This window comes from Elephas maximus, chromosome 7 (genome assembly GCF_024166365.1).
Source record: "Elephas maximus indicus isolate mEleMax1 chromosome 7, mEleMax1 primary haplotype, whole genome shotgun sequence".
In the NCBI taxonomy this organism is placed as follows: Eukaryota; Metazoa; Chordata; class Mammalia; order Proboscidea; family Elephantidae; genus Elephas; species Elephas maximus.
Window position 1 is genome coordinate 110,919,141 of NC_064825.1, and position 72,089 is coordinate 110,991,229.

The window sequence follows — 72,089 nt, forward strand, 5'->3', positions numbered from 1 at the left end:
TACCTTAGGCCCCCAATGCAAGTACCTCTACTTATTGGTAGGTGTCATCCTCCTTAGACCCCTAAGGCAAGAGGCTAGGTGGTCTTGGGGGAGCTTCAGCCCTCAGTTACCTGTTGTGGGTCAGTGAGGGCTCTGTTGAATAAGCAGAGATATCAGACCTGGGAAACTTGTTTTTCCAGTAAATCTGCTAAAAAAAAAAATGCAGTCAGATCCCTATCAGAACTGCCTTTGCATTATAACAGTCACCTTGTTCCCTGTAAGGATGAAAGCCCGAGATTTGGATCATATATGCTTGGCTGGAGCTGGTTCTGTGTTTTTAGTCCAATTAGGGAAGGATTTTTGGTCCCTGGGTTTTTTGTGGTTGCTTCTCTCAGGCCGGAAGAATGGGTTAGGAAAAGACCAAAAAAAAAAAAAAAAAGGGAAAAGCAAAGCCGCGGAGCTGGAGTTGTTCTCCCTCTGGCTCAGGAAATTCCAATGTTAATGTAGCCACCTGGGAAGGGGAGGGGAGTGTTCAGAAAAATAGGAGAGAGTAGCACCCCGGAATATAGCCAAAGTTGCTTATCTTGCTTGGGATGACTATTTTATCTGAGATTCCCAAGGGGCGTGTCGCCTATGTGTGCTGGCTGGTTAGAGATTGCCTCCGAGGGTCTGGCCCGCTGAAGCCGTGGTCAGATCCTCTGCTTCCAGTCCAAAGCCCAGCGTCAAGGTTCCCCTGCTGGGACGCTGCACTCCTGGCTCCAAAACCAGTCACTGCCTCCCGGGGACTTCTCTTCCCACCAGCCGCGATGCCACGCTGCCCACGCGGACCAGCTGGGCCCCCTCTCGGGGTCAGTTCAGGGGGGTAGGGCTGCGCCCCGTGTTTGTGCCATCACAAGATGTTGTGTTCAGCTCTCCTGCGCCCAGTCCTAAGCCCGGTGCCAAGGTTACCTGACTGGGATGCTGGCTCCAGACTCCAAAAACAGTCTCTGCTTCCCCGTAGTTGTTCGTTCTCCGTCTCTGTCACTCAGGTCAACTCTTTAAATCTGTGTTTGTTGTTCAGGGTTCGTAGATTGTCATGTATGTGATCGATTCACTTGTTTTTCCGAGTCTTTGTTGCAAGAGGGATCTGAGGTAGCGTCTACCTAGTCAGCCATCTTGGCCCCCAGTCGGAAGCAGCCTTTAAGAAATCACAAGATATGTTGCTTTGGACAAATCTGCTGCAAAAGACTTTTTTTAAGTGTTGAAAAGCAAAGATGTCACCTTGAACACTAAGGTGCCCCTGACCCAAGACAAGGTGTTTTCAATTGCCTCATATACATGCAAAAGCTGGACAATGAATAAGGAAGACTGAAGAAGAATTGACACCTTTGAATTATGGTGTTGGTAAAAAACATTGAATATAACTTGGCCTACCAGAAGAATGAACAAATCTGTCTTGGAAGAAGTACAACCAGACAGCTCCTTAGAAGCAAGGATGGCAAAGATACGCCTCACAAGCTGTGGATGTGTTATCAGGAGGGGTGTATCCCTGGAGAAGGACATCATGACTAGTAAACTACAGTGTCAGCAAAAAAGAGGAAGTCTCTCAATGAGATGAATTGACATAGTGAGTGCAACAATGGGCTTGTGCTTAAGAAGGATTGTCAGGATGGCACAGGACAAGGCAGTGCTTTGTTCTGTTGTAGATAGGGCCGTTAGGAGTCAGAAACGACTGGATGGCACCTAACAAGAACAACAACAACATGGATAGCTAGAGAGAGAGAGAAAAAAAAAAAATAGAACAAAGTTTATTTTTTCTTTAAAGCATCATCCTAACACAGACATTTTCTTAAAAAATTCATCTTTGCACCTATCATCTCTATGAGGAGAAAAGCCCCTAAAGTCTGTTTATTTCTACTTTTTGTTCTTCATCCACAAAACAACCAGAAGATATTTAAGAGCAAACTTTTAATGATCCATTACTTTGAAAACTTCTATTCTGGAGACTGTGAGAATTTTGAGAGAAACAAATTAAAAAAAAAAAAATCCAACACAAAGTTCATTATGTATAATGGGTATTATACAATAATAAAATTATTGGATGGGGGATGGGGGGTGGTTGGAATGTGGTTGGGGGAAGGGAATCAGTGATTAATTAAAATAAAGGATAACCATTATAGGATTGTCATATATCTAAATGGGGGACTGAAGAAGTATGTTTCAGAAATGTAAAAGAAAAAAAAAACCAGGGTGAACAATGGAAAAGATATGAAAATCATTTAGTAGAGAGGATCTGAGCTTCATTAGTTGTGTGATGTGACTGGAAGATGATGTAGATTCAAGGTAGCCATAAAGCATAGCATTAAACTCAATTGTTACTGGACATTGATCAGTTTGTATAAAAACTTCAGTCTTTGCTAAAGTTGTTACAGCAGCCACAGGGGAAAAATACAGAACGAAAAATCTAATTAATCCCATGTTTACACAACACAGGAAAATGAGGGCAGAGGGTTTAGGGATTTAAGCCCCAAATGTCACTAAGTAAAAATAAAAAGTCACCTGCCTTGTGTTCACCTACCCAAAATGAGAACAGAAAGACATGCTCATGGCAGGTAGGATTTTGAATTGACAAATTAAAAGACTGTAGGAAAAAACAATTTTTTTTTTTTTGGAAAACTGAGGAATCAAATATTGAGGAATTTGTAAATGAATCATTTTATGCCTACTTTTTCACTTAAATAACTCTGCAGTCTAACAGCCAAACCATATCTTATTGTTGAAGCTGTGTGAATTTGAGTGACCTCATTTGTATGAGTAAAGTACATATTTTATTAATTTATATTTTAATGAAAATTCATAAGTAAATCATTACTTTTAATTACTGTTCAAGTGATATCACTACATATGTGAATTTAAGATTTGTTCTAGTGCTATTTCAACCACAGTTGAGTTATCACTTTAAAAGCACTAATACATATAAATTTCAGTTCATACGGAACACACATTATAATACATAAGCAGAGAAACAAATAAAAATCAGACCACCATCTGCACTGCAATTTTTATACACGAACAGAGAGATTCACACATGCTCACAGACACAGACACACACACACACACTCACACAAGGAAATTAACCCTTAATATTTCTGAAACATTTATTATTCCTCTTCCTATTCATTAAGTGCTACGGCTGCTAACCAAAGGGACAGCAGTTCGAATCCGCCAGGCGCTCCTTAGAAACTCTATGGGGCAGTGCTCCTCTGTCCTATAGGGTTGCTATAAGTCAGAATTGACGCAACGGCACTGGGTTTAGTTTGGTTTCCGATTTTCGATTTTTATTGGAAATTTAATTTAAAAATCTAAAGAGATACAGATGTTTGTGTTAAACTCTGTACTTCCCACTTTGTATCATTTCTCTTTAGTTTGTCAGTGGACATATCTTTCCAGTCATAAACTGGACTATAAATGGTCAGCAAAGAGGAGATGAAGGGTGATAGAAAAGTTGAGTAAAATATGTTTTATTCAAGTTTAGCTGTTCAGAGAAAACTAAAGACATCATACACCAAAACAGTAACGTAATAACTTTCATTTGTTAACTTATATGCAGTGTCATTTGTTGTTGCTGAATCTTTAAAATCAATTATATTTCTGGATGAATACAAAAAAATGTGATCACTTTTTTGGTGCAACCAGGTATTTATTTTTCCATGTCAAATGTTTAGGCCTGTATCTTCTGGCTTGGTCCCTCTGACTACTGTGTTTTGTTTTAATATCATTTTGAATCTGGAATGAGCTTTATGTTTATTCAAACCTACTGCGTCAGATTAGATATAATAGTCATGTATCAAGAGTGACATATGGAATTGGAATCAAAGTTTATGAACTTTCTATTCAAGACATTTTGAATTTTTTTCAGTAACATAACAATGACGCTTTTTCAGTGACATTCATCCGGGCTAGTTTCTGAAGATCAAGAAGACAATTTACAGAAAGAAAGTGTTCTGTCTTACAGAGAATATTTTGTGGCTGTCCACCACCAGACTTATACTCTGATCTAGCATTTTCTTGATCTTTTTTGTGACCATTTAAAATAAGAACAAAGAAGAATGGATGGAGAAAATTGCTCCTCCTTGACTGAATTCCAACTCTTGGGAATTACTAATAACCCTGAGATCAAAGTGACCATATTCACCTTGTTTCTGGTTGTTTACCTCATTATTCTTGTGGCAAATCTTGGAATGATCTTTCTAATAAGAATGGACTCCCAGCTTCAAACACCAATGTACTTTTTCCTCAGCCACCTCTCCTTCTGTGACCTCTGCTATTCCGCAGCAATTGGGCCCAAGATGCTGGTGGACCTCTTAGCCAAAGACAAATCAATTTCTTTCTATGGCTGTGCTCTGAGTTCTTCATCCTCTGTATCTTTACAGATTCTGAGTGTCTCCTGCTGGTGATGGCCTTTGATAGATACAAGGCCATTAGCAACCCCTTGCTCTATATAGTCAACATGTCCAGCAGGGTGTGCTCCATGCTTATGGCTGGGGTTTACCTGGTGAGTATGGTGGACGCTTCGATAGAAACGACATTAGCTTTCCACTTATGTTTCTGTGGGTCAAATGAAATTAATTATTTCTTCTGTGATTTACCTCCACTTTTCCTTCTTTCCTGTTCTGATATTCAGGTCAATGAGTTGGCATTATTCATTGTTTTTGGCTTCATTGAACTGAGTACCATTTCAGGAGTTCTTGTCTCTTACTGTTACATCATCCTCTCAGTCTTAAAGACACGCTCTGCTGAGGGAAGGTTCAAAGCTTTCTCCATCTGCACCTCCCACTTAACTGTTGTTGCTGTTTTCCAGGGAACTTTGCTCTTTACGTATTTCCGGCCAAGTTCTTCCTACTCTCTAGATCGAGACAAGATGACCTATTGTTTTATACCCTTGTTATTCCCATGTTAAACCCACTGGTGTACAGCCTAAGGAATAAAGATGTGAAAGAAGCTCTGGAAAAACTGAAAAATAAAATGCTGTTTTAACTAGTTAAACACACACATAAAGAGTTGTAGTTTTCCTCAAATGTATAGCACAGAATAATGTGGTCTGAAATTCTTTAGTACAATGAGTATTTATACAAAATCTCTACTCTAGTAATTATTAGGTACTTTCTAAATATGCTATACTTCCTTATATGTCTTTAATTTAAATACAGTACTCTCTAATTTTATAAAACTTTCTGGTCTCCTTATTAGTGTACCAAAATTTTATTTCCAGGACTTATTGTTTATTTCACGCCTACTGTACTTTTTATTTATTTATTTTTATACTTTTAGGTGTTTTGTGTTTCAATCCAGTGGTTTCTATACTAATGAATTCTATAATCCAGTGTAAATGGTAAACTTTAATTAGCTAATAATTCAAATAATTCATAACAAAATATAAAATATCATGAAACAAAAAGGCAAGGTGCTCTTAATCCAAAGTAAAATGTCTCAATCTACTGTGGAAAGAAGAAAAACTTCTTTGAAATGGGCACATGCAGTTCCTGATCTACATGATGAATGGAGATGCAAAGTGGGGGAGAGGAAAGTATTTGAGGCAGAAGGATTGGCGATTAGTGATGATAATGTGGATATGACTATGTTTTTAGAGGAAATGAAGCCTCAAATTTTTAGATATAAAAGAGCAAAAAGAAGGACCTTGGTGAAGCCCATCCTTGTGTGTAGTTCTTACCTCTCCTGTCCTTTCCTCTAGAAGGATTTCCTTTCATCCCCCCACCCCACCACATCTCAGGCCTGGACAAATTCCCCTAGTCTGGGTTTATAAACCACCCTCTCCTCAGGGCCTCATTTTATCTGTCACTTGGTTTGTTAAATTGCTGCTTATAAGCTGAGATTAAGAGCACTCTGTGATGATGAGTGTTTCATCCCTGTTATTAAGAAGCACCTGCATTGTGCCCATGACATAGAATGGGAAAACAGATGTGTGATAAAATCAGCATACTCGATAACATTTTTTGAGTGACGTTTACTTTGCAGTCAAAACAAAAGTAACTAAGGTAATAGTATATGTCTCAAATATATTTTTTACACCTTTTAAGAAAGTTCATAATATGGTTGTGGTTATTATTCATAATGGATCTTTAAAGATATACATATTAATTTCCGGAGAATTGAAGAGTATTCATTTGGGTACTTTCTTGATGTGCACCTACTTTATCGGGCTCTGTTCTACTTTTTGATAGCCAAAAAAAAAAAGTATGAGGCTGATGCGGAAATATCAACATAGCCTTATACTTAAAGGACTACAAAAGACTCAGGAAACACTGATGGTATAGTGGTTAAGAACTATGGCTGCTAACCAAAAGTTCAGCAGTTCTAATCTACGAAGTTCTCCTAGGAAACTCTGTGGGTCACTTCTACTCTGTCCTATATAGTCACTACAAGTAGGAATCGACTCAACAGCAAGGTGTTATACAAGACTCGAGGACTCTCTTAATTACTCGTTACAAATGTAGAAGCTAAAAGCCACTGAATGTCATAGGCAACACAGCTGCGATTGCTAAGAGACAATATATCATTTTATGAAAACATTTCAGAATTTCAGTAAATCGCAAGAGTGCCTTTGCTTTTCCAAGTGGAATTTTTGTGTGGTACACTGTGATATGCTTGGGAAAGGTAAGGTGGTGGAAAAAGTATATGGGGAGGGATTGTTTTGAAAAAGTTTTTAGGGTTCCCTCTTTACAATATTTTCTCAATTAATCCACACTCTTTTCAAATTGTTACTTATGAAAAGCAGAATGGAATAAAAGTATGTTTACATATATTAATGTCCAATGTTTGGGGGGTACCAAGTTCAGTGGATTGTCTCTAATTTTGAAGATGCTTTAATGGCATCTAATTAACTTATCTTCCTTCCATATCACAGTTACATATTACAGCATCACGAGACTGACGTGTTTTGCATATGGGCCTCTTTAATCACGTCTAATGGGTTTTGAACTGAAGAAAAGGAACTATTAACCCAGATAAATGATTCATTTTAAGATGAATCAATGTTTGTCTGAAATGGGTTAAACAACTTGATTAATTGCAGGCATCATCTCCCTACATTTCTGCAAGGACAGGTTGAATACTTCCTTTCTGGGAATTTTTTTAAGGGATCTTATGTTTTAAATAGGAACTTGTTAAGATGGCCTGAACCAATCCTTCTACCTTTCTTCTTGGGAGTCTACAGAAATGGAGAAAACTTAATATCAAAGGCTGTAATCTATGCTAGCCTGTCTACAATCCTCACCGTTACCTTCCGTTATCTGTCTCTTTAAATCACTCCTTCTCACTCATCCACTAACAACTGAGGGCAAATATTATTGTCCAAGTATGAGATTACCAATGCCTATGTGTAAGGGTGAATTTTATAGTTGAATTCCTATATCTTGACTCCTTTCTTCAGGAAATTGGCATTCACATTTTAATATGCACTTTATTAAAGAAAAAGTGGTTATCCAACTTTATTCGTGCTCGGATAAATAAAAAGGAAACTTCGATCCAGCACCATAACCCTATACATAAAAAGTGGCATAGCGATGGTAGATTTGGGTATATGTATAACACAGGAAACAAACTGACATACCGTTGATAATGGCTGTTTAAAGACATTTGTAAGAGCAAAGCAGTAATAATGCTCAATGACTTGGTAGGTGGGAGGTGCTCTTTCAAAGACAGAGGCAGCAAATTTAAACCCTCCTTAGTAAATTCACCTCAGAAACATATTAGAAGCCAGGGATGCAATGCCACTCTAAATCATGTGTCTTAACTAATAAGTCACTCTTCCTTGCCACACCTCATTTTTCCCTGAATAAATGACAGGGTCAGAATAGATTCTCTCTGTCATCCTTTCTAGCTGGCAAATTCTCTTTGTATCTATGATCCTAAACAAAAAACAAAACGAAAGAAAAATATTGCTGAGTGGATTTCAACCATGTGTTACAGATTAGAACTGCTCTATAGAATTTTCTTGAATGTCATCTTTACAGAAGAGTTCAGGAGGCCTTTCTTCTGTGGTGCTTTGGGGTGGATTCAAGCCTCCAACCTTTAGGCTAGCAGTTGAACAAAAGCAGTTGGTGTCATCCAGGGACCTATATACGACTCTACTGCTTGTAAACCCATCCCCACTACTGAAAGGGTTATAAATAAAAAAATAAATAATGACTCATTCTTGGTACAAAAAGACTACATTGCAACTCTTGGTTGGTTCATCTGAAATGGCTGTGACAATTAAGTCAGCTAATAACGTTAGTTACAGGAGACCAAATGCTTTTAGAAATTTTTCCTTTGACAAGCCTCCTAATTGGCATTCACTTTTTAATGTGCACTTTATTAAAAGAAAAGAAAAAAAAGTGGTTATCCAACTTTATTTGTGCTCAGATAAATAAAAATAAGCCTCAGTGCAGTACCATAACGCAACTGCAAAATAGCTAAAACCAAAATGATGGACGATATTCAGTATTGGTGAGGGTGTGCAACAGCCATAGCTCTCACACATTAACAGTGGAAGTGGGAAATGGCATCCGCATTGGAAAACTGTATGCTGTTAAACACCATTGAATTGGCTCCAACTCACAGTGACCCTATGCACAACAGAAGGAAACGCTGCCCGGTCCCATGCCATCCTCACAATTGTTTCTCTACTTGAGCCCATTGTTGCAGCCACTGTGTCAATCCATCTTGTTAAGGGTCTTCCTCTTTTTCGATGACCATCTATTTTACCAAGCATGATGTCCTTCTCCAGGGACTGATCCCTCCTGACAACTTATCTGAAGTATGCGAGAAGCACCTTGGCATCCTTGCTTCCAAGGAGCATTCTGGTTTGTACTTGGTGGATATTAACCCATTTCACTTGGATATAAAGCTAAAATATGATTTTTGAGTCATGGAGCAAGTATATGTCCAGCTATATTAAAAAATATATATACTGCCATATAGTTTTCTATTCTGAAAATTCCTCTAACTGTACACCTATTACTTGAGTGTTCTCTAAGTGTACCTTACACAGCAAAAGGCTTTTCTAAACACAGTCTAGTCACAATTTGATTGTAAGAAATTTAAAAATTACTTTAGTATGAACTATGATTTTTAGCAATGCCTATGTATGATAAAGTTCAATGTAATTTTTTGTGGAATTAAAGGTAAAATTTTCATCAGATATTTCAGTGAATATTCTTTTTATACTTAAAACTTGCTATCTTGCAAGGAGACTCAACATACAGTGACATGAGTATATACAATTTATTTATTTAATAAAAGCCCATGCCCCAGAGCAAGACAAGTATTTTCTGAAGGAAATGAGTTTATAAATAAACAGTTGCCTACATAGCATTTTGTTAGTGGCACCAGTGACTCTAAAATCCAAAAAAAAAAATATATATATATTGCCGTCTAGTTGAGTCCCACTCATAGCGACCCTATAAAACAGAGTAGATCTGCCCCATAGACTTTCGAAGGAGCACCTGGTAGATTTGAACTGCCAATCATTTGGTTAGCAGCTGTATCACTTAACCACTATGCCACCAGTAACACTAAAAAAAAACCCACTGCTAGGGAAATTATTTAGGTACATTTTTTTCTTCCTTCTGATGTCTCAAATTCTACCTTAAGTCATTTTTTCCCCATGATCTAAGGAATACATCTTCAATTAAATATAATATCTTTGGGAGGTTAATTAGCTTATCCAATTTTTAATAAAAATATAGCCACCATGGCTTAGTTTTAATGGGGAAGGTGGTAAGGGATAAAACTTGATGGTCTAGTGGGACAGTCATGTTTTGGTAGGAAAAGTCTGGGTCTTGCCTAATTATAGCGTGGCCAGAGGGAATTTGGTATCCCAGGAGACAGGGAGGACTTGAGGAGGAAATTAGTTTGGAAAGAAATCAGAAGAAGGAGACTAAGAATGACTTCACCTCCTCTAAATGTGCATCAGAGAAATAGATAATTGTGGCAAAGCTCTTGAGTAACACAAAGGCATCAGCTTCTTGAGATCACCCGGTGGACAATTACTAGCAATTAGTGAAGTTGTTGGATATTCGTCTCAACGATGTCTCCCATAGGAGGACACTGGGTATTGCAGTATTGGAATCATCACATAGAAAATTACAATGGAATATGAAAACTCATTCAAGTGTATCAACTACCAGCACTTTGCTCAACATCAGGAATATTTTATTTTAATAAGTGTAGCCTACTAATTTTTAAGGCATGGTCATGCTTTATAGGCAAACGGAAAAGGTTGGTTCTGTCTACTCCCAGTGTGGGTTGAGAATAAACAAGAAATTACCTAGAATACAGAGTAAATTCACTGACTTATGTCCATCACATCTTCTTCTTCTTTTTTTTTTCATATATACATATTTTGCAATTACTTCTTTTGTGGTAAAAAATAAATAATGAACAACATTAAGATTATGATGCACCATGGGTGTGTATAATTATTATGCATTATCTAAAAATATCAACTGACAGTAGGTAACTAACAAACACAGAAATTTATTCTTGTCAGTGACTTGCAATCATTCACAATTGTCAAATATTACACAGGCCCTGGCCAATGCAGCAAACTTCCACAGGGCTATTTCATACAACTTCAGGTCACACCATTTTTCTCATTTCCAATGACCTTCCCAGAATTGTGCAGTATAGTAGCCCATTTCACACCAAAGTCAATAATGTTCAAGTGTTAAGCTAAGATAAATAAAACAGATTATATATCAAATCTGGTGACATTTTCTATTTGCTCTCCTCTAACTTTAATCATTGTTAGAATCCTGCCTTGGTGGGACTTCAATGACCTCTAAGTTCTCTTAGATCTCTAAAAATCTTTGGATTACTATTTTTGTGTATTTGTGCACACTTGATTTTAACATAAAAGCACTATAAAATTCCAAGTGTTGCAAAGAAAGTTATTCTTTAAAGAGACATTTGTTTTATTACTCTATAGTCAGGCATCAGTTGTGAACAAATGCTTTGGAGTCAGATAAACTTAATGTCCTTGATCCTCCAGATATCTATTTACTGCTTTTGGATCTCACTTTCCACATTCATATAATGAAGCTATTAGAGACATTTTAGGATGCACAAGCTAATGCAAGGAATAAATAATATAATGTGATAAGTTAATATATGAAAAACACTTGCCATTAGTAAGAATGCTACATTGTACTATATTTAAAATCATGTTTGTGCCTCTGAAAGTCCACTGTTGAGTGAAAAGGTACACACATTCACAGAAGGAAGAGAGGATAGATATTTTAATGATTCAGAACGAGAAGAAGACACGATTTAGCTCTGGGCCTGATGAAGAAGTCCTATCAAAGTGACCAAGATGGTAGACTAACATTCAAGGAGTGTAGGGTAGTACATTGACAACTATAGATGTATGGGGAAGATAGTTGTTCTTGTTGTTAAATGCCGTCAAGTCGATTCTGACTCATAGCAACCCTTTGCACAACAGACTGAAACACTGCCCGGTACTGCGCCATCCTTAAAATAATTGTTATGCTTGATCTCACTGTTGTAGCCACTGTCTCAATCCACCTCGTTAAGGATCTTCCTCTTTTCCACTAACTCTGTACTTTGCCAAGCATAATAATCTTCCCCACTGATCTCTTCTGACAATATGTCCAAAGTATGTAAGACACAGTCACGCCATCCTTGCTTTTAAGAAGCATTCTGGTTGCACTCTTCCAAGACAGATTTGTTCATTCTTTTGGCAGTCCATGGCATATTCAATATTCTTCGCCAACACCACGATTCAAAGGCATCAATTCTTCGGTCTTCCTTATTCATTGTCCAGCTTTCACATGCATATGATGCGATTGAAAATACCATGGCTTGAGACAGATGCACCTTAGTCTTCTAGGTGACATCTTTGCCCTTCAACACTTTAAAGAGGTCCTTCGCAGCAGATTTACCCAATGCAATGAGTCATTTGATGTCTTGACTGCTGCTTCCATGGCTGTTGATTGTGGAACGAAGTGAAATGAAATCCTTGACAACTTTGATCTTTTCTCTATTTATCATGATGTTGCTCTTTGGTCCAGTTGTGAAGATTTTTGTTTTCTTTATATTGAGGTGCAATCCATACTGAAGGCTGTGGTCTTTGATCTTCATTAGTAAGTGCTGCAAGTTCTCTTCACTTTCAGCAAGCAAGGTTGTGTCATCTGCATAACACAGGGTGTTATTGAGTCTTCCTCCAATCCTGCTGCCTCGTTCTTCTTCATATAGTCCAGCTTCTTGTATTATTTGCTCAGCATACAGATTGAATAGGAATGGTGAAAGATACAGCCCTGACCCACAACTGTACTGACTTTAAGCCACATAGTATCCCCTTGTTCTGTCTGAACAACTGCCTCTTGATCTATGTAAAGGTTTCTCATGAGCACAATTAATTGTTCTGGAACTCCCATTCTTAGCAATATTATCCATAATTTGTTATGATCTACAAAGTCCAATGCCTTCGCATAGTCAATAAAACACAGGTAAACAACCTTTTGTTATTCTCTGCTTTCAGCCAGGATCCATCTGACATCAGCAATGATATCCCTCATCCATGTCCTCTTCCAAATCCAGCCTGAATTTCTGGCATTTCCCTGTGGACATACTGTTGCAACTGTTTTTGAATGATCTTCAGCAAAATTTTGCTTGCATGTGGTATTAATGACATTGTTCTATAATTCTGTACTTGGTTGGATCAACTTTCTTGGGAATAGGCATTAATATGGGTCTCTTCCAGTCTGCTGGCCAGGAAGCTGTCTTCTATATTTCTTGCCATAATCAAGTGAGCAACCCCAGCGCTGCATCCATTGTTGAAACATCTCAGTTGGTACTCTGTCAATTCCTGAAGCCTTGTTTTTTAGAAAACTCTGCTGGCATAGTGGTTAAGTGTTACAGCTGCTAACCAAGAGGTCAGCAGTTACGATCCACCAGGCACTCCTTGGAAACTCTATGGGGAGGTTCTACTCTGTCCCATAGGGCAGCTATGAGTCAGAATCGACTCGACAGCAGTGGGTTTGTTTGTTTTTTTCTTTTTTGCCAATGTCTCCAGAGCAGCTTGGACTTCTTCCTTCAGTACCGTCGGTTCCTGGTCATGTGCTACCTCTTGAAACGGTTGAAAATCGACTAATTCTTTTTGGTATAAAGACTCTGTGTTTTCCTTCCATCTTCTTTTGATGCTTCCTGTGTCCTTTAATATTTTCCCCATAGAATCATCCACTATTGCAACTCGAGGCTTGACTTTTTTCCTCAGTTCATTTGGTTTGAGAAACACTGAGCGTATTCTTCTCTTTTGGTTTTCTATCTCCAGCTCTTTGAACATGTCGTTATAATACTTTACTTTGTCTTCTCAAGCTGCCCTTTGAAATTTTCTGTTCAGTTCTTTTATTTCATCATTTCTTTCTTTTGCTTTAGCTGTTCGATGTTCATAACCAAGTTTCAAAATCTCCTCTGACATACGTCTTGGTGTTTTCTTTCCTTTCTGCATTTTCAATGACCTCTTACTTTCTTCATGTATGATGTCCTTGATGTCATCCCACAACTCGTCTGTTCTTTGGTCACTAGTGTTCAGTGTGTCAAATCTATTCTCTAGATGGTCTCTAAATTCAGGTGGGATACACTCAAGGTCATGTTTGGCTCCCTGTCTATCACTCTTTTGTACTGTGGGGGTTTGTGTGTTGCTGTGATGCTGGAAGCTATGCCACGTATTCAGGGTCACCCATGGAAGACAGGTTTCAGCTGAGGTTCCAGACTAAGGCGGACTAAGAAGAAGGATCCAGCAGTTTACTTCTGAAAAGCATTAGCCAGTGAAAACCTTATGAATAGCAGCAGAACATTGTCTGATATAGTGCTGGAAAATGAGCCCCCCAGGTTGGAAGGCACTCAAAAGACAACCGGGGAAGATCTGCCTTCTCAATGTAGAGTTGACCTTAATGACGTGGATGGAGTAAAGCTTTCAGAACCTTCATTTGCTGATGTGGGATGACTCAAAATGAGAAGAAACAGCTGCAAACATCCATAAATAATCAGAACCTGGAATGTACAAAGCATGAATCTAGAAAAATTTGAAATAATCAAAAATGAAATGGAACACATAAACATTGATATCCTAGGCATTAGTGAGCTGAAATGGGATGATATTGGCCCTTTTGAATGAGACAATCATATTATCTACTATGCTGGGAATGACAACTTGAAGAGAAATGGTTTTGCATTTGTCATCAAAAAGAACATTTTAAGATCTAGCCTGAAGTAACACTGTCAGTGATAGGATAATATCCATATGCCTACAAGGAAGACAATTTAATACGATTTTTATCCAAATTTACAAACCAACCACTAAGGCCAAAGATGAAGAAATAGAAAATTTTTAACAGCTGCTGCAGTCTGAAATTGATCAAACATGCAATCAGGATGCATTGATAATTACTAGTGATTGGAATGCAAAAGTTGGAAACAAAGAAAAAGGATCAGTAGTTGTAAAATATGGCCTTGGTGATAGAAACAATGCCAGAAATCAAATGATAGAATTTTGCAAGACCAACAACTTCTTCATTGCAAATACCTTCTTTTAACAACATAAAGGGCGACTATACACATGGACCTCACCAGGTGGAACACACAGGAATAAATTGACTACATTTGTGGAAAGAGATGATGTAGAAGCTCAATATCATCAGTCAGAACAAGGCCAGTGGCCAACTGTGGAACAGACCATCTATTACTCGTATGCAAGTTCAAGCTGAAACTGAAGAAAATCAGAGCCTAAGTCCACAACAGGGGGAAGATTGAGTGGGTACAAAATTGTGTCTCCATTACCTCCCAATTTCCAATGTGCTGTCATGAATAATAATATACAAAAGTTATTTTTATGGGTGATTTATATTTTTTATTCTGGTAAATATATATATATATGAAAACACATGCCAATTAAAGATTTTCTTTATGTTCAACTCAGTGACACTAATTGCAATAATTATGCTGTGCAACCATTACCAGTATGTATTGCCAAAAAGTAATTTTTAAAAATAAACAGCACTCACCTGTGCAATGTTCATTACAGCACTTTTCACAATAGCCAGAAAGAGGAAAGAACTGAAACTTTAGTCAACAAATTATTGGATAAACAAAGTGTGACATATACACCCAATGGGAGACTGCTCAGCCATAAAGAGAAATGAAATTCTGACTCATGCCACACATGCCGCAACATGGATGAACCTTGAAAACACCATGCTGAGTGAAAAAAGTCAATCTCAAAAGAAGAAATATTGTATGATCTGATTTATATGAGATAAGCAAACATAGAGAAACCAAAGATTATTAGTAGTTATTAGGGATGAGAGGGAAAGAGAAAGAAGGGATTTTTGCTAAGGGGGCAATGTGTTTATGTCAATTTACTGGAATCATTTGGAAAAAGATAGGGAGAATGGTTACACAACATGAAGAATGTAATTTATTTCTCCAAATTGTACATGTAGAAATTGTTGACTCGATGTATTTTTTCTTATGTATACTTTCACTATTACCAATGTATATATAGATATAGGTAGCTCACATGCAAGTTCAAATGCTCATATGCAAGTCCAGGCTGAAACTGAAGAAAATTAGAACAAGTCCACAAGAGCTAAAGTGTGACCTTGAGTGTGCCTTACCTGAATGTAGAGACCACCTGAACAGTAGATTTGATGTCTTGAACACTAATGAGGGAAGAACAGACCAGTTGTGGAATGACATCAAGGACATCATACATGAAGAAAGCAAGAGGTCAATAAAAAGACAGGAAGGAAACAAAAGACCAAAATGGATGTTAGAAGACACCCTGAAACTTGCTCTTGAACATCAAGTAGCTAAAGCAAAAAGAAGAAATGGTGAAGTAAGAGAGTGAACAGAAGATTTCTAATGGTGGCTTAAGAAGACAAAGTAAAGTATTATAATGACACGTGCAAAGACCTGGAGATAGAAAACTAAAAGTGAAGAACATGTTCGGCATTTCTGAAGCTGAAAGATCTGAAAAAAAAAATCCAAACCTCAAGTTGCAATATTGGAAGATTCTATGGGGAAAATATCAAAAGACACAGCAAGCATCAAAAGAAGATGGAAGGAATACATAGCTTCACTATACCAAAAAGAATTGGTCTACATCAACCATTTCAGGACGTAGCATATGATCAGGAACTGATGGTACTGAAGGAAGAATTCCAAGCTACACTGAAGACATCGGCAAAAAACAAAGCTCCAGGAATTGACAGAATAACAATTGAGATGTTCCAACAAATGGATGCTGCACTGGAAGTGCTCACTCATCTAAGCCAAGAAATTTGGAAGACAGCTACCTGGCCAAGCTACTGGAACAGATTCATATTTATGCCTATTCCAAAGAAAGGTGACCCATCCAAATACAGAAATTATCGAACGATATCCTTAATATCACATGCAAGCAAAATTTTGCTGAAGATGATTCAAAAGATGTTGCAGAATAAAATTGACAGGGAACTGCCAGATATTCAATGTGGATTCAGAAAAAGACATAAAACAAGGGATATCATGGATGATGTCAGATGGATCCTGGTTGAAGGCAGAGAATACCAGAAAGATATTTACCTGTGTTTTATTGATTACACAAAGATATTTGACTGTGTGAATCATAACAAATTATGAATAACATTGGGAAGAATGTGAATTCCAGAACACTTGATTTTGCTCATGAGGAGCATGTACATAGATCAAGAAGCAGTCATTTGAACAGAACAAGGGATACTGCGTGGATTAAAGTCAGGAAAGGTGGGCATCAGGGTTGTATCATTTCACCATACTTATTCAACCAGTGAAACTCTGGTGGTGTAGTGTTTAAGCCTTTGGTTGCTAACCAAAAGGTCAGTAGTTTGAATCTACTAGCTCCTCCTTGAAAACACTATGGCTCAGTTCTACTCTGTCTTATACAGTTGCTAGGAGTCAGAACTGACTTGATGACAATGCTTTTGGTTTGGTTTATTCAATCTGTATGCTGAGAAAATCGTTAGAGAAGATGGACTATGTGAAGAAGAATGGGGCATCAGGATTGAAGAAAAACTTATTGATAACCAGCATTAGCCAGATGAGACAAACTTGCTTGCTGAAAGGGTAGAGGACTTGAAGCACTTACTGATGAAAATCAAAGACCACAGCCTTCAGTATGGATTACACCTCAACATAAAGAACAATCCTCACAACTGTACCAATGAGCAACATTATGATAAATGGAGAAAAATTTGAACTTGTCAAGGATTTCATTTTACTTGGATCCACAATCAACACCCATGGAAGCAGGAATCTAGAAATCAAAAGAAGCATTGCATTTGGCAAATCTGCATAAGGGACCTCTTTAAAGTGTTGAAAAACAAAGACGTCACATTGAAGACTAAGGTGCACCTGATCCAAGCCATGGTGTTTTCAATTGTCTCATATGCATGTGAAAGCTGGACAATGAATAAGGAAGACTGACGAAGAATTGAGCCTTAGAATTTTGGTGTTTGCAAAAAATATTGAATATACCATGGACTGCCAAAAGAATGAACAAATTTGTCTTGGAAGAAGTACAACCAGAATGCTCTTTAGAAGCAAAGACGGCAAGACTACTTCTCACATACTTTGGACATGTTACCTGGATGAATCAGTCCCTGGAGAAGGACATCATGCTTGGTAAAGTACAGTGTCATCAAAAAAGAGGAGGACTGTCAAGGAGATGGATTGACACAGTGGCTGCAATAATGGGCTCTAGTATGACAAGGATTGTGAGGATAGCACAGGACCGGGCAGTGTTTTGTTCTGTTGTACATAGGGTAGCTATGAGTTGGAACCAACTCAACAGCACTTAACAACAACAACAACAGCAAAGATAGATAGCTAGTGAGAGAGAGGAAAAAAAAAAAAGAACTAAGTATTTTTTCTTGAAACCGTTATGGTAACACATATGTTTCCTTAAAAAGCTTTATCCTTGCACGAGTCAACTATATGAGTAGAAAGAGCCCCCAAAATCTGTTTATTTCTGCTCTTTGGTTATCCACCAAACAACCAGAAAATATTTAAGAGCAACATTTAATGATCCTTTATTTTGGAAATTCTTATTCTAGAGCCTGTGAGAATTTCCAGAGAAACAGACAATAAAATAATAATAATTCAAGACCAAATGGGTTACGTGTGATGAATGTTATACAATCATAAAATCATTGGATTGGGGTCAGTTGACATGTGGTTGGGGGAAGGGAATCAGACAGTGATTAAAGAAAATAAAGGCTAAGCATTATAGGAAAGTCATATATCTAAACGGGGCAGTGAAGAATTTTTTTTCAGAAATGGAGACAGACATGATGAACAATGGGAAATATATGAAAATCAAGTAGTAGAGAGGATCTGAGCTTCATTACATGTGTGATTTGACTGGAGGATGATGCAGATTCAACGTTGCCATAAAGCATAGCTTTAAATTCAGTAGTTAATGGACATTGAAGAAAACTTCGGTCTTTGCTAAAGTTGTTGCAGCATTCACACGGGAAAAATACAGAACAACCAGGAATCTAATTAATCACTTGTTGGCATAACACAGGAAAATGAGGGCAGAGCCTAGGGATTTAAGTCCCAAATGCTACTAAGCAAAAGTAAAATGTGACCTGCCGAGTGTTCAGCTGCCCAAAATCAGAAGAGAAAGACATGCTCATCTAAGGTAGGATTCTGAATTGAAAAATCAAGAGTATAGAAAAAACTTGGGGGGGAAATATGAGGAATCAAATGTTGAGGAAATTATAAATGAAGCATTTTATGCCCACTTTTTCACTTAAATAAACTCTGCAATCTAACAACCAAACCATAATATCTTATGGTGGAAGCTGTGTGAATACGGCTGACCTAATTTGTATGAATAAAGGAGATAATTTATTAATTTACATTGTAACTAAAAATCATAAGTAAAACATTACTTTTTATTACTGTTCAAGTGATATCACTATACATGTGAATTTAAGATTTCTTCTAGTGCTTTTTCAACCCTAATTGAGGAATCACATTAAAAATACCAATGTGCATAAATTCTAGTTTGCATGGACCACACACTATAATACCTAAATACATAAAGAAATAAAAATCATACCACCACTCAGTTTTTATATACCAACACAGAGGTTCGTACACACTCACAGACACACACATACACAAGGAAATGAACCCTTAATATTTCTAAAACATTTATTTTTCCTCTTCCTATTTTCATTTTTTATGTAAAATTAATTTTAAAAATCCAAAGAGATTACAAATGTGTGTGTTAAATCCTGTATTTCCCACTTTTTTCATTTCTCTTTAGTTTGTCAACACACATATCCTTTGGGATCTGGTCAGTCATATAACTGGACCATAAATGGTCATCAAAGAGGATATGAAGTGTGATAGAAAAGTCCAATAAAACGTGTTTTGCTCATGTTTAGTTATTCTGATAAAACTAAAGACATCATGCACCAAAATGGTAACATTGTAACTTTCACTTAGTAACTTACATGCAGGACTATTTATTGTTGCTGAATCTTTAGCATCAATTATGTCTCTGGATGAATACAAAAAAGTGTGATTGCTTTTTTTGTGCAAACAGGTATTTATTTTTACATGTCAAATGTTTAGGCCTGCATCTTCTGGCTTTGTCTCTCTGACTATCATGTTTTTTTAATATAATATTTTTACTGGAATGAGCATTAGATTTATTCAAACTTACTGTCTCAGATAATATATAATTGTCATATGGCACAGGTGACACATGGATTTGGAGTCCAAGCTTCTGAACTTAATATTCAAGAAGTTTTGAATTTTTTCAGTAAGATAAAAATGCCCCTTTTTCAGTGACTTTTATCTGAACAAGTTCCTGAGGGTAAAGTAGGCAATTTACAGAAGGAATGTGTTCTGTCTTACAGATAATATTTTGCTGACGTCCACTAGAGTTAAACTCTGAAATATCATTTTCTTGATCATTTTTATAACCATTTAGAATAAGAACAAAGAAGAATGGATGAAGAAAATTGCTCCTCCTTGACTGAATTCCACTTCGTGGGAATTACTAATAACTCTGAGATCAAAGTGACCATATTCACCTTGTTTCTGGTGGTTTATTTCATTATTCTTGTGGCAAATCTTGGAATGATCATTTTAATAAGAATGGACTCCCAGCTTCAAACACCAATGTACTTTTTCCTCAGCCACCTCTCCTTCTGTGACCTGAGCTATTCCACAGCAATTGGGCCCAAGATGCTGGTGGACCTCTTAGCCAAAGACAAATCAATTTTTTTCTATGGCTGTGCTCTGCAATTCTTCATCTTCTGTATCTTTGCAGATTCTGAGTGTCTCCTGCTGGCAGTGATGGCCTTTGACAGGTACAAGGCCATTAGCAACCCCTTGCTCTATACAGTCAACATGTCCAGCAGGGTGTGCTCCATGTTTATGGTTGGTATTTATCTGGTGGGCATAGTGGATGCTTTGATACACACTACGTTAACTTTCCGCTTATGTTTCTGTGGATCAAATGAAATTAATCATTTCTTCTGTGATACTCCTCCGCTTCTGTTGCTATCTTGTTCAGATACACAGGTCAATGAGTTAGTGATATTCATTGTTTTTGGCTTCATTGAACTGAGTACCCTTTCAGGGGTTTTAGTTTCTTACTGTTACATCATCCTCTCAGTCTTAAAGATCCACTCTTCTGAGGGAAAGTTGAAAGCTTTCTCCACCTGCACTTCTCATTTAACTGCTGTTGCAATGTTCCAGGGAACTATGCTCTTTATGTATTTCCGGCCAAGTTCTTCCTACTCTCTAGATCAAGACAAGATGACTTCATTGTTTTATACCCTTATTATTCCCATGTTCAACCCCCTGATATACAGCCTAAGAAATAAAGATGTGAAAGAAACGTTGGAAAAACTGAAAAATAAAATGCTGTTCTAAATAGTTACACATATGAGGAGTGGTAGTTTTCTTCAAATCATATAGTGAAGTGTCATGTGCTCTCAAATTCTTTAGTACAATGAGTATTCATTCAAATTCTCTACTGCACCAATTACTAGGTACTTTGCTAAATATTTTTTTTTCCTAAATAAGCTATACTTTCTTATCTGTCTTCAATTTAAATATAGTACTGTCTAATTTTAGAAAACTTTCCAGTCTCCTTATTAAAGTATGAAAATTTGACTTGTTCAATTTTTGTTTTAATGCATTAACTGAATTATTCTAGGAGTTATTGATCGTTTATTTAACATCTACTATACTTCTTGACATTTTGTATTTTATGGCCAATCCAGTGATTACTATACTAATGGATTCTATAATACAGTATAAATGGCAAATTTATTTAGGTAATAATTCATAACAAACTACAAAACATGATGAAATGAAAAAGCAAGGTGCTCTTAATCCAAAGTAAAATGTCTCAATCAACTGTGAAAAGAAGAAAGACTTTGAAATGGGCACATATAGTTTCTGATCTAAATGAAGAATGGAAATGCAAAGTGGGAGAGAGGAACTTATTCCAGGCAGAAGGATTGGCAATTAGTGGTCATCAGGTGCATATGACTATGTCTTTTTAGAGGAAATGAAGCCTCAAATTATTAGATATTAAAAAGCAAAGAAAAGGACCTTGGTGAAGCCCATTCTTATGCTGTAATTCTTAACTCATCACTTCCTTCCCTCCAACATCTCCCCACCCCACCTCAGGCATGGACAAATTCCCCTAGTCTTGGTTCATAAACCACCTTCCCCTCGGGGTGTCATTTTATCTGTCACTTGGTTTGTTAAATCATTGTTTATAAGCTGAGATTAAGAGCACTCTGTGCCATTGAATGTTCCATCCCTGTTATAACAAGCACATGCATTGTGTCCATGACATAGGATTGGTAAACAGATACACAATAAAATCAACATATTCCGTACTCCATAACATTGTTCATATGGTAGTCAAAACACAACTAACTGAGAGAATAGTATATGCCTTGATCATGTTTTTTACATCTTGTAAGAAAGTTCATAATATGGTTGTGGTTATTAGAGGTAATGGACCTATGAAGATATGCATATTAATTACTTGAGAATTAAAGAACATGCATTTGGGTACTTTCTTTATGTGCGACAACTTCATTGGGCTCTGTTCTAGTTTTTTGATAGCCAAAACCAAGCAAGAGGCTGGTTTGGAAACATGGATATAGCCTTATATCTAAAGGACTATACAAGACTCAGGAAAACATGGTGACATAGTAGTTAACATTTATGGCTGCTAATCAAAAATTCAGCAGTCCTAATCCACCAAGCACTCCTTGGAAACTCTAGGGATCACTTCTACTCTGTCCTATAGGGTCCTTGTGAGCTGGAATCTACTCAATGGCAATGGGATATACAGGACTCAAGGACACTCTTAATCACTCACTACAACGTGAAAGCTAAAAGCCACTGAATGTCATGGGCAATATAGCTGCCATTGCAAAAGGTCATTTTATGAAAACTTTTCTGTCAAAACATTAAATCAAGAATTGATTAACACGTTCTTTGAGTTAGATAAAATATTTTAGACTTTGGGAACCATATGGTTTCTGACACAGCATCTCATAACTGCCCTTGTTTGACAAAACAGCCATATGCAGTAATTAATAAATGCATGAGAAGATTGTGCTCCAATTATAACTTATGGCTCATAGTTTGCCTACCCTGCATAGGATTAGATAAATAATGTATGGTATATGTGTACATTAAAATACTACTCAGTGAGGTGGGGCCAAGATAGAGGAGTAGTCAGATGCTTCCGGTGATCCCTCTTACAACAAAGCCCTGAAAAAACAAGTGAATCAATTATATAGATATATGACAAGCTAGGAACACTGAGCATCAAAGCAAAGTTAAGAAATTGGACTGAGTGATAGGGGAGGGAGAGACGGTGCAGAACTAGCAAGGGCTAGCCGAGCCCACGGCAATGCCTCAGCCCTGATTCCTTTGCACAACTCTGATGGGGCTGATGGTAGTTTTGGTGGATAAAGCCACTTCAGTGATCTTGGCAGGGACTCAGCCAGTCACACAAAGACTACTCATGCCTCTGGAATCTGAGATAAAACAGTGCTTTTGGTACAAGATAGGTGATTTTGCCTAATTTATCACTTGGATCTAATAGGTCCTCCTTTTGAAAGAACTCTTTCCTATCTATCTGATCCCTCCTGCCTCTACCCCAGCTGGCCTCATTAACAGTTGATTTCCCTGGGCCTGAGAAAGGTCTTGCTGTGCTCCCTGAGTCATTCTCCTGTCCTTGGAGAAGCAACGAATTAACAAATGGGAGAAAAATACTCTGCCAACTCCCCTAATCTGGAAACTCAGAGCAGAAGCAGCTCCATTCCAAGCACAAGTGATCCACAGACTCTTTCACCCATGCATGGATCCTGGTGGCTCCAATACACCAGATGGGAACTGGCAATTATATTGCAAGGGCAAATCTGTTTGAGGCCTGACTGTACCTGTTTCAGCTGGGTGGTGGAAGGGCAGCTTTTGGACATTTCATACTGCTCTGCCTATAAACAGGGCCTTCACCTACCTACAGCAGAAGCCTGAGGACTGGAGGCTCCAACCATGCCACCTAGCCACCTGCAAAAGGGCTCTAAGGATAAGTGGTGCCTACCACTCCTTACATGTAAAAGCATTGGTTGCCTATTGTACAGCTGCAGAGCCCACCCACAAAAGCACTCTAGAGAACAGGGATGTGCCTTCCTCACAGACACTCAGGGGAAGGTTGTCAGACCCCTGCCTTCCTCAGAGTGTGACCCCCCACCCCGTTACTACCAGAAACCTGTGCATACACCAATCACCACTGCTCCTCTAAGATAGTAGGTGAGAGCCTAGCCTATACCACACACTAGGTGACTGACTATCAGGACACCTGAGTTGAATCTATACAAGAATAGTGAATGGACTCCTAGGCTCATATACTTGGCAACAGATCTAGCCATCTGATAACAGGACATTACTACTTCAAAGGCTCCAATAATCAAGTTAGCTTACTCTAGTAGCCTATCTTGGTATATCAAAACAAAATAAATCAAGAAACTAGGACTTGGTAAACAAACATAAAATAAATTAATGCAATAACTTATAGATGGCTCAGAGGCAACAGTCAATATAAAATCACATAAAGAAGCTGACCATGATTACTTCAGCAGACTTCCAAAACAAAAAATCAAGGACTCTCCCGGAAGATGAATTCCTGACATGACCAGATGTAGAATTCAAAAGATTAATACAGAACACTTAAAGACATCAGGAATGAGATCAGGCAAAATGAAGAACAAGCCAAAGAACACACAGATAAAGCAGTTGAAGAAATTAACGAGATTATTCAAGAAAATAATGAAAAAATTTAATAAGCTGCAAGAATCCAGGGAGAGACAGCAATCAAAAATTCAGAAGATTAACAATAAAAGCTAAATGACGAAGAGAAACCCGATAACTGGGAGCTCCTAAAAATCAAACACCTATGCTCATCTAAAGACTTCTCCAAAAGAGTCAAAAGACCACCTACAGACTGGGAAAGAATTTTCAGCTATGACATCTCCGACCAACGCCTGATCTCTAAAATCTACATGATTCTGTCAAAACTCAACCACAAAAAGACAAACAACCCAATCAAGAAGTGGGCAAAGGATATGAACACACATTTCTCTAAAGAAGATATTCAGGCAGCCAACAGATACATGAGAAAATGCTCTCGATCAGTAGCCATTAGAGAAATGCAGATTAAAACTATGATGAGATTCCATCTCACTCCAACAAAAAACAAGGCTGGCATTAATCCAAAAAACACAAAATAATAAATGTTGGAGAGGCTGCGGAGAGATTGGAACTCTTATACACTGCTGGTGAGAATGTAAAATGGTACAACCACTTTGGAAATCTATCTGGCGTTATCTTAAACAGTTAGAAATAGAACTACCATACAACCCAGAAATCCCACTCCTCGGAATATACCCTAGAGAAACAAGAGCCTTCACACAAACAGATATATGCACACCCATGTTTATTGCAGCTCTGTTTACAATAGCAAAAAGCTGGAAGCAACCAAGGTGTCCATCTACGGATGAATGGGTAAATAAATTGTGGTATTTTATATTCACACAATGGAATACTACGCATCGATAAAGAACAGTGATGAATCTGTCAAACATTTCATAACATGGAGGGACCTGGAAGGCATTATGCTGAGCAAAATGAGTCAGAGGCAAAAGGACAAATATTGTATAAGACCACTATTACAAGATCTTGAGAAATAGTATAAACTGAGAAGAACACATACTTTCGTGGTTATGGGGGGGGGAGGGAGGGAGGGAGGGAGAGGGTTTTTTACTGATTAATTAGCTGAAAAGAACTGCTTTAGGTGAAGGGAAGGACAACACTCAATACATGGAAGGTCAGCTCAACTGGACTGGACTGGACCAAAAGCAAAGAAGTTTCCGGGATAAACTGAATACTTCAAAGGTCAGTGAAGCAAGGGCGGGGGTTTGGGAACCATGGTTTAAGGGGACTTCTAAGTCAATTGGCAAAATAATTCTATTATGTGAACATTCTGCATCCCACTTTGAAATGTGGCATCTGGGGTCTTAAAAGCTAACAAGCGGCCATCTAAGATGCATCAAGTGGTCTCAACCCACCTGGATCAAAGGAGAATGAAGAACACCAAGACAACTAAGAGCCCAAGAGACAGAGAGGGCCACATGAACCAGAGACCTACATCATCCTGAGACCAGAGGAACTAGTTGGTGCCCGGCCACAATCGATGACTGCCCTCACAGGGAGCACAATAGAGAACCCCTGAGGGAGCAGGAGATCAGTGGGATGCAGACCCCAAATTCTCATAAAAAGACCATACTTAATGGTCTGGATGTGACTAGAGGAATCCCGGTGGTCATGATCCCCAAACCTTCTGTTGGCACAGGACGGGAACCATCCCCGAAGACAATTCATCAGACATGAAAGGGACTGGACAGTGGGTGGGAGAGAGATGCTGATGAAGAGTGAGCTAATTATATCACGTGGCCACTTGAGACTGTGTTGGCATCTCCTGTCTGGAGGGGGGATGGGAGGATAGAGAGAGTTGGAGGCTGCCAAAGTTTTCACGAAAGGAGAGACTGGAAGGGCTGACTCATTAGGGGGAGAGCAAGTGGGAGTAAGGAGTAAGATGTATATTAACTTATATGTGACAGACTGACTTGATTTGTAAACGTTTACTTGAAGCTCAATAAAAGTTAATAAAAAATATATATATATAATTTGCCATGACTAAGTGGGATTCATACCAGGTATACAGGGATGGTTCAACATTAGAAAAACAATCAATATAATCTATCACATAAATAAAACAAAAGACAAGAACCACAGGATCTTATCAATTGATTCAGAAAAGGCATTTGACAAAGGCCAACACACATTCATTGTAAAAACTTTCAGCAAAATAGGAATAGAAGGAAAATTCCTCAACATTATAAAGGGCATTTACACAAAGCCAACATCCAACATCATCCTAAAGGAAGAGAGCCTGAAAGCATTCCCCTTCAAAACAGGAACCAGGCCAGGACGCCCTTTATCACCACACTTTTTCAACATTATGCTGGAAGTCCTAGCCAGAGTAAGTAGGCTAGATAAAGAAAAAAAGGCATCCAAATTGGCAAAGAAAAGTATCTCTGCAGATGACATGATCTTATACACAGAAAAAACATAAAGAATCCTCAAGAAAACTACTGGCACTAATAGAAATGTTCAGTGGAAAATCAGGATACAAGCTAAACATACATAAATCAGTTGCATTCCTCTACACCAACAAAGAGGGCATTGAAGAGGAAATCACCAAATCAATACGATTTACAATAGCCCATAAGAAGATAAAATACTTAGGAATAAATCGAACTGGAGATTTAAAATACCTATACAAAGAAAACTATAAGAGTATGGCAAGAAACCAAAAGAGACATACATAAGTGGAAAAACATACCTTGCTTGTGGATAGGAAGACTCAACATTGTAAAAATGTCTATTCTGCCCAAAGCAATCTATAGATACAGTGAAATCCTATCCAAATGCAAGTAACAATTTTTAATGAGATGGAGAACAAATCACCACCTTCATATGGCAGAGAAAGAGGCCCCGTATAAGTAAAGCATTACTGAAAAAGAACAAAGTGGGAGGCCTCACACGGCCTGATCTTAGAGCATATTATACCGCCACAGTAGTCAAAAGAACCTGGTACTGGTACAACAGGTACATAGACCAGTGGAACAGAATTCAGAATCCAGACATAAAACCATCCACATATGAGCCCAATGGTCCAAAACCTGTTAAATGAGAAAAAGACAGTGTCTTTAAAAAATGGTGCTGGCATAACTGCATATCCATCTGCAAAAAAAATGAAAAAAGACCCATATATCACACCATGAAAAAAACCCAACTCAAAATGGATCAAACACCTAAAAATAAAATCTTAAACAATAAAAATCACAAAAGAAAAAACACGGACAACACAGTTGTTGTTCTTAGGTGCCATCGAGTCAGTTCTGACTCATAGCAACCCTATGCACAACAGAAGGAAGCACTGCCTGGTCCTGAGCCATTGTTACATTCGTTGTTATGTTTGAGCTCATCGTTGCAGCCACTGTGTCAATTCACCTCGTTGAAGGTCTTCCTCTTTCCGCTGACCTTGTACTCTGCCAAGCATGATGTCCTTCTCCAGGCAATGATCTCTCCTGACAACATGTCCAAAGTATGTAAGACGCAGTCTTGCCACCCTTGCTTCTAAGGAGCATTCTGCTTGTACTTCTTCTAACACAATTTGTTCATTCTTTTGGCAGTCCATGGTATGTTCAATATGATTCACCAACACCATAATTCAAAGGCGTCAATTCTTTTTCGGTCTTCCTTATTCATTGTTCAGCTTTCACACTCATTTATGATGCGATTGAAAATACCATTCTTTAGGTCAGGCACACCTTACTCTTCAAGGTGACATCTTTGCTCTTCAACACTTTAAAGACATCCTTTGCAGCAGATTTGCCCAATACAATGCATCTTTTGATTTCTTGACTGCTGCTTCCATGGCTGTTGATTGTGGATCCAAGTAAAATGAAATCCTTGACAACTTCAATCTTTTCTCCGTTTATCATGATGTTGCTCATTGGTCCAGTTGTGAGGGTTTTTGTTTTCTTTATGTTGAGGTGTAATCCATACTGAAGGCTGTGGTCTTTGATCTTCATTAGTAAGTGCTTCAAGTCCTCTTCACTTTCAGCAAGCAAGGTTGTGTCATCTGCATAAAGCAGATTGTTAATGATTCTTCCTCCAGTACTAATGTCCTCTTCTCCTTCATATAGTCCAGCTTCTTCAATTATTTGCTCAGCGTAAAGATTGAATAGGTATGGTGAAATAATACAACCCTGATGGGCAACTTTCCTGACTTTAAACCAATCAGTATCCCCTTGTTCTGTCCAAATAACTGCCTCTTGATCCATGTAAAGGTTCCTCATGAGCACACTTAAATGTTCTGGAATTCCCATTCATTGCAATGTTATCCATAATTTGTTATGATCCACACTGTCGAATGTGTTCGCATAGGCAATAAAACACAGGTAAACATCCTTCTGGTATTCTCTGCTTTTGGCCAGGATCCATCTGACATCAGCAATGATATGCCTGGTTTCACGTCGTCTACTGAAATCAGCCTGAATTTCTTGCAGTTTTCTGTCAATATACTGCTGCAGCCATTTTTGAATGATCTTCAGCAGAATTTTGCTTGCTTGTGATATTAGTGATATTGTTCTCTAATTTCCACATTTGGTCAGATCACCTTTCTTGGGAATAGGCATAAATATAGATCTCTTCCAGTCAGTTGGCCAGGAAGCTGTCTTCCATATTTCTTGGCATAGACAAGTGAACACCTCTAGAGCTACATCTGTTTCTTGAAACATCTCAATTGATATTCCATCAATTCCTGGAGCCTTGTTTTTCACAATGCCTTCAGAGGAGCTTGGACTTCTTCATTCAGTACCATTGGTTATTGATCATATGCCACCTCTTGAAATAGTTGAACATCGACTAAATCTTTTTGGTATAATGAGTCTGTGTATTTCTTCCATCTTCTTTTGATGCTTCCTGCGTGGTTTAATATTTTCCGCACAGAATCCTTCACTTTTTCAACTCGAGGCTTGAATTTTTTCTTCAGTTCTTTGAGCTTGAGAAACACCAAGCGTGTTCTTCCCTTGTGGTTTTCCATCTCCAGCTCTTTGCATATTTCATCATAATATTTTACTTTGTCTTCTCAAGACGCCCTTTGAAATCTTCTGTTCAGTTCTTTTACTTCATCAATTCTTCCTTCTGCTTTAGTTGCTCAATGTTCGAGAGCAAGTTTCAGAATGTCCTCTGACATAATCCTCGTCTTTTCTTTCTTTCCTTTCTTTTCAATGACCTCTTGCTTTCTTCACGGATGATGTCCTTGATGTCATTCCACAACTCATCTGGTCTTCGGTTACTAGCATTCAATGCATCAAATCTATTTTTCAGATGGTCTCTAAATTCAGCTGGGATGTACTCAAGGTCATTTTTTGGCTCTCGTGGACTTGTTCTGGTTTTCTGCATTTTCAGCTTGTTTGAACTTGCATATGAGTAATTGATGGTCTGATCCACAGTCAGCCCCTGGCCTTCTTCTGACTGATGATATTGAGCTTTTCCATTGCCTCTTTCCACAGATGTAGTCAATTTGATTACTGTGTGTTCCATCTGGTGAGGTATAGGCACCATTTATGTTGGTGAAAGAAGGTATTTGCAATGAAGAAGTCATTGGTCTTGCAATATTCTATCGTTCTATCTCTGGCATTGTTTCTATCACCAAGGCCATGTTTTCCAACTACTGATTCTTCTTCTTTGTTTCCAACTTATGCTTTCCAATGGCCAGTAAATATCAATGAATCTTGATAGCATGTTTGATCAATTTCAGACTGCACCCACTGATAAAATCTTATTTTTCTTCATCTTTGGCCCTAGTGGTTGGTGCATAAATTTGAATAACAGTCATATTAACTGGTAGGCATATGGATATTATCCTATCACTGACAGCGTTGTACTTCAGGATCAATCTTGAAAAGTTCTTTTTGATGATGAATGCAACACCATTCCTCTTCAAGCTGTCATTCCCAGCGTATAGACTACATGATTGTCCTATTCAAAATGGCCTGTACCAGTCCATTTCAGCTCACTAATGGCTAGGATATTGATGTTTATGTGTTCCATTTCATTTTTGATGATTTCCAATTATCTTAGATTCTTACCTCATACATTCCAAGTTCCGATTATTAATGGATGTTTGCTGCTGTTTCTTCTCATTTTGAGTCATGCCACATCAGCAAATGAAGGTCCCAAAAGCCTTACTCCATCCACATCATTAAGGTCGACTCTACTTTGAGGAGGCAGCTCTTGCCCAGTCATCTTCTGAGTGCCTTCCAACCTGAGGGGCTCATCTTCCAGCACTATATCAGACACTGTTTTACTGCTATTCCTAAGGTTTTCACTGGCTAATGCTTTTCAGAAGTAAACTGTCAGATCCTTCTTCCCAGTTTGCCCTAATATGTGGCATAAACTGTGTACAAAACATTACTAGAAATGTACAAACACCAGAAGAGAAATTAGATGACTGGGAGCTCCTTTAAAAGTCAAACACTTATGCTCATCCAAAGACTTCACCAAAAGGGTAAAAATATTACCTACAGATTGGGAAAAATTTTCAGCTATGACATTTCTGAACAGCAGCTGATCTCTAAAATTTACATGTTATTGCAAAAATTCGACAACAAAAAGACAAATAACCCAATTAAAAAAGGGCCAAAGAATAAGTACAGGCACATCACTAAAGAAGACATTCAGGTAGCTAACAGATACATGAGGATATGGTCACGATCATTAGCCATGAGAAAAATGCAAATCAAAAGTACAATGAGAGTCTATCTCACTCCAACAAGGCTGGTATTAATCCAGAAAACACAAAATAGTAAATGTTGGAGCGGTTGTGGAGAAACTGGAACACTTATACACTGCTGGTGGGAACGTAAAATGGTACAACCACTTCGGAAATTGATTTGGCGCTTCCTTAAAAGCTAGAAATAGAACTACCATACTATCCAGCAATCCCACTCCTCAGAATATATCCCAGAGAAATAAGAGCTTTTACATGAAGAGATACATGTGCGCCCATGTTTATTGCAGCACTGTTTATAATAGCAAAAAATGGAAGCAGCCAAAGTGCTCATCAAAGGATGAATGGATAAAAAAATTATGGTATATTTACACGATGGAATACTAGGCATCGATAAAGAACAGCAATGAATCTGTGAAACATCTCATAACATGGAGGAATCTGGAAGGCATTATACTGCGTGAAATTAGTCAGTTGAAAAAAGGGCAAATGTTATATGAGACCACTATTATAAGAACTCAGGAAACAGTTTAAACAGAGAAGAAAATATTCTTTGATGGTTATTATGATACGGGGGAGGGAGGAAGGCAGGGAGATGGGGTTTCACTAATTAGATAGTACATAAGAACTAATTTAAGTGACAGGAAAGACGACACACAATACAGGAGAGGTCAGCAAAACTGGACTAAAACAAAAGTAAAGAAGTTTCCTGAACAAACCTAATGCTTCCAAGGCCAGTATAACAGAGGCAGAGGCTTGGGAACAATGGTTTCAGGGAACATCAAGTTCAACTGGCACAATAAAATCTATTAATAAAACTTTCTGCATACCACTTTGGAGAGTGGCTTCTGGTGTCTTAAATGCTAGCAAGCAGCCACCTAAGGTGTGTCATTTGCTCTCAGCCCACATGGAGCACAGGAGAATGAAGAACACGAAAGACACAAGGCAATGATGAGCCCAGGAGACAGAAAAGGCCACATCAATCACAGACTTCATCAGTCTGAGACCAGAAGAACTAGACGATGCCTGGCTACAACTGATGACTGCTGTGACAGGAAACACAACAGAGAATCCCTGAAGGAGCAGGGAAACAGTGGGATGCAGACCCCAAATTCTGATTAAAAGACCAGACTTAATGGTCTGACTGAGACTAGAAGGACCCTGGAAGTCATGGTCCCCAGGCCTTCTGTTAGCCCAAGACCAGAATCATTCCCAAAGCCAACTCTTCAGACAGGGATTGGACTGGACTATAAGATAGAAAATGATACTGGTGAGGAGTGTCTCTTGGATGAAGTAGACACGAGAGACTATGTGGACATCTCCTGTCTGGAGGGGAGATGTGAAAGCCAAGGGGGACAGAAGCTGGCTGAATGCACATGGAAATAGAGGGTGGAGAGAAGGAGTATGTTGTCTCATTAGGGGGAGAACAACTAGAAGTATATAGCAAGGTGTATATAAATTTTTGTATGAGACTGACTTGATTTGTAAACTTTCACTTAAAGCACAATAAAAATAATTAAAAAAAAATACTGCTCAGCAATGAGAATGAATGATCTACTGCCAGCTGCAATAACACGGAAAAATTTCACAAATATTACTGAGCAGAAGAAACAGCAGTGTAAAAACTGTAAGGTTTCACTTCTAAATAGCTCAAAAACATAAAACGAATCTATTATATTTGAAGGCAATTTGTTGTGGGGCCTGTGGACAGTCTCCAAAAAGCTGATAATGTTCTGTTTTTGGTCTGTATTCTGGCTGCAGGGATGTTTTCATTTTTAAAATTTCATTTGCTGTACAATTTATTACTTGAGACTTTTCTATTTAGCTATTGTACCTCAGAAAGTATGCTACAGTCTACTCACTATGAGATAATAAGAAACAGAACATCTATTATTTTTTAAATGTCCAGCAATTTATTGTACACTATAAGTTTTCACAGGATGTTTGTAAATTAATCAATCATACAGCTTTCATAGATTATTTCACTAAATATCTTTTATGTTATTAAAAATGTGCTGCCCTGATAAGAGCAGCGACGTCCTTATAAACCCCCAGCCTCCCTCTGCTAGCCTCGTTTGCAGCACCATGGAGCCTGAGTGGCTCTGGTTGTCTTTGGGGCCAGTTTCATGCGTTGAACTTCTTCTTGCATAATAGCTATGCTTCAGTGTCAGACAACTATTTTCTGAAGTAAGAAGTTTATAGGTGAACAGTTCCTTACATAGTAGTATACTAAGGACACTGGTTACACCAGGGAAGCTGTTTAGATACAGATTTAAATTCCAGTAAAATCTTTTTTTTTTCATGAAGAATTGTTTGTACACCAAATGGTCATTATCATAGGATAGATTAAATAAATCAATGTACATGAATAAAAATAAATACAATATTATTCATAATACTTCTCTGAATATAAAGTGTATTTATACTGAAGTCATTTTTCCTTAAAATTTTTAAATCTGGTGGGTTATAAAACAAAACATGATTACCCCTAGGCAGTGAGATTTTGGTTAGCTTTTTCTCCCTTTAAGCAACTGTTTAGCTTTTGCATGTGGCTAAAGGGAGAGTGTGTGTGTGCACGTGTGTAAGGGCATGTGTGGTGTGAGAGTGTGTGCATGTTTTAGAGTATATTATGAAATTAAAAGACAATGGTTATATAGGGAGTGGTGAGCCAGAAGTAATGAATCATGGTTGCCTAGAAATCATTTAAGTTTTTTTTTTTTTTTTAATCAGTATAATCTTGGAAAACAAAGTAGACGGGAAGATAAGAATATTAGGAAATAAATGTGGGCTGTATTCAATGCTTGAACTATTCACTTAAATGAGCTTCTCTATTACAGGGTCTAACTACAAAATTACAGTAATTTTCTTAAGGATCCTTTAGGGTTTTCTGTGTGTAGGCTCACATCATCTGCAAATAGAGATACTTTTACTTCTTCCTTACCAATCTGGATGGCCTGTATTTCTTTTTCTAGCCTAATTGCTCTGGCTAGGACCTCCAGCTGAATAAGAGTGGTGATAAAGGGCATCCTTGTCTGGCTCCGGTTCTCAAGAGGAATGTTTTCAGACCCTCTCCGCTTAGGATGATGTTGGCTGTTGGCTTTGTATAAATGCATTTATTACGTTGAGGTATTTTCCTTCTATTTTTATTTTGCTGAGGGTATTTATCACGAATAGGTGTTGGACTTTGTCAAATGCCTTTTCTGGATCAATTGATCAGATCGTGTGGTTCCTATCTTTGGTTTTATTTACATGATAGATTTTAGCCGGTATGGATTCAACTTAGTTCTGGCGAATGATTTTTTTTTTTTTTTTTTTGGTACATTGTTGAATTCTATTGGCTTCAATTTCTTTGAGGATTTTTGCATCTAAGTTCATGAGGGATTTAGGTCTGCAATTTTCTCTTTTTTGTTGTCTTTACCTGGTTTTGATATCAAGGATTTGCTGGCTTCATAGAATGACTTTGGGAGTATTCCATCCTTTTCTATGCTCTGAAATGCCTTTAGTAGTGGTGTTAACTCTTCTCTGAAAGTTTGGTAGAGCTCTGCAGTGAAGCCGCCTGGGCCAGGGCTTTTTTTTTTTTGTTGTTGGGAGTTTTTAAATTACCTTTTCAATCTCTTCTTTTATTTTGGGTTTATTTAGTTGTTCTACCCCTATTTGTGTTAGTTTAAGTAGGTAGTGTGTTTCTAGAAATTCACCCATTTCTTCTAGGTTTTCAAATTAGTTAGAATACAATTTTTCATAGTAATCTGATATGATTCTTTTTTAATTTCAGTTGAGTCTGTTGCAATATCACCCATCTCATTTCTTATTTGGGTTATTTGTTTCCTCTCCTGTTTTTCTTTTGTTTGGCCAATGGTTTATCAATTTTGTCAAAGACCCAGCTTTTGGTCTTATTAACTCTTTCAATTGTTTTTCTGTTGTCTATTTCATTTAATTCTGCTCTAAATTTTATTATTTCCTTTCTTCGGGGAAACCCTGGTGGCATAGTGGTTAAGTACACGGCTGCTAACCAAGAGGTTGGCAGTTCAAATCTGCCAGGTTCTCCTTGGAAACTCTATGGGGCAGTTCTACTCTGTCCTCTAGGGTTACTATGAGTCAGAATCGACTTGATGACAGTGGGTTTGGTTTTTGGTTTTGGCTTTCTTCTGGTGCCTGAGGGTTTATTTTGTTGCTTTCTTTCTATCTGTTCAACTGGTAGGGGTAATTCTTTGATTTTGGACCTTTTTTCTTTTTTTGGATGTGTGCATTTATTGCTATAAATTGACAGCTGTTGCAGTCTGAAATTGATCAATCTTGAAATCAAGATGCAATGATAATTACTGGTGATTGGAATGAGAAAGTTGAAAACAAAGAAGAAGGATCGGTCATTGGAAAATATGGCCTTGGTGATAGAAACAATGCCAGAGATCGAATGATAGAATTTTGCAAGACCAACGACTTCTTCGTTGCAAATACCTTCTTTCACCAACATAAATGGCGACTATACACATGGACCTTGTCAGGTGGAACACACAGAAATCAGATTTCCTACATCTGTGGAAAGAGACGATAGAAAAGCTCAATATCATCGGTCAGAACAAGACCAGGGGCTGACTGTGAAACAGACCATCAATTGTTCATATGCAAGTTCAAGCTGAAACTGAAGAAAATCAGAGCAAGTCCACGAGAGCCAAAATATGACCTTGAGTATATCCCACATGAATTTAGAGACCATCTCCAGAATAGATTTGATGCATTGAACACTAGTGACCAAAGACCAGACGAGTTGTGAAATGACATCAAGGACACCATCCATGAAGAAAGCAAGAGGTCACTGAAAAGACAGGAAAGAAAGAAAAGACCAAGGTGGATGTCAGAGGAGACTCTGAAACTTGCTCTTGTGCATCGAGCGGCTAAAGCAAAAGGAAGAATTGATGAAGTAAGGGAATCGAACAGAAGATTTCAAAGGAACTCTGGAGAAGACAAAGTAAAGTATTCTAATGACATGTGCAAAGAGCTGGAGATGGAAAACCAAAAGGGAAAAACACGCTCGGTGTTTCTCAAGCTGAAAGAACTGAAGAAAAAATTCAAGCCTAGAGTTGCAATAGTGAAGGATTCTATGAGGAAAATATTAAACGATGCAGGAAACATCAAAAGAAGATGGAAGGAATACACAGAGTCATTATACCAAAAAGAACTAGTCGATATTCAACCATTTCAAGAGGTGGCATATGATCAGGAACCGATGGTACAGAAGGAAGAAGTCCAAGCTGATCTGAAGGCATTGGCAAAAAACAGGGCTCCAGGAATTGATGGAATATCAATGGAGATGTTTCAACAAACAGATGCAGCGCTGGAGGTGCTCACTCGTCCATGCCAAGAAATATGGAAGACAGCTTCCTGGCCAACTGACTGGAAGAGATCCATATTTATGCCTATTCCCAAGAAAGGGGGTGATCCAACCAAATGTGGAAATTGTAGAACAATGTCATTAATATCACACGCAAGCAAAATTTTGCTGAAGATCATTCAAAAACGGCTGCAGCAGTATGTCGACAGGGAACTGCCAGAAATTCAGGCCAATTTCAGGAGAGGATGTGGAACCAGGGATACCATTGCTGATGTCAGATGGATCCTGGCTGAAAGCAGAGAATACCAGAAGGATGTTTACCTGTGTTTTATTGACTATGCAAAGGCATTCGACTGTGTGGATCATAACAAACTATGGATAACACTGGGAAGAACTGGAATTCCAGAACACTCAATTGTGCTCATGAGGAACCTTTACATAGATCAAGAGGAACCTTTACATAGATCAAGAGGCAGTTGTTCGGACAGAACAAGGGGATACTGATTGGTTTAAAGTCAGGAAAGGTGTGCGTCAGGGTTGTACTCTTTCACCATACCTATTTAATCTGTATGCTGAACAAAGAATACGAGAAGCTGGTCTGTATGAAGAAGAACGGGGCATCAGGATTGGAGGAAGACTCGTTAACAACCTGTGTTATGCAGGTGACACAACCTTGCTTGCTGAAAGTGAAGAGGACTTGAAGCACTTACTAATGAAGATCAAAGACCACAGCCTTCAGTATGGATTACACCTCAACATAAAGAAAACAAAAATCTTCACAACTGGACCAATGAAAAACATCATGATAAACGGAAGAAAGACTGAAGTTGTCAAGGATTTCATTTTACTTGGATCCGCAATCAACAGCCATTGAAGCAGCAATCAAGAAATCAAAAGACACATTGCATTGGGTAAATCTGTTGCAAAGGGCCTCTTCAAAGTGCTGAAGAGCAAAGATGTCACCCTGAAGACTACGGTGTGCCTGGCCCAAGCCATGGTATTTTCAATCACATCATATGCATGTGAAAGCTGGACAATGAATAAGGAAGACGGAAGAAGAGTTGATGTCTTTGAATTGTGGTGCTGACGAAGAATATTGCATATACTATGGACTGCCAAAAGAACAAACAAACCTGTCTTGGAAGAAGCGCAGCCAGAATGCTCCTTACAGGCAAGGATGGCGAGACTGCGTCTTACATACTTTGGAGATGTTGTCAAGAGAGATGAGTCCCTGGAGAAGGACATAATGCTTGGCAGATTACAGGGTCAGCGGAAAAAAGGAAGACCCTCAACAAGGTCATTTGACAGTGGCTGCAACAATGAGCTCAAGCAGAACGATGACGCAGGGCCGGGCAGTGTTTCGTTCTGTTGTGCATCAGGTCGCTATGAGTCGGAACCGACTCGACGGCACCTAACAACAAGAACAACAACATGTTTGTACATTAAAATATTACTCAGAAGTGAGAATGAATGAACTACTGCCAATCACAACATGGAGAAATCTCAGAATCATATTGATGAAAGAAATAAACCAGAAATAAAAGTGCAAACACTGTATGATTTCACTTCTAAATAGTTCAAAAACATACAAAACAAATCTACTATATTGGATATCATTTTTTTATGGGGCCCATGGACAGTCTCCAAAAAGTGGATAATTTTGTGTTTTTTGATCTGTGTTCTCACTTCAGGGACATTTCTGAAAATCCATTTGCTGTACAATTTATTACTTGAGAATTTTTATATGCATATTATACCTTAGTTGGTATTACATAGTATATTCATTATGAGATTGTAAACAACAGAATATCATTATTATATTTTACATCTCTAGCAATTTCTTGCACACAGTAAGTTTTCACATTATGTTTGTAAAATTAGTCATTTGCACAACTTTCATAGACTATTTCAGTAAATAATGATCCTTTATGTTCCTAAAAATTTGCAACCTGGATACGAACAGTAACGTTCTTATAAACTGACAAGCTCTGCTAGTCGTATTTCCAGCACCAGGGAGGCTAAATGACTCTGGTTCACTTTGGGGCCAGCATCCTGCACTGAACTTATCTCATTACAGCCGTACTTCACTGCCAGACAACTGTTCTCTGACGTTTATAAGTAGACAGTTACTTACATAGTATGTTAAGGGTATAGTACTCATGACACCAGGGAAGCTGTTTAGTTACAGCTTTAAATTCTACTCAAATCTTTTTATCTTGTATGTATGTGATGCTTTAATTTTGTGTTTTGAATTCCATTCAAACATTTTTTTTAATGAAGATTGTTAAGATACCAAATGATCATTGCCATAGGATAGATTATATAAATCAATGTATATAAATAAAAAGGAATGCACTATTATTCATAACACTTATTTACACACAAAGTGGGTTCATTCTGAAGTCATTTTTGTTTATTTATTTATTTTTTTAATCTGGTAGATCCTACAACAAAACATGGTTATCCCCAGGTAGTGAGATTTTGGTTAGTTTTTTCCGTCTTTAAGCAATTATTTTGTGCATTTTATTTTAAAGGGAGAGTGTTGGGGTATCTGTGTGTGCAGTGTTTGGGTATGTGCAAGTTTGTAGTGTATATCATGAAATTAAAACAATGCTTATATAGGGAGTGGTGAGCAAGAGATAATGAATGATGTTTGACTAGAGATCGTTTAAGTATTATTTTATCAAGTATAATAGTGGATGTCAAAGTAGATCGAAAACAAACAATAATGGGGAATAAGTTGGATTTATTTTTAACCACCCAACCTGTATGAAATAACAGGTGATAAATCATGTAATTATATCAGTCACATAGTCCTGTGAGACAAACTTTTGAATACCCAGGGACCAGACACAAAGGTAGTTATATAATCTCGGTCATCAAAAGACAGCACTGAAGGTCCACACAGAGATAGCTGCATCTAAGAAATAAGTCACTAGCTCTAGATCAGGTACTAGTATTTACTGTTGTTGTTAATTTGTTTTTTAATTAACTTTTTATATTTCTTTTTTCTCTTGCCACTAAAATTATGTTTATAAAACCAGGGGAGGTTATGGCTCTTCGCATAAACTTTTATTTTAATTAAATATATTAACATCCTTAGATAACAGAGCATATGACAAAATGCAAGAAGTAATTGGAGTGGTGGTCAGAATTGTTTTTATTATTACTATTATTTTCAATGTCTTAATTAAATTTTCTGCATTTTAAAAACGTTCCTTCCCTGGGAAGGAAAACGTTTCTAAAGATGTGTCTACAGGGATAGATATTTAAATGAGTTCATGTCAAGGTTTTGGAGACCTACACTTTGTTTTTGTTTGTTTGTTTTGTTTTTTATTGTGCTTTAAGTGAAAGTTTACAAACCAATTCAGTCTCTCATACAAAAATTGGTACACACCTTGCTATGTACTTCTAGTTGTTCTTCCCCTAATGAGACAGCAAACTCCTTCTCTCTACCCTGTATTCCCCGTGTCTATTCAGCCAGCTTCTGTCCCCCTCTGCCTTCTCATTTCCCCTCCAGACAGGAGCTGCCCACCTAGTCTCATGTGTCCACTTGAGCCAAGAAGCTCACTCCTCATCAGCATCATTTTCTATCCCATAGTCCAGTCCAGTCCCTGTCTGAAGAGTTGGTTTTGGGGATGGTTCCTATCTTGGTCCAACAGAAGATCTGGTGACCATGACCTCTGGGGTCCCTCTAGTCTCAGTCAGACTATTAAGTCTGGTTTTTTATGAGAATTTGAGGTCTGCATCCCACTGCTCTCCTGTTCCATCAGGGATTCTCTGTTGTGTTCCCTGTCAGGGCAGTCATCAGTTGTAGCCAGGCTCCATCTAGTACTTCTGGTCTCAGGCTAATGTAATCTCTGACTCATGTGGCCCTTTCGGTCTCTTGTTAGAGCCCTGTACTTTGGTCATTTTTCAGATATCATCCCTTTCACAATCCCCCTTTTTTTAATCTACCTTCATTCCATTTTTTTTTTTAATCCCCACAGAGCAGGAGGTACATGTATGATATGATATATGATAAAATTGATTTCAGTAAAACATAACAGTAGGACCCAAAATTCAGTTGTCCTCCCAAGTTCCACAACATCTTCTTAACCAAGGGCAAGCGGATTTCAAAGGTATTGAAGAGAAAGAACAACACAATATTATAAGTTCTGGAAATTGAGAAGGAGAACACAAATCAGACATGACTTTGAGGTTATGAGAGTTGATCGAACATGTATTACTATCACAGGTCTTACACATGTAATCTGTTTGTGAATAGAGACCATTAGTTCTTGCAGGTTACTTTAGAGGGACAACACAGGAAACCATACTCCCTTTCAGGCTTCTCTGCCACTTGTGTTAACAGCACCCTTACAATTAGTTTCAAAATGCTCTTCATATGTCCATTGAGCAACAGAAATTTGCTGAAGAGAGCATGGTTAGCCCTGGCATATCTTTGTCTGTCTATTCACGTCAGCCTATTGCTCATGGGGACCCCGGGAGCGCAATGGTTAAAAGCTATGGCTGCTAACCAAAAGGTCGGCAGTTTGAATCCACCAGCCTCTCTTTGGAAGCTCTATGGGGCAGTTCTACTCTGTCCTACAGGGTTGCTATGAATTGAAATCAACTTGACAGCAAAGAGTTTTTTTGGTTTTTTCTTATTGCTCATGAAGATCTTTCAACCCCCTTTTCTAGAAACCACTACCTGTTCTACTCTGGCAGGTCCTGATTCACAGACTATGTCTATCGCATGGACAATGAATGGGATGCAGTTTTGTTTGTTGAGTCTGGATAGGACCTGAGGGGTTAATGGGATAAAAAGGGGAATGTTTTATCCAAAACCTGCTACAGCTCTATCTGTTCTACAATCTGTGATGATCTGAGTGAAAAAATAAAGGACTATATTAAATACCTGAACTGCTCACTTAAATATGCTTCCCTATTACTGAGTCCAGCTACAAAATTGGGGATAAAAAGAGCTTCTTATGAGATGATGTGGATTAGCTGGACCAATTAATTGTAAGAATCATGACCCTAAATTCTCAAATTATCAATTTCTTAATCCACACAATAAAAATAGTAAGAATATCATGAATACTACGTAGGTGTGTGGAAATAACATGATTTAATTAGAATGAAAGTGTCCTGCAAACTCTGTATGAAACCAAACCAAGCCGTTGCTGTTGAGTCAGTCTGACTCATAGTGACTCCAAGTGTCATAGAGTAGAACTGTGTTCCATAGGGTTTTCTTGGCTGTAAACTTTATGGAAGCAGATTGCCAGGCCTTTCTCCCAAGGTTCCAACCCTAAGTTAATAGTACAGTACTTAGCCCTTTATGCCACCCAAGGACCTTGCAAATTCTGTACAGAGCTATAAAAATGTAAAAGGCAGTATTGCCATTATTATTTAGTAGATTTGTATACCTATGGGTATATTTCCAGTTGGGTCAATTCACTTCGAGCAATCCTAGTATTCTTTCTTTACTTATTTTTAATTACCAAAAATGAGAAAGGACCCGAGGTTAAACTGTGAAGACAGTAAGATGATGCTAGCCTTTCACTTCCATTTCCTTCTTTCAGGGATTTCATAAATTTAAGTGATGGCCACTGAGAACCACACTTTTCTTTACTGACTTCATATTCTTAGGGTTTTCTGACAGAAAGTGTGTGCAGCAGGGGCTCTTTGTACTCTTTCTCCTGGTTTATGGCATAACCATGATTGCAAATCTAGGGATGATCCCACTGATCAAGATAGACTCCAGACTTCACACACCCATGTATTACTTCCTGAGCAATCTGTCTTTCTGTGATGTCTGCTACTCCTCCACTGTCTCTCCCAAGATGTTGGCTGATTTCTTATCTGAGCAAAAGAGGATTTCATATAACTTATGTGCCATTCAGATGTATTTTTTTGGGACCTTTGCTGATGTGGAATGTCTCATTTTGGCTGCCATGGCCTATGACTGTTATGTAGCCATTTGTAATCCACTTCTTTATACAATTGCCATGTCCAGGAGAGTCTATACTCAGCTAGTGGCTGGTGTTTACATTGTGGGGTTGGTGGATTCAGCAATCCACACTTGCTTCACATTTCGACTGTCCTTCTGCAAGTCCAATGTTATCAATCACTTTTTCTGTGACATCCCACCTTTGCTAGCCCTCTCCTGCTCAGATACATCCATCAATGAGATAGTGATGTTTGCTTTTATTGGTTGTGCTGTGGGGTGCAGCATCGTAACCGTTCTTCTCTCCTATAGCTCTATCATAACTACCATCTTTAGAATGAACTCAACTGAGGGGAGACGCAAAGCCTTTTCCACATGTGCCTCCCACTTAACCGCTGTGGCTATATTCCATGGTACACTCCTGTTCATGTATTTCCGACCAAGTTCAAGTTACTCAATGGACACTGACAAAATAGCCTCTGTCTTCTACACAGTCGTGATCCCTATGTTAAACCCACTGATCTATAGCCTGAGGAATAAGGATGTGAAAGATGCCCTGAAAAAAACAATGAGCATTAAATTATGTTCTGGGTGAAACTGGGTTTTCAACCCAGAAGTATTGATGTAAAGATTCTCCGAGCTAAAGTTGAAGGACTTTGACATAAGGGCCTGCAGTTTCACCAATACACTCTTGTAGATATTTTTTGTTAGTGATCTTTGTGCCTAAGCTGAGTGTTAAAACACAAAAAAAAACGTGATTAAGTTGATTCTAACTCATAGCTACCCCACAGGGTTTCCAAGCTGTAAATCTCTACAGAAACTGACTGCTACATCTTTCTTTTATGGATCAGCTGGTGGTTTTGGAAGGCAGATCTTTTGGTTAGTAGTCGATGGCTTTAACCGTTGCATCACCAGGGCTCCAACTGTGTGTAGGGAGCTTTTACTATTGGTCTTATTCTTCTCTCCAGAGTAAGAGTGGTAATGGTTTAACTTTGCTATTATGCAGAAGGAGCTCCTCTATTCTGTGCCCATGAGTATGTCTGAGTGAGATATCATGGGTTATAGCAGCATAGCCTCTAACACCGATTCCACATACCCTCATTAGAAGTCAATTTTTAAAAAATGAGTCTAATAAATATATGGAATCCTGGTGACACAGTGGTTAAAGCAATCGACTGATAATTGAAAGGTCAGGCATTCGAAACCACCAGTGGTTATGCAGGAGAAAGATGTGGCAGTTGGCTTCCATAGAGATTTATAGCCTTGGAAACTGTACGGAGTCGCCATCAGTCAGAACCAACTTGATGGCAGTGGATTTGGGTCAATAAATACAGTTGCTCGGCCAGAGGGAAGTTTTCATGAATCAAAAGTAGTTTTATTTGTAACATTCCTATCTATTAGCATGGCCCCTGGAAATGTTGCATCATAACACGTAGATGTAGATAATCCATATGGGTAAATCTGCTGCAATAGATTTAAAGTTTCACAAAGGCAAGATCCTTCTGTCTTGTTCACCATTATTTTTGCACAGCTATTCTCAATACTAGGCTCCAAAATGTCCATCAAAAATACTTACTGAATAAATACATCAGTGCTTCCCTGGTAAAACTGATACAAATTGTGTCCTTTTACATACAAGTAGAACATCTATCCTTTAATTTTGTTTTAGCACGTTCACTTTACATGAAATATATCTGCAGCTCTTATCATTTGGCCTTGTCTGAAATAAGAAATTAGGGGCAGGGCTCATTTGACATAAAAACCATCTCAGGCCCTTCATTCCTCATTGCTGTTGCTATTGCTAGTTGTCTTCAAATTGATTCTGACTCATGGTGACCCCATGTATGCAGAGTAGAACCACTGCATGAATTTTCAAAGCCATGACATTTCAGAAGCCAATGGCCAGGCCTGTCTTCCAAGGCACTTCTGGGTTAGTTCAAACTTCCAACCTTTCAGTTAGTAGTTGAGAGCTTCACTGTTTGTGTCCCCAGGCGACCCCTCCATTCTTCCTTAACCTGCAGCAATAATATCAGCAGATGTCCTCAGGATCAGTGGTTCATGGTTTATATTGCACCTTCCAGCCTGAGAATCAACCTGCAGGTTTTTTCTTGCTTCTACTCTGGGGATTAGGTGTGGTGATGTGGTACTATTGACAACTGTATGTGAACTTCAAGAATGGAAGTTAAGTGTGAAGGGCCTGGACCTTCTCTAAAGGCCACTGCAAAAGGTACTCTGTCTCCCCTGATGTGTCCATGGCATTATACACGGCATTAATATATAAACAGAGAAAATACCCAATTATACATTTTAAGTTGCAAAGGAAGAGTTATTAATGTGAAAATACGTGCAGTGGGAAAAATACAAATAAATAAATAAAGGTTAAGACCGTATTTATATTAGTATTCCATTTATAATAATTAAATTGTCTTTATGCATATCTGTGAAATAAACTGAAACCCTATTTTGAGCAAAAATTTAATACCCACCCACTGCTGTCGAGATTTTAATAGTAGTTTTAAAAGCAGTGTGGAGACTTAGTCTGACCTCTTCTCACTTCATAAGAGGGAAGGAGAATCAAGATCAACAGCCCAAGGCTGATTCCTATGAGATGGAGGTCTGATATGTCTCCTCTCTTGTCATCTTTACCAAATCTGACACCCACAATCCCTCCCACAGCACTGTCTACTTCTCTGCTGGGTTCAATAATTCACTGCAAGGCCACACAGAACTCATAGACAATACTCACAATCATGGGGTTTATTAGGGGAGTACAGGTTACAATTCAATCTCAGGAACACTCAAGGGTACAGTTCTTCCGTCAGAACGGCCTCTTCCCAGCTGTGCTCACAGGCGTGCCTCTCCCTTGCCCTAGGGCTCTGCACAAAGGCACTGAGCTTTTTCTCTTGGTGGGCCAGGAAGCCCACCTCACCATTTCCTGCCACCAGGTCTCTGCCGGGTCTCACCTGCCACTGCTTCTCAGCACCTTCAGGGTTACAGATCACTGTCTCTCTGAGCCTCCTTCTCCCAAGAGCTTCTCAGCCCAGGGATACTGGGTCCAAAGGACATGCTGGCTTCTAGCTGTTCTTCCTTGATGGTGGCGGTATTCTTTCTTTCCGGCATCTGGGGTGGCTTATTTCAAGCAGACCTGGATAACTAAACTGACCAATCCCTTTGGTGGGCCACAATTAGCATATCTGCATAGTCCTTCCCAATCACTTAGGTGAAAGTTACAAGACTATGGCTAGAAAGGCCACACAGAAGTGATCCATCACATTTCAGTGGTCATCTCTAAGTGACTGGAAGATATCGTGTAAAACAATTTTTTTGTTTTATATATCAGTGTTCTTTTGAAAAAATCCATAATACATATGTATTGCATTAAGAATGAGAAAAAAAAAAAAAAACTTGTTTTATAATAGCAGTTTATGTACGGACATTATTTATGAGCATGCACACGTGTGCGTGTGTGTGTATGTAACCATGTGTAGATATGTGAGCCTGTATAATTGACATATTTACAAATTCATTAAAACCAATTTATTCCAAATAAAGTTTTTTTCTTGTAATTTGTTAATCATTTAGTTCATAGACAGAACTTCTTAATTATACAATTATGAATTGTTTTGGAATAATCCTGTCATCTTTTCCAGTGACTTAATTGAGTTAATTGCATATGCTGTTCTCATTGTAAGCAATTAACAATTAATCCAGTTATGAAAAACATGACACAATTTCAGGTGCCCAGGTGTACACATTTTATTTTAGGTTGTTGTTAAGAAGGAAACATGAAGGCATTCTCTCCTGGATCTGAGACTACAGAGCAGTAATTTACAAGAGGTCTTTCATTTGGATCTTGCCTAATTTTATACATTCCTTTAGTGTATAAAATGAGCTGAGTGTTTTTTACTTTAAAAATTACCGAGATGAAATAATATAAATAATGATATTCCACGTGCTATTTGTTTCACGTTGCTTATTAGACAGGTTTTGAAAACAAATAAAGTTATTTGATAATCTCTTAAATATGTGTTTTCCTCTATAATCTCAAATACTTTAATTGGTGCTCATAGAATAATTTATATTATTTAGCAGGACATCACAATTACTGTCCAATCCTTTCCAAACTCAATGTTTTCTATTAGAATAATGTATTAGTTAACGATATCCTCATCTATGAAATTAGGCCTACTCATGTTACCGAAAATTGGTTTTCACCACCACCTTTCAGCAATATGTATAAGGAAAAAATATCCTTTATTATTATTATTATTTATCCTTTTCATTGAAGGCACTGATTTACACATGGGTAGAAAACCAGAATTTTTAAAACTTTGATTATTTTTGTTTTAAGAAAATTATCAAGACGAGAGTATAAGATAAGGACTTGAACTTTGAAGTAAGACACACCTGGCAGTTCATAAACTACCATTTACTTGTTAGCTGTATGACCTTTTTCAGGTTACTTAACCTTGTTTTTTTTTTTAGTTTCTTCACCTGCTTAGCAGGGATTAAAAACAATATATATCACTGGGTATATCACTGTCATAATTGTGCCTGACATTATTAAAAGGTTTGAAAATTCAGAAACAAATATTTATTTTTAAAGAGCGTTCACACAACTACCTGAGTTTGATCAAGAAAATTCCTAAGGTGATATAGAGCCCTTAATAACTAGCTCCCTAGCCAGGGGCTGAAACTTGATATGACTGAACACTGGGGGTGGGGGATGCTATTCATTGCATTATCTCAAGCAGTGAGTCTCCAAGCCCCATCTTTCTACCCTCTTTAGAACCTGCTCACCCTGTCTGGGAGACCCCAGTTGTAGATCCTAACCTCAAAATTCCCATGTGTGTAGCTTTCTCCCCAGCCACCTTAAGGCATGTTCTTCAAACCTGCCTTTACTCCTTGTTATTGCTTAGTAGAGGTTTCTTCATGGCTACCAATTTTGGTCACAACATTCCCATGTTCCATGACCAGCTACCTGGAACCATACTACTGATCTAAGACCCACACTTCTTATACCCAAGAAGAGAGTTTGGATAATTAATGTCAGAGTACTTGATTTTATGTTATCCTTTATGACCCTATCTCCAGGGCCATGGCCAAATGGGCACACATAGCAGCAATTGGATCGCTAGCTACTAATTATGATTCTCCCACGCCTTTCAGACAGCATTCCCTGCTCAGTATTTAGAAAGAAGCACTTGATTCTCAACAGCCTTGAACCACAATGCACAAAACTCTTCACTGTTGAAAGCATACAGTGTCCAGGGCCCTGTCCCACCAGTAATCTACATGGACAAACCCCTTCTTGTGAAAATAGATCCCACCTCAGTGAATAAAACTGTGGTCTAGATTTTTTTTTTTCTAGATTTAGAACCCAGCATACATTGCCATTGTCAGAAGGCATTGTTCTCTTGGTCATCCTCTTTCCTATGCCTCAATCTTACCTTTGGCTATGGCACTTTTTTTAGATTTTACAGCCTTCTCCATGGGTCTTGCCCCAGTTGCAGACCAGGTTATCATTCTACCATTAATGGGCTCCAAGTCTTACCTCTGTCTACCAGAGCCCAACTTCTCTCAGATTGTTCAGCTTGGTGCTTACCAATATAGATTCCAGACTGAATATGTTGTTGATGAAATATTCTATGAATTAGATTTTAATCTAGTCAACTTTGTTTTTTTAAGCCAACATACTGAAAAACATTCTTTAATAGTTATTTGTGTATATACTGCCACTCTAGAGAAAAAAAAAAAAATACTGGAAAGAAAATACAGCACTGGGTTTTTTGGGGGGGTGGTTAGAGGCATATATTCAATATGAAAAACAATCAACAGTAAAATTAATTAGGGCTTTTTCATAAAAATTCAGTCAGTAACTACACTGGGGAAGATACCACGGTAGAGGCAAGGGATCAAATAATGAGTAAGGAATTAATGAATAAGTCTAATAGAATTATAGAACACAGTCTCAAGTAGTTTCACGGTAAGATAGGAATTGATGAGAGTGTTACAAGAAGCACACTCAAGATTTGAGTGGCATTCAGATTGTAAGTTATTATCTGTAATTGAAGGGTGATTCAGAAAAAAATCATGTAAAATTTAAATTAGAGCAGGACCTTTTTAGAGTGAGTAGGATTTGAACAGCTAAGCTACCATGTGCACTTATTTACATGGTGATAAAAATAAATTGAAAAAGAGTCTCAATGATTTGTATTCATTTATGTTCACAAAAGAGGGAGTTACAGTATGTCATTGGCTTGTCCCATATGGGGAATAATCATGGTGTGAGATTAGGATGGAAAGAAAGCTTGGAATATAGGAAATAAAATGAAGGGTAAATCTTATCCAGAAATAAATATTACAAATGTCAACTTTAAAATGGTAGAGATAGACACAATATAAGTCATGTGAGAGGGCCAGTTCTGATGTTAAGTCCTGGCTACATGCTATGGCCGAGTATTTATTACCTGCAACTTTGGAGAACATCCATATTAAACTTTCATCTCCAGCATTCCAACCATAGGCCAAGAAACATATATTGCTGAAAGGTTTTCAAGTCTTATTTCATCCTTTCCTAAGAAGCAATTTTCAACTGATAAGTTTTCTAAAGGCATTTTTGACATCTTTGTTCCTTAGACTGTAAATCAGGGGATTCAACATAGGTACAATCAATGTATAGAACACAGAGGTCACTTTGTCGATATCCAGTGAATGACCTGTACCAGGGCGCAAATAAATGATGATCAAGGTACCATGGTAGATAGTGACAATGATCAGGTGGGAAGCACAAGTGAGGAAACCTTTCTTTCTTCCCTCAGCAGAACTTATCTTGAGGAGAGCTGCTATGATGAAGACATATGAGAGAAGAACTGTCAGAAGACAGACAGCTTCAGACAAACTAGCAAACACCACCAGAACTATGTCATGAATGTAGGTGTCTGTGCAGGACAGTGAAAATAGAGGGGAGACATCACAAAAGACATGGTTAATTTCTTTGGAGCAGAAAGTGAGATGGAAGGTGTTAGTGGTGTGGATAATGGAGCTCATGGTGCCCCCCAAAAATGCTCCCATTGCAAGCTGGCAACAAATTCTCTTGGACGTAATAACAGTATAAAGCAGTGGGTTGTAGATTGCTATGTACCAGTCATAAGCCATGGCAGCCAAGAGGAAAGATTCTGTATCAACCAAAGAAATGAAAAAATAGAGCTGTGCAGCACACCCATTGTAAGAAATTGTCTTCTAATCAGAAACCAAGTCCACCAGTAATTTGGGAGCAATGACAGAAGAGTAGCATGCATCTATGAGGGACAATATGCAGAGGAAAAAGTACATAGGGGTGTGCAGGTGGGAACTGCTTGTGATTAATAAAATCATCCCAAGGTTCCCCACGAGCATCACCGAGTAGATGGAAAAGAACACAGCAAAAAGAAGCCTCTGAAGTTCTGGGTGGTCACTAAATCCCAGGAAGAAGAACTCAGTCTTCACTGTGCCGTTCACTTTCTCTGTCTCTTTGCAGTGCTTTGTGGATTCAGGAGCAGTGACAGATATAATGATGACAATGTTAATAACAACCCAGACATTGACAAAAAAAAATGAAAGTGCCAAAATAAATAGAACAGCCATTCTAAAATTTACTGGGTCATCCTTATGGCACCTAGTCACGCCTACAGTTAATCCAACAGAATGCATAGGTTTTCAAATATTTTAGCAGCAGAAGCTTATATAAAAAAACCCAGAAGCTTATATATATATACACACACACACACACATATTTTAGCTAAACTGCCAACTGAGCCACTTTCTTATTCCTTAAAGCTATTTGTTCCCACATTAAACGACACTATCCTCAAGCTAGTTGCTGACTCTAAACTTGGTATTCAGCCTTAATTTCTCTAACTCTGTCCTCCACCACATTCTGTGCATCTAAAATTTCACAACTAAACATCTCACCTCTGTCCAGTCCACTCGACCAGGACTACCATATTAATCACTGCTTCTTTCATCTTTGCCTTTAACTGTTGCACAAGCCAATTCATCAGCTGCTCCACCTCCAATCTTGTCTGATGCAATCTGTTCACCCCTCATTCACTGTCCTCCAGTCATGAAAACTCCCTGTAACACACTACAATCTTACCTTCCTCAGCCTGGCCACTGCTTGTCTCTACAGTGTGTTGGTGGATCTAACAGAAATTTGCTGCCTCTGGAATAATGTAGTTTCATATGCCTAGAGCTTGGTTACCAAAAACGTACCTAAACCCTTTACTATCAAGCAAATTCTAACTCATAGCAACCAGGCCTATATTTTTGTGCAAAGGAAAAAGTACACTATTTTTTAGGTTGTCTCAACCCTTTGCCAGAGAACAGCTCAGCTAACATAGAACAATAGGATTTGAGTTGACAATCACTCTCCTAGGCTGGCGTTTTGATGAAGAGTTGTATGAGCTCTGTGCTTCAGGGCCTTTGCACATGCATTTTCTTCTACCCAGAAAATTATTCTTCCAACATTTTTTATTCTCCGAGCTCAGCTTAAATCCTGACTTTCAGCAAGGTCTCTACTGACCAACTCTAAGTAGTTCCTCCATTATTCTCCATCTCTGCATCCTAGTTATTCCCTTCATAGCACTTATCACAATTTGTAATTTTTTTTCTTATTTATCTATTTATTATACATGTCCCTCCCTAGACTGTATGATCTCTGACAACAAGAGTGACGTCTTTAATTTTTTTTAATTTCCATCATTGTAGAATCAATGCCTTATATAATCCTGACCCATAGTAGATTCTCAATCAACAAAGATTAATAAATAACTTTAATCCTGAATATATAAACAGTGACAGACTGAATATACAAATAGGCAATGTCCAGACCACATATCACAATAGAACTCTGACCCACAACCTCTTCATCAAATAACCCAGGAAGCCAAATCAGAACATTCTCAGTAATTGATCCAGAATTAAGACCAAATTATGATTTTGTCATTGTCTTGCTTGTTTTCCTCAATTTTGTTTGACTTCTTTTAAAAATCTAAATGTGCAGAGAAACATCAGAAATGTATATAACAGACTATATTTATTGTGAGTAAATACAGTTCTAACTGGGCAGCTTCAACCTGAAAGTATCGGGAAGGTGCTCCGAAGAAGGGACAGTGAAAGGGTTACATAGATCATTGAGTGGCCTTTAGATATAGCACCACAGCATTTGTTCTTCAAGGCTTCAAGGATCAGGTGCATGAATCCTCAAGGTGGCCAGCTGTCAAGGATCCTAAGTATCTGGGTCTGGCAAGACAGTCCCCTGAAGGTCATTGTCTTGTTAATTTCTCAGGAGATAGCATCAAAGCACTTACAAGGTTTCAGGGTCAGTCAGTTGTAGAAACAAAGTCACTAAGGACATGCATACATCTTCCAGTCAGACCATTGAGTTCCTGCTTTTCCAAACTGGGTACACATAGATCATTCTCTAGGGGACCCAATGCCTAAGGCAAAATGGTCTCTGCTAATCTGTTTATGAGGCTGTTTGACCTGAAGTTGGCTCCAGGAAAACCAGCTCCTTAAAGCCTTAAGTTTCAAAAGAATACTTAAGGGTGAATGACCTGGATGGGTCACTGGAACTCCATGAACACAGAAATGTAGATTTCAGGAGAATTAAAACAGTTTCTCACTTCTAATTCATGACAAAAGAGAAAAAGCCAAATAAACTCCAAGACAATCATTTGCACAAAATGCCCCATTTCTAATAAGTCCAATTCCAGCTTTCCTGTGTCAACAATCTCCAATGAGGGCGTACTTTAAGCCTTCCCTTTTTCTCATGTAAACTTTCCCACTCCTCTGCCTGCCTTTGAGTTCCTGTCAAATACAAGTAATGGCAATGAACCACCTTGATATAGCAAACTGAATAAACAGGCTTTATTTGTCCCCAGTTGGATTGCCTTCATTTATTTCTACAACAGATAAAAACATTACTGTTTCAGGTGAAGATTTTTGGATAGAAGAGCAGAATTTCTGTATTTCTCACCTTAAGATGTAGTTTGTCTCTGAAGAAAAGGGGATCCATTAGAACAGCTTGAAATCCACTGATAATATAGAAAGACCAAAGACTGAATTAATAAGGTAAGTGCTGAATTCTTCCCCTGTCACACAGCAGGGGAATAGTTGGGCAGTACAATTAATCTCTTAGTTTCAGTTTCTTCATCTATAATATGACAATGAGAGTGCCTTTCTCATCAAGTTACAATGGTAAGTGTTAAATAAATTTCCATTAACGATCTCAATATTCTCACCATCTTCCTTTACTGTTCAAAGTGGCAACATAGAAAGGAACTCTGGGTAGATCCAGACATCTATTTTATTTTATCCAGAGCCAATCTATGGAATGCAACTTGAGAAATGTTTATAATAACACATTTATTATTTTTCAACCCAGGCATCTGCTTTAATTATATGCAAGATGATTTCTATTCCTTCTGCAGGGAATAACTGTAATAGATTTTCAAATGGGCTCATCTATCCATTCATCTGGGCTATTTCCACTTTTATTGCTCTTTCCTTATTTTACAGCTCTGCAACTTGTAGACAATCACTAGGAACGCAAATGATAGTGGTTCACGGAAAAAGTATATTTTGTCCAGTGGACAGGGAGTTGATTTCCCTCCCTCCTGTGGAAAAACACAGTTTTATATCTATTTGTATATGTACTTGTGTATTCCGATGCATAAAAGTATGCCTCTTTAAATTTCCCTTTGTAGCATTTGTTATTTCATGCCATTTCCCCAATTTCTTAAAGGTTTTACTAAAGTTAAATATTTTACTAAAACGTTCTATACATTTAGGGTAAATAAGCAGAGTGTAGCTATCAGAAGAGTTATTCTTTGACTAGACAGAACAAAGTATACATAAAACAATGAACATGAAATCTGCAATGTTGGTCATTTCTTTTTCTACCTTGGTGCAGTTTCTGGCAAGCTAAGGTAGATTAATTCTGAACAAGTGTCACATACTTGGTCTTAACATATTTTGATCTCATTATTTCCAAAGTAATTTCACATTTAATTCTCATAACTCTTTAAAATATGTTAAGGTTGATTGTCTCTCAACTTTATAGAAAAGGAACTGGTAACCACAGACCAATTGACCAGCCCAGGGTTCCACAGCTCTGCAATGAAAAAGTCTGGTTAGGACTTTAGAGATTCTATTTCGTTTGGTTAAGGCATTCTCCAATAAGCAGGTAATTACATTTTTATCTTCAAAAAAAAAAAAATTTTTTTTTCTTTTAATTCCTAGTCCCTGGATGGCATAAATTGTTAAGCACTGGGTTATTAGCTGAAAGATTGGATGCTCAAACCCACCAAGGGTTACCTCAGACCCACTCAGAGGCACCAAGGAAGATAAGTATGGTGGTCTGCTCCTGAAAGTTCAGTCTTGAAAACCTCATGGAGCAGTTGTACTCTGCACACATGGTGTTGCCACGAGTCAGAACACACTTAATGGCGACTATCTTTTTTTTTTTTTTTTAGAACCTATTAATTATGGGTTTCATCTTAAAATACAATGTGGTTAAAGTGTTTTGTAATTTTTGTTCTTGTTGGAAATACCTTGAAGACTTAAAGTTGTCTTATTTCAGACATGTTTCCATTCCAAACATCAGATTTCTATTTATAAAACAAGTGAATATAAGAAATGATCTTGTAGAACCCCATTCAGCCATAAAATTGTTTGATTCTGTTAAGAATACTTACCAGATTAATGACTTTCTATTACCCACTTTCTTACTACACTGTTGTCAATCTCAGTTCATTTTCTAGTGGGAAAATCAAGTATGACACTTAGAGACAAAAACATTCAGTTCATTGCAACATTTATCTGAATCCATTAGGGTGTGCCTTCTGTGTTCCTAGAACCAGTTTTTGCCTACCATAGGAAGGTTTGGTTCCTAGAAGCATGCACAGCCTTTTTATGCTTTGCTTTGTGACTTTTGAGATCATCTTCCTGATCAGACATAAGTTCTCAGGGACTTACACTCTCATATCTAAATCCCAAAGGGAAAAGACATATGAGCAATTAAAAAGTTCTAATCAGAAGTTGGTTAAACACAAAATAAAATGAAGTAATATGTTTTTGTATATCTTGAAAATGTCCAAAGAAACATGTCTTGGCTTCAGAGTGGTAGATTATTAAAATCAGCCTGAAACCAGAAGAACTAGATGATGCCAGGCTACCACCAATGACCACCCTGACAGCAAACACAACAGACAATTCCTGACAGAGCAGGAGAAAAGTGGAGTGCAGAACTTAAATTCTACTAAAAAGACCAGACTTAATTGTCTGACTGAGATTGGAGGAACCCTGAAAGACAGGGTCCCCATACTCTCTGTTAGGCCAAAACTAAAACCATCCCTGAAGCCGGTTTTTCAGACAAAGATTAGACTGGACTATAAGACATAAAATGAAACTCCGGAACAGTGTGCTTCTTAGCTCAAGAACATTAAAAAAAAAAAAAAAAAAAACGAGACTAAATAGGCATCTCCTGTCTGGAAACAAGATGAGAAAGGGACAGGAGCTGGTTGAATGGACACGGGAAATCCAGGGTGGGATGAGGAGTGTGCTGTCACATTATAGCGAGAGCAACTAGGATCACATAACAATGTATGTATAAATTTTTGTATGAGAAACTGATTTAAACTGTAAACTTTCAGTTAAGGCACAATAAAAAAAATAATTAAAATGAGGTCTAGAGAGAATGTGTTGTCTAATGAAGAAAAGTATGGTGGGAAAGATATATTTGATTTAGACAAAATAGCCTTGAATTTCACTTCAAGCTTTGTAAACACAGGGAAGTTCAATGTGGAAGGTTCCTATGAGAAGGCTGGAGCTGAAGTATATCGATCCACTAGTTCAGTGGTCCCAAGAGTGGGTGATTTTTCTCCTTATGGAACATTTGACAATGCCTGGAGATAGCTTTGCTTGTCAGACTTCTCAGAGGTGGGTCAGGGAGGAGAGGAAGGGTGCTGCTTTCATCTAATAAGTAGAGGCCAGAGAGGCTGTCACATCCTACAGTTCCCAGGGCTGAACTCCATGGCAAAGAATTGTCTGACCCAAAATGGCAAGATCACCAAGGTTGATAAACTGCTCTAGTTGGAGGTTCAAGGTGAACAATTTCCCTTAGCTTTATCTTAAACTGCAAAATCGCTCAGGTAATATGAGAAATCTCACCTCATTTAAAACATTTGAATTTCAAGGCAGTGCCATATTTTCATTTTAAATACAACATAACTCCATATTTTTCACCTAGCATGTGTTCATTTATTTAATTGAAATAATAAGTAGCTGTGCCAGGGATACTGGAATATTTTCTAAATAGTTAACACATGATCCTTGCTCCAAATATAACTTTTTAGGATATGTTAGTAAGAGTGCTATCTATGTGTGCCATGTCCTTGCAGTTTTATGATTTAGCACATAAATAAACACACATAGAGGAAGATGTTGTGAAGACAGGAGAGAGGTTTGAAGATGGTGGCATTGAAGGTTGGAGTGATAGGGCCACAAGCCAAGCAAAACTGGAAGTCACCAAAAGCTATGAGACAAGGAATAAATTCTTCCCATGAGCCCCTAGAGAGAGTCTGGCCCTGACAAAACCCTGATTTCAGCCCAATGATACTGATTTCAAATTTTTGATCACCAGAACTAACACGAGAATAAATTTCTGTTCTTTCAAGTCATCAACATTGTGATAATCTGTTCAGGAGCCTCAGGAAATTAAGACTATAGGTAAGATTTACAAATGATTAAAATAATTTCAAAAACAACATTAACAAAGACACAGAAACTTGAAAAAGATAAGGGATCAAATACATGATCTACTTGTTTAATCAAGAATTAAAGTGAAATACAGAGCATAAAGTATGGTGAAACACAGAGCAAACAATAATAACAATGAGTGCAACTAATTTACTAATCAAATACATTTATTATACCATATATAACTCTAATAATTTGAGATTCATTGTTTATTTAATTTCCATGATAAAATTATGAGAAGTACCAACCATTTGTCCTCAATTTGACTCCGAATTTCAGTTACCCCATATATGTCAGAGTAGAACTCTGTTTCATAAGGTTTTTGATAGCTGACTTTTTCAGAAGCACTCCATTGGGCCTTTCTTCTGAGGCACACCTGGGTGGATTTGAACTTCCAAACTATTGGTATATAGCCAAGTTCCTTAACTATTTGCACCACCCAGGAGCTCATGAGACAGGTAGAATAATATTACACTCATTTTACAGATAAGAATTTTCTTAAAAGGTGCAAAACTACAAACACTGCAATAGAAAAAGTAGTAAAAGAAATAATAACCAAAAAATGACTAAAAATTAATTCCTACAAATATCCAAAAACTCATGGGAAGCTCAGTCCAAATTAAAATATATATATATGTATATTTATTTATGTATGTATTATATGCTCAGAGCCCTGGTGCCACAGTGGTTAAGAGCGCAGCTGCTAACCAAAAGGTTAGCAGTTGGAATCCACCAGCTTCCCCTTGGGAACCCTATGGGGCAGTTGTCCTATAGGGTCACTATGAGTCAGAATCGACTTGATGGCATCAGGTTTATATATAATACATATTTACATATATATAAATATGAGACAACTGTATAGTTATTCCTCTGAAGAAAAGGAATTATTTAATTCAATAAGAATGGTTATATGCATTAAGGGCGTTGTTTTTAAAAGACATGTCTCATTATATGTACTTTGTTGGAAACATATTTGTGTAACCACAAATCAAAAAAAAGAGGTTTAACAGTACCATCCCACAAACCCGAATCAAAACACTCAGAGACTGGAGGATACAGCAAAGATGGCAGATATATTTGAACAATGCTCTTCTCTGGGAAATTTAAGAGAAGTCTAAAAGGTGAGTAGACAACAAAGAATCATGCGTAGTACCCTAGTTCACTAATGTCCTTCCCCGGTTTCCATTCATCCATTTCTACCAAAACTCAAATCCATCCTTAAAGGTTCCTTTTGAAACTTTAAGTCCAGCTAAGAAAATGGCCCCTTGGAAAGTAAGTTAAATCCCATCACTTTTCTGAAAGCTTCTTTCACATCCTTGTTCCTCAGGCTGTAGATCAGGGGGTTCAGCATGGGAATCACTGCAGTGTAGAACACTGCGGCTATCTTGTCTGTATCCAGAATGTTGCCTGAGCTGGGACTGCAATAAATGAAAAGAATTGTTACGTGAAAGACAATGATGGCTGTGAAGTGGGAAGCACAGGTGGAAAACACTTTGCGCCTTCCCTCTGCAGAGCGCATCCTCAGGATGGTGATGAGAATAAACAAGTAGGAGGTGAGGATGACCACAATGGTGATGATCTCATTGGCAGTGGCCACAATGTACAAAAGCAATTCATTCATAGAGACATCAGAACAGGCAAGAGATAAGAGAGGGGGTAGATCACAGAAGAAGTGGTTAATGACATTCGATTGATAGGACGGGATCTCAAGAGCTAAACACAAGTGCATCAGAGAACACACTGTTCCACACAGGTAGCAGCCAGACATCAGCTCCACACGGAGCTTCTGGGACATGATGACCATGTACAGCAGTGGGCTGCAGATGGCCACAAAGCGGTCGTAGGCCATCACAGCCAGCAAGTTAACCTCAGTGATTCCATAAGCACAAAACAAATAGAATTGCACCATGCATTCCAGGAAGGAAATGGATTTGTCCTTGTTTATGATATTGGCCAGTGTCCTAGGCACAATGATGGTGGAGTAACAGAAATCCACAAAGGATAAGTGGCTGAGGAAAAAGTACATGGGGGTGTGAAGCTGACTGCTGACCTGAATCAGTGCAATCATGCCCAAGTTGCCCACAACTGTGATCCCATAGATTAGAAGGAAAAACAGGAAGAGGAAGACTCTCAGCTCTGGGATGTCTGATAGTCCCTGGAGAATAAACTCTGTCACCACGGTGCAGTTTTCCTCCACCATTTTCTGCTATGTTTCAGGTTTGGGAAAACAAATTAAATCTTTTGTCTTTCTCCTAGAAGAGAATAAGAGTTTCATATCAGCTTCACAGAAATAGAATATTGATATGAAAAATAGTTTTTATGAGAAAACTATATATAAGAAAAATGCAAATGTCAAACCATTCAAAATGTGAATAACTTCTGTTGATCCCACCGATTAAAAGTAGTCATCAACCAAAGCCTTGAATGTTTCTCAGAATTTATCTGCATACAGATTGAGGTGACCTATTGCCTTAGTGGTCTAATGGAATTTTGAAATAGATTCAATGTTATGCTTTACAGCTGCATAGAAATTAGCTCCTGTGCCCTGAAAACCTTAATGAGCTATATCCAGTTAGGACAACAGCTGTTGTGATCCTGTATAACACACAATTTTTTTTTCTTTCAGTTTATCGGTAACATATATTTGCAGTACACGAGCTACATACTGTGTATATCCAATGCTATGGAATGTGACAAACTTCCTTGAGATCAGTGGCTTATAAAGACCTTTTTACATATGATATTATGCAGAATAAAAGAAGATAATTAGACTGTGGAATTCATAATCTTTTTACTTTATCTAATTAACCAAGTGATTTAATAATTAGAAGGGTAATGGTCAATGCTAGCAATGCTAACTGTCATATAAACTTTTCCAGGAAGCATTTAAAGAGCAAATATCCAAAACATTAACATTAATCCAAAACAACAATAAAAAGTTAAATGATCTTTCTCGTGGAAGAGAGATTTTATTCTTAGCCATGTATTATAAGAAATGTTTAATTTTACTCTCTGCCCTCCCTCCTAGAGTCAGACAGGTGTGCTATGACAATTCAGTATGAAAAGACAGGATTATCAATAAAATTTTGAAAAATCATGTTGAAAGCTACATTTCAATGATGTTTATATTAAAAATAAGAAAATATTATGTATAAAAAATAGATAAATTGTTAAAAGTGCTATACATCATGACTATAATGGAAAATCACAATGGTGTTTGAAATTAAGTTTCAGACATGGTTACTTAAAGACGGGATAACAAATAGTATACCTGGGAACAGATGTAGCTGTTGATGTAGGTGTAGAGGTATGAATCTAGAGAGATGTTACATGTAATCAATTTAGTGTCAGCCCATAATCCTGAAAACCACATATTTTATCCACGTTAAAAAAGAGGCAAATAAAAATTTTCCAAAGTCCTTACAGAGTAGATTAGGGGGAGTGGTTATGTTATCTAGTCTATGCAAGTGGGAGCTGCAATCTAGACATTTTGCACGGAGCAAAAACATACAGAAGTTGAAGAATTTTACTCTCTGCCCTCCCTCCTAGATTCATAGATGTATGTGCTATCACGATTGTGTGAGAAAAGACAGGATTAGGAACATACACAGCTTGGTATTTGGACTAATTTTAAAGAAATGGGGACAAATAGTTGACCTGAAGTCATGGTTTGATCATCTACCTGATCGTAACTGCATACATACTTACATACTTTCTTACAACACTTTGCCAACCCCTAAATTAAAGAGAAAAATAAACTTGGAAATGTTTCTTTCCAATCCAGGCTGATAGTATAAATTAGGTCATGGTAAAGTCAATCATTATTTGAAAAGAATTAAATCCTTTCCTGAGTAAAGATAACCGACAAGTCCATGTGTCCTCATACTAGCTGTGTGGGCACATTAATGTAACCCTCAGAATTAGGGTGACATTAAGGGACATCTCAGTGGTCATCTTTACTGGATTTAATGAAGGAAATTTGTGTGAAAGAAGAAGGAAAGAGAAAGAAGGGGGGGGAAAGATTTACCATTTTGTTTACTGTGTATTCTAACACACTTTATTGGGTATCACCCAGTGTTTGGTGTTACAGAGGAATTGTTCTAATTTCCCATCAAGTATCTCTTACTACTAAAGATGAAAGTATTTTAAGTAATAAGTACACAGGAAAAGGGTTTCTGTGTAAACATACTGTAATTAGAAGAGCAGAAGAGTGCTTATAACTATTATAGAAACTTATTACAGAGCTTATGTTATTATTGAAGCTTGTAAGTCTTCTACATAATGAAAATAATTAGATATATTTTTAGAATATTTTCTAGTTCATAAAATGTATTCATTTCAATATTCAGGTTTTTTTAGAGTCTAGTTCTGGCTAACAAACCTGACTGGCAGACATTTTTCCCTGGCCCCCAAGATGTCCTCCTAGCTATTATACAGAGTTAGAGACTTTATACCGTAACTTAAGCTTCTGGGGACTGGGTCCCTTAAATTCCCCAAACAATTATTAGTCTTTATGGAATACCAAAAATAAATAATTAAAAATAAAACTTTCTTTACATATAAGACACAAATGATTGTTAATCTCTGCAGCATGTCAATTGAAAACTAATAAAACATGCTGCATATCCTAACTTGGGAACCAATTCTGGAAAACCAAACAAACCTTCTCCGAAACTTCATGGTGTGTTTTGGGCAACTAAAATCCCAGTATTGTATATGTGATCTGCAGCTAGTATTGACATTCTGAAATAATATAAATGTTCTTTCCGAATTTTCCTTTTCCCATGCGTTTTGTTATTGGGTGCAGGCCACTTGATTCCAACTTACGGTGACTCCATGTTAAACAGAATGAGACACTGCCTGGTACTGTACCATCTTCACAATCACAGCTGTGTTTGAACTCATTGTTTCAGGCACTATATCAATCCACCTTGTTGAGGGTCTTCCTCTTTTTCACTGACCCTCTATTTTACCATAGTATCCATTCACTAACCCATACTTTACATAGTATTCCTTTGTCGCAGTAATACAAAGTATGCTAACATTCTGCAGGGCGTAGTGTCTACCAAAAAAAAAAAAAAAGAGCCTGTTGCCCTCGAGTTGATTCCAACTCATAGAAACCCTATAGGACAGAGTAAAACTTCCCCATAGAGTTTTCAAGGAGCACCTGGTGGATTTGAACTGCTGACCTTTTGGTTAGCAGCCATAGCACTTAACCAGTACTCCTCCAGGGTTTCCACAGCCACACTAAAACCGATGTAGTCAGTAGTAGAGCTGGGCTTCAATTTTCCTGATTCTGTGGTTACCTCTTTATGGTTACCTCAGTGCAACACAAGCTTCAAATTTTTTTTTTTTTTTTCCAGTGTGAGGGCTGCTGCTTTGTCCTTGATATGACATTTAACACAACCTAAGTGTTAGGTCTTCCCTTTCACCTCCACATCAGAGAGGATCTCTTTCCAAATCACTCTCCCTCCCCTGGCGGTGAAATGCTGGTACATGTTACTCAATGCTCGCGTTAGCTGATCTTCCAGTGACCTCGGTTATCTAATGTGTTCCAGGAAGGCTGTGATTTTGCAGAATGTTTGTCCTTTAATAATGGAAACAAATCCTTTTTCAGCTTTCTACCTCCTGAACTGAATCCAGAGTCTGATTATACTGTTTTAAAGAATATTTGACTAAGTTAAATTGCAACAAGCTTTTTAAATTGCTATTTAGTATATAACATACTGAAGGCTTTTTCAAATAATTTTCTCAGATAATGACATGGAGAATGCTTCTAATGCCTAGATAACAATTCCATTTGAAGATAAGGAGATTAACAGATTTTCCTTCAACAAAAATGAAAAAAAAATCTAATAATATTTAATAAATTGTTAAAATAATCATTGATAATAAGTGACTATGAAAGCTTTCACATACGATGTTAAAAAATTCAGTGCCACTGCTGTTTTAATAAAACAATTCTTTTCTATCTTTGTTTTACTATCAGATTTAGAGATGCTGAATCTGTATTATTCTAACGATAAGAAATATTCATCCATGGATAGTTTTACTAATTGAAGTAAAGAAAATAAAATCAACTTCATTAATATCGTTGGGATGTGTTTCCAATGACATTATATAGTTTCTCCTTGAAAATTTTATCAAATTTATAAATACACTTAAGTTTTCAAATAAAAATATATCTTTCCCAATAATTCATTGAACCAATATAAAAATTGTCCAGTTTTCATTTTACACTCATGAAAACAGTATTTTTCCCTATTATGTTTCTGACTGAATTTGGAATTCCATCCAGACGCTAAGGGGGAAAGAAAAGATTACTAAGAAAAAATAAATCTGATGTTATAAAATTTTCCAGTTAGATACCACCGTCTATGAAAGTTATTTTTTGTAGTAACTATTTTATTTATTAAAGGAAAACCAATTCTCCCTAATAAACACAATAATTTTGGTCTTTGATTATTTCTTAATTTAGAGTATAATTAGAAATGACAATTCATTTAAAACCATAGTAAAGTCCAAGCTCTCAGTGGTTATCACAACCCCACTCTATTATTGTAGGAAGACTGCCTGGAGTGTTCTGATGATGAATGTTGAGATTATGTCCTTGATCAAACTGCCATATTGGATTAACAATATATTTACACTTATTAATAGATGATAGAACGGAATCAAAAAACACAGCACATGAACAAATCATCTCTGTGTTTGTTCTCAACATTCTAATCTTCCAGATACAGGGAAACAAAGGATGAGAGAATAAGCATTCATTTCAAGTATACAATACGGCAGATGGGGTATTTCCATTTTATTTTGCTCCATACAGAGGGCCAATCTATCTAAACCTCGTTTTTATACCCTGTCATCCTCCACAGTGAAATTCTTTCCTGAAATAATTTAGAATAGTAATTATATTTCGTTCTAATTTGCATTCCTTCCAGCAACTAACAAGACACCTTTTACATATGTGGTATAAAACAGAAGCTCAAAACACTTTGCTCAGTCATTGACTTAATTGTACATTCTTGCCTTCTGAACATTGCTCATACTGTTTAATCCTGTATAAAACTTCTTTCTTTTTTAAAATTTTAATATATTTTTATTTATTGTGTTGTTGAGAATATACACAGTAAAAACAAACCAGTGTTGTCAATTCGATTCCGACTCATAGCGAACATACACCAATTCAGCAGTTCATACCTGTATCCTTTAGTGACATTGATTACATTCTTCAAGTTGTATAACCATTCTCACCCTCCTTTTGTGATTTGTTCCTTCCTCATTAACAAAACTTCTCTGTCCCCTAAGGTTGCTATTCAATCTTTCAAGTTGCTGCTATCAGTTTGATTCCATATAAATAATTCTTACCCTTTCATTATTAATTTTTTTTTTTAATTTGATGCTATGTGTTTTCACTAATTGTGGCATGCTGATTCAAAGACCTATTTGGAATTTTTGATATGAGTTATGTGTTTTGAGATATATGATCTGGTAATACAATCCACCAGTAAGACAGGTGGCACTGTAGTGCCGCAGATCAGTGGCATAACAATATAACACTAAGAATTAAATAGTTTATTGTGAGTGCCTTTCCATTAGGTTACATGGGGAATCTCTGGTTTTCTAAATATGACACAGAATAAAAAACAAAACAAACCCATCACGTATCCTTAACTATCACATAGGAAAGCCATAATTATGCTTGTGATCCTTATCTCACAGAAATAAAAGAAAAAAAAGGGGTAAAACTTTACAAAACTAGAACATCCAGGAAGCATCACCTAATAGATTGCTCATCATACACAGCAATGAGGCTCCAACTCTGGTCTACTGAGCTTCATACGTTTCAAAAGTGACCCACCTTGACACTAAATGCATTTGAACTAAAATAATATATTGTCTTGATAATGAAGGTTTACAGCAGTTTCTTCTCAGTTTGAGTCATGGCACAGCAGCAAATGAAGGTCCTGAATGCTTGACTCCATCCACCTCATTAAGGTCGACTCTACTTTGAGGAGACAGCTCTTCACAAGTCGTATTTTGAGTGTCTTCCAATCTGAGAGGCTCATCTTCTGGCACTATGTCAGACAATGTTCTGCTGCTATTCATAAGCTTTTCACTGGCTAATTCTTTTCAGAAGTAGACCGCCAGTTGCTTCTTCCTAGTCCGTTTTAGCCTGGAATCTTGACTGAAACCTGTCCACCATGGATGCTGCTGCTGGTGTTTGAATAGTGGTGGCATAACTTCCAGCATCACAGCAACACACAAGCCCCCACAGTATGACAGACGGACAGACACATGGAGGATAACATAGGAATTAGTCTTTTAACTATCTGCATGAAACACTTAATGATCGTCCCACAATTAGTGGCTGTTCTAGATGCATAAGCCTTTCTCAACCACACCCATGGCTGTCCACTCAATTCTGATTCACAGCAACAATACAGTGTTTACAAGGGTATAAATTTCTACAGAAACAGACTGCCACATCTTTCTCCTGCAGAGCCACTGGTGGTTTTGAACTGCTGAACTTTCGACTACCAGCAAATTGCTTTAAACACTGTGCAAACAGGGAATGCATAGATATTGATATCCTAGGCATTAGTGAACTGAAATGGGCTGTTATTGGCCATTTTGAATCAGACAATCATGTGGTCTACTATGCCAGGTATGACAACTTGAAGAGGAATGCCTTGCATTTATCTTCAAAAAGAACATTTTGAGATCTATCCTGAAGTGCAACTCTGTCAGTGACAGAGTAATATCCATATGTGTACAAGGAAGAGCAGTTAATATGAATATTATTCAAATTTATGCACCAACCACCAAGGCCAAAGATAAAGAAACTGAAGATTTTTACCAACTTCTGTTGTCAGAAATTGATCAAATATGCAATCAGGATGCATTGATAATTACTATTGATTGGAATGAAAAGTTAGAAACAAAGAGGAAGGATCAGTAGTCAAAAAACATGGCGTTGGTGATAGAAATGATGCCAGAGATCGCAAGATAGAATTTTGCAAGACCAATGAATTCTTCATTGCAAATACAATTTTTCACCAATGTAAATAGAAACTATACACATGGACCTCTCCAGATGGAATACACAGGAATCAAATTGACTATATCTGTGGAGAGAGATGATGGAAAAGCTCAAAATCATCAGTCAGAAAGAGGCCAGGGGCAGACTGTGGAACAGACCATCAATTGCTCATATGCAAGTGCAAGTTGAAACTGAAGAAAATTAGAACAAATCCACAAGAGACAAAGTATGGCCTTGAGCATATACCACCTGAATTTAAAGACCATCTCAAGAATAGGTTTGATGCATTGAAAACTAATGACTGAAGACCAGACAACTTGTGAAAATGACATTAAGGGCATCATACATGAAGAAAGCAAGATGTCATTAAAAAGAAAATAAAGACCAAAAATGGATGTCAGAAGAGACGCTGAAACTTGCCCTTGAAATTCGAGTAGCTAAAGCAAAAGGAAGAAATGCTGAAGTAAAAGAATTGAACAGAAGATTTCAAAGGGTGGCTAAAGAGGACAAAGTAAAGTATTATAATGACATGTGCTAAGAGATAGAAAACCAAAAGTGAATAACACACTCGGTATTTCTCAAGCTGAAAGAACTGCAAAAAAGTTCAGGCCTCAAGTTGTAATATTGAAGTATTCTGTGGAGAAAGTATTAAACTACGCAGGAAGCATCAAAAGAAGATGGAAGGAATGCACAAAGTCACTATACCAAAAATAATTGATCAGTGTTTAACCATTTCAGGACGTAGCATGTGATCAGGAATGGATGGTACTGAAGGAAGAAGTCCAAGCTGCACTGAAGGCATTGGTGAAAAATAAGGCTGCAGGAATTGACCGAGTACTAACTGAGATGTTTCAACAAACAGATACAGCCCTGAAAGTGCTCACATGTCTATGCCAAGAAATTTGTAAGACTGCTATCCGGCCAACTGACAAGAAGAGATCTGTATTTATACCTATTTCCAAGAAAAGTGATCTTACCAAATGTGGAAATTATTGAACAATATCACTAATATCACACGCAAGTAAAAATTTTGCCAAAGATCATTCAAAAGCAGCCATATCAATATATCGACAGGGAACTGCCAGAAATTCGAGCCAGATTCAGAAGAAGACATGGAACCAAGAATATCATTGCTGATGTCAGACGGATCCTGGCTCAAGCAGAGAATATGAGAAAGATGTTTATCTGTGTTTTATTGACTATGCAAAATCATTTGACTGCGTGAATCATAACAAATTATGAATAACATTGTGAAGAATGGGAAATCCAGAACACTTAATTGTGTTCATGAGGAAACTGTACATAGTTCAAGAGACAGACGTGTGAACAGAACAAGGGCATGCTGCATGATTTAAAATCAGAAAATATGTGCATCAGGGTTGTATCCTTTCACCATACCTATTCAAACTGTATGCTGAGCAAATAATCTCAGACGCTGGACTCTATGAAGAAGTATGGAGTACCAGAATTGGAGACAAACTCATTAGCAACCTGTGTTACGCAGATGACACAACTTTGCTTGCTGAAAGCAAAGAGGACTTGAAGCACTTACTGATGAAGATCAAAAACCACAGCCTGCAGTATGAATGGCATCTCAACGTATAGAAAACAAAAATCCTTACAACTGGACCAATAAGCAACATCATGATAAATGGAGAAAAGACTGAAGTTGTCAAGGATTTCATTTTACTTGGAACCACAGTCAAGATCCATGGAAGCAGCAGTCAAGAAATCAAAGCATGCATTTCATTGGGCAAATCTGCTGCAAAAGACCTCTTTAAGGTGTTGAAAAACAAAGATGTCACCTTGAAGACTAAGGTGTGCCTGACCCAAGCCATGACGTTTTCGATTGCCTCATATGCATGCGAAAGTGGGATGATGAAGAAGAAAGAAAGGAAGGAGAACTGATGCCTTTGAATTATGGTGTTTTTGAAGAATATTGGCTATACATTGGACTGCCAAAAGAAGGAACAAATCTGTCTCGGAAGAAGTACAATCATAATTCTCCTTAGAAGCAAGGATGGCAAGACTATATCTCACTTACTTGGGCATGTAATCAGGAGGGATGATGTCCCTGGAGAAGGACATCATGCTTGGTAAATTAGAGGGTCATTGAAAAAGATGAAGACCCTCAACGAGATGGATTGATACTGAGGCTTCAACAGTGGGCTCAAGTATACAATGATTGTGAGGATGGCATAGGACGGGCTATGTTTTGTTTTGTGATACACAGGACCACTATGAGTCCGAACCGACTCAAAGGCACCTAACGACAACAACAGCAACAATGTCCTATCTATGAGATGCAGAGGTGTAAAAAGTGGCTAGAATACAGTTACACCAATAGTAAGGAAAAAGTTAAAAGAACATAATGCTCAAGGCAGATATTTTTTTACTACGTAAGCTAAACCACTGTTTGGTTTTAAGAAGACTTCACGGAATGTTTTTGGTTTGAGATGTAAAGACTATCTCAGGGCAAGAGTTTCAGGGCCTCATTCAACATTCATTGCTCCAGGAAGTTTGGTGTCCATGAGAATTTGAAATTTGTTCTGCATTTTTCCCTTTTGATCAGAAATCGTCTATGGAGTTTTTGGTCAAAATGTTCAGTAATGGTAGCAAGACACTGTCCAGTTGTCCTGGTCTCAGGGCAAAGGAGGCAGTTGTTCATGGAGGCAATTAGTCACACATTCCACATTCTCCTCCTAGTCATGACTCTCCTTTTTTCTCTTTTGCTCCAGGAAAATAAAGACCAGTTGTTACACTTTGGATGACCAGCTTCAAGCTTTTAAAACCCCAGGCACTATGCACTAAAAAACGAGGTAGAACAGAAGCACTAAATCCATTATTAGGCCAATTAACTGGAATACATCATGAAACCATAATCCTAAACCTCCAAGCCAAGAAGCCAAGTTCCAGGAGCTTTTTAGTTGTACATAACCAAGCTTAGCAGCTACTCTTTTTTTTTTTTTTTTTGCCATTGTTGTAAATATATCTATCACGCTTTTGACAATTCAACTTTTTACGGGTGTACAACTTAATCTTGCTCTTGTGCTTGTCTTAAAATCTCATCTCTTCTTAAAGACCAAGTTAAAAGAGCATATCAATTATGAAGCAATTCCTTTATTATCCTCAAATGAATTTGAACTCTCATGTCACTCACCCAGTTATGAAGTTTGCTATACTGAACATTGTAAAATAGCTACTTTTTTGCTTGTCACACTACCACCACTGGATTTTAAGGTCCCTGAGGATGAGGAAGATACTTTTTTTTTTTTAACTGTGATTTATTTTACTAATTTTACAATAGTAATTTGGTTGTTTATTTAACAGCTATAATCTTTCCTCTGTCCTACAGGGTTGTTATCAGTTGGAATCAACTCAATGGCAATGAGTTTTTTCTTTTTTTTTAAATAATCTTCTAGATACCAGAAAAGAAAGGATGAAAGAACAAACACTCATTTCAAATATGCAATGTGGCAGATGTGGTGTTTCCAATTTCTTTTGCTTGACCCAGCATCTGGCTTATAAAAGCAGATCCAAGTACAGTCTCTCCAGCCAAAAACTCATAGTATTTCTATTGTAAAATGTTCTCTATTTTTGAAGATCCAAAATGATGCTTAATAATGAAACTTTGACCCATGATTCTTTTGCAGATCAGAGAAATGTATTCTGTAATAATTCAACTACATGTTTACCAATGGATAGACTCAATACGAAAAAACAAAAATTGTGTTCATGATTTTCCTGACTGTATCTTTGACATCCTTATTCCTCAGACTGTAAATCAGAGGATGCAACATGGGGATCTCCACTGTGTAAAGCACAAAGGACCTTTTGACTCTGTGACCTGAGTTTTTGGAGTTGGGTACACACTAGAGGAAGGGCATGATGCCGTGGAAGATAGTAGTGGAGATCAGGTGTGAGGCACGTTACCCATTAGCTGAACACATCCTCAGGATGGTGACAAAGATGAATGCATAAGAGATGAGAATGATAAGTTTGTCACCTCATTAAAGGTGACAAAGAAGAAAAGCAGCAACTGGTGGAGATGAATATCAAAGCAAGAAAGAGAAATCAGGGAGGATAGCTCACAGAAGAAATGTCTGATTGTGTTTAAACCACAAAAAAATAATTTGAAACCAGGGCATATGAATCTCAAAAAGCACACTAGTGTGCATGCATATGGTTTGGTCACCAACATGGCACAAAATCTCTGGGATGTGGCAACTGTGTACAGCAGAGCATTATAAAAGGCCACAAAATAGTAATAGGTCATCACAGTGAATAAAATTTATTCAGTTACTATGAAGTTATTTTTTTTAAAAAATGCACCATATACCCTGAAAAATGAAATGATTCTGTCTTGTAATATTAGATTCACCCATATCTTGGGAGCAATGATGGAGGAATAGCATCCACTAATGAAAGGCGACTGAGGAAAAAGTACATGGGGGTGTGCAGTTTGGGGTTAATTTTGATGATTTCAATCATACCAAGATTCCCAACCACACTGAAGCTCTAGATGAACAGGAATATCAAGAAGATGGCGATCTGAAGTTCTGGGTAATCTGAGAAGCCCAAGAGAGTAAACGTGGCCCCAGCATTTATATTTCTCTCTACCAGAAACATGTTTCCTGTTGGTGGAATCTGAAAATCAATCTTATAAATAAGTGATTAAGGAGAGTGATGGATACACGAAGCATGGTTAACTATCACCCAGGTAGAGCATTTAGGAGAGACAAAATACATAGATCTCTGTCATAATTCTGATGGGTGTTAAGTATCCAAAACATACAAGAATATCTAAAGTTTCAAAAACAGAATTACTAATTAATTTTACTTTCTCAAAAACTGTAAAAATTAATTCTGTTCATGTTCTGAAATGTAATTTTAAAGACTGCAAGTGTCATTATTACGAACTCAAGCAATTTGGATGGCACCGTGCATCCCAATCTTCATTTAAGACATTCCAATCTCACTGAATCTATGAATTCTGGAAAGAAAAGTCTAAGAAAATGAGGAAAAGTATTCATATCTGGCCTACTGAAACTAAGGAAAAGTGAAAGCATCTGAAATAACTTCTGTAATTAAAATCAATTTTTATGTAATATTGACATGTGCATATATTGCAATATAAAGAAAGAATAGTCATTATGTTCATCTTTGGTTATATCGATATTTTAAATGGAAGTTTAGCAGTTTCATCATCACTCTTTTTAAGGAAGTCAGACATCAAAGTCAATTCTGATTTATCATTTTCTGTAAAGACTACCTATCAACCTGCTTTGTTCTACAGTTGAGCAAATAGAAGCCTAAGGAAGCCATGACTTGCCCAGTGACATATAGATTTTAGATCATGTATCTATAACTAGAACCCACCTCCTCTGACTCTGTGCCATGTATGCATCCCTGTATACCAGGCTCTGACTCACACTACAGATTGAGATGCTAACATTTTTCCCTTCTGAGGATCACAACCCTGGTGGCATAGTAGTTAAGTGCTATGGCTCACAATTTCAAACACTTCATTCTACTAACTTTTTGAGTGCTTATAAGACAAATTTTAGATTGTAAAACTATGCAAACTAGTTTAGTAAAAGTATTGAGAAACACAGAGATGTTCTGAAAATGTGTGTCAAGATGAAACATATAGAAATGAAATTTAGGGACATGTCCCCATTCAAAATTAACTTTTGGAAAAACTCTTTAACTTTTGATAGTGCTTCACTTTTCTAAGCCCTTGTCTCTTCTTTCCCTTCAAGGCACCTAGAATACTGATTCTATCCCTATATTTCCTGTTGAGAAGATGGGTGAGAATCTTAAAGTGAAGATATTTTTGAGGAAGAAGTTCTTAATATAAAGAGAATGGTGGGAATTCACAGATTGATGTCAGGTGTATTTCCCAGATAAACTAAAGGATACCCAGTTAAATCTGAATCTTAGATTTTTTTTTTTAAAGCATGTATCAAATATTGGATGGGAAATTACTACTTAAAAAAAAGATATTTATTTATCTGAGGTTCAAATTTAAAGGGGTGTCCTGTATTTTTATTTTCTAAACTTGGCAACCCTATGCCCAGAAAAGCTCAGAATTTTAGGATTACAAACTCATCACAGTTCCTGGAGACCCTTCCTTGTTTTAGTACTATTTTAAATCCCACGTGTTATGAATGCCTTCAGTGAGTCTCTTGTAAAGAGGACCTCTTACTCAGACTATGAATTCTGGTAAGCTCATCTCTGGTTCTACAACCCAAGACATAGGTTCCAGATGTTCGAACACTAAAAGCCTCAGGTCCCATGTAACACTTAGAACTCTCAATAGCCCTTTCTATTGAGATATTCAAGGATTTAAGAACAAACCGAAAGTCAATCTTTCTCAGACAATTCTCACTATTATAAATGTTTCCTTAATATCCTATTTCAGAGTTTCTCAACTTTGACACTATTAATACTTTTTGTGCTAGATAATTTCTATGCAGAGCTGCCTTGTGCATTGCATAATGTTTAGCAGCATCCCTGGCCTCTTTCCACTAGATTCCAGTAGTACCTTCCCCTCTCAGTCTTTACAATCAAAAATGTCTCCAGATGTTGTCAGATGTTCACCTTGGGTGTTGGGGGGAGGTTCGGGGATAGCAAAATTGCACTTAGTGCTTAATTAAATAAATTACATCTATTTCCTTGATGGTGGTAGATTTTAATGTTTCTGCTGCCTGAATTTGACTTGTAACTAATGTGCATATTTAATATCATGATTCCTTTTCTCTCAAATGTTGTCCTATGGATTAAATAATGCGTATTATCTTTGAATCCAGGAATTGCAGTATTGAAAATCTCCTTCCTTTTAATTGCTTTTTTTGTTTGTTTTCTTTTTACCCTCATTAGCACATGAGCCAGTATTTTTTCCATGCTCTTAAATCTTATTTAGACCTGTTTCTGTATATGAACTGCATGAAGAAGAATGGGCATCAGGATTGGAGGAAGATTCATTAATAACCTGCGT

The 72,089-nt window shown here is 37.6% G+C and overlaps 3 protein-coding genes and 2 pseudogenes across 3 annotated transcripts; 3 read left to right on the forward strand and 2 right to left on the reverse strand.

Moving 5' to 3' along the window:
* Window positions 1-4,067: 4,067 nt before the first annotated feature.
* LOC126080347 (olfactory receptor 5W2-like) lies at window positions 4,068-5,347 on the forward strand (annotated as a pseudogene).
* Window positions 5,348-20,022: 14,675 nt separating this feature from the next.
* LOC126079911 (olfactory receptor 5W2-like) lies at window positions 20,023-20,958 on the forward strand. The gene has a single exon (XM_049891267.1). It carries the CDS (start codon window positions 20,026-20,028, stop codon window positions 20,956-20,958), a length of 933 nt encoding a protein of 310 aa, XP_049747224.1. The 5' UTR covers window positions 20,023-20,025.
* A 16,845-nt stretch (window positions 20,959-37,803) lies between these two features.
* On the forward strand, window positions 37,804-42,838 carry LOC126080348 (olfactory receptor-like protein OLF2). Its single transcript, XM_049891597.1, has 2 exons — window positions 37,804-37,865; window positions 41,911-42,838. The coding sequence occupies exons 1-2, from the start codon at window positions 37,804-37,806 to the stop codon at window positions 42,836-42,838; spliced, it is 990 nt and encodes a 329-aa protein (XP_049747554.1).
* Window positions 42,839-48,834: 5,996 nt separating this feature from the next.
* Window positions 48,835-49,869, reverse strand: LOC126080350 (olfactory receptor 1020-like; annotated as a pseudogene).
* Window positions 49,870-54,697: 4,828 nt separating this feature from the next.
* LOC126079898 (olfactory receptor 5L1-like) lies at window positions 54,698-58,243 on the reverse strand (the record flags this gene model as incomplete). Its single annotated transcript, XM_049891256.1, has 3 exons — window positions 57,335-58,243; window positions 56,480-56,489; window positions 54,698-54,717 (listed from the first exon to the last, which is right to left on the reverse strand). Coding segments are annotated over exons 1-3 (939 nt in total), but the record flags the coding sequence as incomplete, so codon positions are not given.
* Between the last annotated feature and the right edge of the window lie 13,846 nt (window positions 58,244-72,089).

Excerpts from the sequence above, each read along its gene's own strand:
- LOC126079911 (XM_049891267.1), top strand. The coding sequence starts at position 20,026 with ATGGATGAAGAAAATTGCTCCTCCTTGACTGAATTCCACTTCGTGGGA.
- LOC126080348 (XM_049891597.1), top strand. The coding sequence starts at position 37,804 with ATGGAGAAATCTCAGAATCATATTGATGAAAGAAATAAACCAGAAATA. Across the intron at positions 37,866-41,910 it reads GAAATAAAAGTGCAAACACT|AACCACACTTTTCTTTACTG; the intron begins GTATGATTTCAC and ends ATGGCCACTGAG.